The sequence below is a fragment of the Hemicordylus capensis genome, chromosome 6 (genome assembly GCF_027244095.1).
Source record: "Hemicordylus capensis ecotype Gifberg chromosome 6, rHemCap1.1.pri, whole genome shotgun sequence".
Classification (NCBI taxonomy): Eukaryota; Metazoa; Chordata; class Lepidosauria; order Squamata; family Cordylidae; genus Hemicordylus; species Hemicordylus capensis.
In genome coordinates, this window is record NC_069662.1 from 21,341,655 (window position 1) to 21,402,602 (window position 60,948).

General features: G+C 46.8%; 3 protein-coding genes across 8 annotated transcripts in view; 2 read left to right on the forward strand and 1 right to left on the reverse strand.

Annotated features, from left to right (window-relative positions):
* The window catches only part of LOC128331892 (platelet glycoprotein VI-like), an 8,026-nt gene extending 4,998 nt beyond the window's left edge, over positions 1 to 3,028 (forward strand). The window contains exons 3-4 of the mRNA XM_053265888.1: positions 443 to 556; positions 2,310 to 3,028. Of these exons, the coding sequence (XP_053121863.1) occupies positions 443 to 556; positions 2,310 to 2,323 (128 nt within the window). The 3' untranslated portion in view covers positions 2,324 to 3,028. The remainder of the gene's footprint in view (positions 1 to 442; positions 557 to 2,309) is intronic.
* Positions 3,029 to 10,654: 7,626 nt separating this feature from the next.
* On the forward strand, positions 10,655 to 31,089 carry LOC128331890 (immunoglobulin superfamily member 1-like). The gene is made up of 7 exons (XM_053265883.1): positions 10,655 to 10,788; positions 11,179 to 11,214; positions 20,181 to 20,480; positions 23,341 to 23,631; positions 26,518 to 26,631; positions 29,063 to 29,115; positions 30,045 to 31,089. The coding sequence occupies exons 1-7, from the start codon at positions 10,740 to 10,742 to the stop codon at positions 30,195 to 30,197; spliced, it is 996 nt and encodes a 331-aa protein (XP_053121858.1). The 5' UTR covers positions 10,655 to 10,739; the 3' UTR covers positions 30,198 to 31,089.
* Positions 31,090 to 33,158: 2,069 nt separating this feature from the next.
* KMT5C (lysine methyltransferase 5C) lies at positions 33,159 to 60,594 on the reverse strand. 6 transcript variants are annotated; one of them, XM_053263209.1, is made up of 9 exons: positions 60,573 to 60,594; positions 52,559 to 52,705; positions 52,243 to 52,408; positions 50,588 to 50,697; positions 49,891 to 50,054; positions 42,300 to 42,319; positions 40,776 to 40,912; positions 40,045 to 40,229; positions 33,159 to 39,112 (listed from the first exon to the last, which is right to left on the reverse strand). In XM_053263209.1, exons 2-9 carry the CDS (start codon positions 52,666 to 52,668, stop codon positions 38,259 to 38,261), a joined length of 1,746 nt encoding a protein of 581 aa, XP_053119184.1. In that variant the 5' UTR covers positions 52,669 to 52,705; positions 60,573 to 60,594; the 3' UTR covers positions 33,159 to 38,258. The 6 variants fall into 6 exon arrangements, with proteins under 6 accessions (XP_053119184.1, XP_053119182.1, XP_053119180.1 ...); XM_053263207.1 differs by lacking the exon at positions 60,573 to 60,594 and adding an exon at positions 59,657 to 60,045; XM_053263205.1 differs by lacking the exon at positions 60,573 to 60,594 and adding an exon at positions 59,627 to 60,045.
* Positions 60,595 to 60,948: the final 354 nt, after the last annotated feature.

Consider the following 60,948-nt stretch of genomic DNA (forward strand, 5'->3'; position numbering starts at 1 on the left):
TATGTGTGGTCCATGCCATCTCCCTAATGCACATTGATCCCACATGTACAGTCTGTGTACAGCACATACAGACCTGTAAACACATACAGTTATGGACATATGATATAGGACAGACAGCAGTACACTTCCTGTCTGTATCCTCCATTTCAGGAGGACTATACCAATATTTCCGTTTAAAATAAGTGCACATAAGTTGTTCATGCAAAAACATTGCAGGGGTGCTCTTCCCTGTCCTCCCAATTTACCTAGCTCTGGCTGCTACCACAGAAAAAGCGGTGTGTGTGTGTGTGTGTGTGTGTGAGAGAGAGAGAGAGAGAGAGAGAGAGAGAGAGAGAGAGAAGGCCAATTTCTTTGGCTTTAGCCTTTAAGCACTGTCTGTCTAAAGCTGGCACGACAACGCATAGCAGTGTGCCTCCAACTCATGACATCTCTAATTTTACAGATGTGGATTCTGATCATTTGCACAGAATAATCATATGGACAATCCGTGCCTCGGGCCTTCTCATCCTGGTTCTCCTGCTGCTGTTCCTGCCCTTCATATTGAATCGTTGTTCTAGTAAGAACTAATTTGCCTACTTTCCTTTCACTATCCCTACAACTGGACTAAATTTGGTCCAAACCGGTTAGGTGGTGAACAAGTCAGCCTAATTGCACCTCAAATGTTCACATGTATGCCATCTTGAACTGGGGTGGGTGACAGCATTGCAAACTATGAGTTTGAAGTGTCCCTATGTTTCCCTACAGCTGTAGCAAATTTTGGCTCAAATCGTTTAGGTGGTTCAGACATTAGCCAACTTGCACCTCAAACATTACACGTCCACCATCTTGTACTGGGATGGATGACATTGTTACAAACTATGCCACTGAGGTGTCCCTATGTGTCCCTACAACTGTACCTGATTTTGGCTCATATTAGTCCCGGCATTGCGAAGATGGGGGGACACACATGGACAGACAAACACAGAATGCCAGGTGTTCTCATAAGCCAACTGCAAAGTAGGCTAAAAAGGAGAAAGAGTAAGTGGACCTCTGGATAGGTTGTTATAAGGACTGGTATTCAGAGTCCTCTTCCTTTTGGGTAAATAAAAGTCTGTATGTGCATTGGCTTAATTTATAGGATACAGAAATGCATTTGGGTGATCCTGATGCAGAACATTTCTAATGGAGAGCAATATACATCCCAGCAGATATGAAGCAAGAGGCTTACTACAGCAAGACAATATTCTAAGGGTTAGAAAACACGTGGCGGCGGGGGGAAAAGCAACTCTGATCTGAAAATAAAACTGGCTGAAGAACTCCATGAGGTCTTTCTGATCTGCGGGTTCCACTGCCCATGAAAGAAAACAACATGATAAGAGACTTCCTATGAACAAACATCCTTATCACAACTAATTCCCCTGCCAACAGCCCTGTCTGACATACTGCATAATGTTACCTGTGCATTGTAACATTATGCTCATGCAGTTGCACAAGTACACTCCTGCTCATGTGCAACAAGTGCAAAAATGCAATTGTGTCACAGTTCAACCATTATTTTCAATAGCCACACAGTTGTGCAACTCTTTGCCTGATCTTTGTGCTTGCGCAAGGGCACAGTTGCACAACTTGCAAAACGTTAAGTTGTATCATGCATGTAACGTTGCAAAGTATGTCAGCCTCTGTCTACAAATCTTCACCTTGGAACAAAGCACACACGCGCACACACACAAATATATCAGGCGGCTATAGAAATGGAAAGACATAGCCTGCAATGTCTTCTAAAGCCCTGTTAGCCGCAGTTCTCTATGGATGAATGTAGAGCAGTCTCTCTATCAGTGCATCTCTATGTTGAAAGTCCTGCAGGCACAACAGTGGCTGTTAGAGTGGAAAGCAATTAAATTCAATACCAGAAATGACAATAAGGACTGCACTGGGACTATACCTGGATGAAATGATAGCTTTGACATAACACTGTGATCCTGCCTGACTATTTTATTTTTAGGCAGTAGGCTACATTGAGTGGAGCTGGGGATAGAGGACCAAGGGCCATTCTTCAGGTGGTCCATTGGTAGCTCCATTGGTCATTCCGCTCTGCTCTGAAACTGTCATTCAGAAGTTATTTATTGTTTCTGGGCAGGGCTGCTTTGGGACTACAACTCTCATCATCCCCAGCTACAGTGGGCAAGTCAGGGCAGATGGGAGCTGTAGTCCAACATCTACAGAAGAAGCTGTGCAAACCTGTTTCAGAGCAACTTCGGATTCCCATTGCAATTGCTCTAGAAAAAGTGGCAGCAGGATTGCACCTCAGTTCTCTTTTTTGTTTCCTGTAGAACCAAGAAGCTGAAGAAGATACTGAAGGAATAGCCCCTTGTGAAGGAATGAAGCCTGAACCTCCTCTTTTTGTATAGAGGACTTCTATATTGCAATTGCTTTGCTTACTCCCTATGTTAAAAAGCTGCGCAGGGGTCAAAAGCTCACAGCTCCTGTTCTAGTTATATTTGGAGGGAGAAGACGTGTAATGGTTTGATTTTGGAGGGAAGAGGGGATTTGATTTGACTGGGTATGTTTTAAAAGAATGGGTAGGAACTTGAATTGTTTTGATTGGTTTGCTTGAAAATATTTGGAGGTAAAAAGAGACTATAAGGAGGCTGCCTTCAGCAGAGCTTTAGTGCAGGACAAGTTGGAGAGCAGAAAAGTACAAGTGAAGGAGTTGGTTAGAGGAACTGGAAAGAGAGCTGAGAAATCACTGGGAAAGTTGTGACTCTTTGGAGGACTGAATTGAAGCAGCTGAAGGAACAGTCTGGGATTGAACCCCTAGAACTGGAAAGGAAGAGCAGGACCTGAGGCTGAGCAAGAGACAAGCCAGGCCTGCTGAAGAAACTGACTAGGGGTAATTGCAAGAGGACTCTTGTACAGGATAAATTGGATACATTTTCTCATATTTTATTTATTCCTTTACTCATATGGTTGCTGATTTGTACTAAATTTTCCAAAATAATTATTGTTTTGACTTGAACTACTTTAAAGTAAAGTTTTCTGGTTTTGAAGACTCCCCGGGTCCTGTGTCTATGCAGCAGTGGCTAACAGCAGTACCAGGAAGGGTCAATAGGCAGCGCTATTCAGGGATGGGGGCATTCCTGGGACCTTGGAGTACCCCTGAGTTCTACAGACACACATCTTAAGGCTGGTTTAAAAAGCACCAGTACACCAGCACTTCTAAAAAGTTCCACTAGGTCAGTAATGCTGCTGGCTCGGGGGGGGGGGCAAATTTTGATGGCCTCCCCTTCCCCAGGAAGTGATCTGTGCCACCTAAAAATATGTCCTTGAGGGTTGCACCACCCTCAGGGGCATTTTATTGGGTGACACAAAGGGCTTCCTGAGGAAAGGGAGATCATCAAAATTCTCTCTCTCTCTCACACACACACACACCCCGCTGCGTTAGTCTGGAACTCTTCAAAAGCACTTGTGCTTCTCTTATTGTACCAGTACTTGGTTAGTCAGGATGTTGGCCACTAAAATTAATGGGACTTGAGTTAGTCATGACTAACTTGTTTCCTGGACTAAGCACTGTCACTTAGTCAGGATAACCTCCCTTGGATACAACCCATAGCAGATTTAACCCAGGCTTTGTCTCAAAGCAAGCTCACATGAGGGGAACCTTTATTCAAAACACTACAGCATGGTGTAGTGGTTAGAGTGCTGGACTAGGACGGGGGAGACCCGAGTTCAAATCCCCATTCAGCCATGAGACTTGCTGGGTGACTCTGGGCCAGTCACTTCTCTCTCAGCCTAGCCTACTTCACAGGGTTGCTGTGAGGAGAAACGTAAGTATGTAGTACACCGCTCTGGGCTCCTTGGAGGAAGAGCAGGATATATATGTAAAAATAATAATAATACATAATAATACAGACTGCTTCCATTTGAGGCTCTCTCAGCTTTTCTAACTCGATTCCTGGACTAAGCACTGGCACTTAGGATAACCTCCCTTGGATACAACCTGTAGCAGATTTAACCCAGGCTTTGTCTCAAAGCAAACTCACATGAGGGGAAGAAACATGCTGAATCATCCCCTCTCTTGCTTTCATCCACAAGGGCTGCTCCTTTAAATGTAAATTGTTCCTTTAGTAGCTCAATCGCTGCCACCACGCCCACTTTTTAACATATTTTAATCCGCCCCACCCCCCCTCCGGTGTGGGTGAAATTCCAGGGAATTTTCCTTCTATTCACCAATGGGGAAGTACCAAAAAAACCTTCCATGTGCAGCCCACATGTGATGAGAAAACCTGGTAGAGTTGCTGAGCAAACAAACGTGAGACATGTGTTGCAGCAGAGCAAGCCCTTTCCTGAGTTAAAAATCCACTCAAGAGGCTGGTTAAGATTTGCAAAGAACAAAAAAAGAAAAAACTTTTATTCAAAATACTACAGCCTGCTTCCATCTGAGATTTTCTCAGCTTTTAGTTACAGGTAAAAGAAACATTCAGTAGTTGCAAGAATACATCAAAAAGCACCCCAGTTGCAAGGGACAGGGATATAGGAACCTTTACAGCACACAGAGATTTTTTGCAGTGCCCTGGATGGATAGCTGGGTGCAGGCTAGTGTTTCTTAGTTTGTTACATTACAGATAAAACACAATAAAACAGTTGCAAGGTCATGCAAGGCACACAAAAGGAAAATAAGAAATCTAATGCGAGCTTACTAACAAACTGTTCCCTAGGCTAAACCTTTCCTCAAAGCCAAAGCCCTGGCTTCCTTCCTGAATTCACCAAATCCATGGTAGAGACTTCAGGCCCCTGCATTCCTAATGTCCCAGGATTGCAGTCCTCCTTGTTGCAGACATTTGCCTGGCCAACAACCTGTTGCAAAGCCCCGCCTGGCTCCAACTAAGAACAAAGAAACCCTTCTCTTCCTACTGCAAGGCCCTCTAGGTCCCACCCACCGTGTGCTGAGTGGCTGATCCCTAGAGGTCACTGCCTGTCAGTCAGGACAGAGTTCACTTCCAGTTAACTCTTTAGGGTAGAGGAGGCTGTTCACTACACAACCCTTTGTCACTGTTAACATGACCACCCTTGGGGCAGTTATCTTATGCCATTCCAATATCTTTATGTATGACAGTGCATTTCAGCAAAGGAAATAGGGATTTGAATAATCTCTGTAGTGTTTTCATAAAATCAACAATTTTGCACTAATATAACCTGCATTCACCTCATATAAATGTGGATCCTCCTTAAATTATGCAAACCTTTATCTAAGTCATTACAAATGCCTTAAGACTTGTTTAGTGTAAGAAAGATAAAGTTTGCCCTTTCTTCTAGAATTATTTCAAACCTTTGGAGATTTAAACATGCAACAAATAAAATGGTATGTTTTGGAATGAGGAGGTTTGCAGGAGATAAGCTTTGATTTTGAGGTCTACATGAAGGAATTCACCAGGACTGACATATTACCTTTCAGCAAGCAAAAATTGGAAAATTCATTATATTTATTTCTGAACATACTATCTGTTTGCATCACAAAAGGCTTCAAGAATGATTGTTGGCTTCATCAAACTTCATTAAATTGTCTTGTAAACCACCCAGAGAACTTGCACTTGAGGCAGTATTAAAATGTGTTAAATAAATAAATAAATAAAATGCCTTTCTAGCTTGCTTAAGTTCTTTGTTCATTGTCAACAAGTATGTGACCTGAGCAAATTTCTGTGGGAAACAGATTTTTCTTGTCCAAGCCCCAAACCATCTCCACTGGGAGGAGGGGAGTCTCTCCTTCTGAAAAAGGGCTGTAGCCCTCAAAGGGTTGGTGACCCAGTTAAGAGATTGCAGCACATCCATCTCACAGTTCAAAGGGCAGAACCACCACTGTGCAGGGGTGGGGGTGTTTAGGACCAGCAATTTGGCTCTTACAAATCACTCTCTCACACACTCACTCTCTTTTTGCAGTTCAGGCAATGGGTCTTGCAGAAACTTGAGAAGATGAGCTGTTCGATTGTTCCCTCTTCTGTTAGTCAAAGTTCCACAAGATTACTGAGCCAATTTTTTAAAAAAATAAGTTATAAAAGTGAGAAAGCCTTTTCTTAAAGGCTGTTTATCAGTATGGCCGCTCCATACAGCTCGGAAGAAATGTCATGGTATATAGGATATTTTGAATTAGCTTTAAAAAATGACATTAAAAGTGGGATGTTTACCACTGACATAATGCGAGCTAAGCTCCAATGCATATGGGGGAAACCCAAATCGTGTATGGAGTGCTTCCTGATATCTCGCACAGACTTCAACGTCAATCTGGCCAATATGTAAATGCACACCCACCCTCCCTGTGGTGAAGCAAAGTAAAGTTTCCGTCTGGGAAAGACCCTGGTGGAACAATATGAATTCCACTCAAGGGATCCAATGGAAGGAGAACACATTTCAGAATTCCTTCCAAGTTTGAAGGAGCTGCCTGGCAGCTAGGTTTCATTTGGTGGGGTTCCTGAAGGAAGCACCAAGAGATGAGCTTTTGTGTAGAATCAAGAATCCCGAGTTGCAAAAGAAACTACTGGAGGCGATGCAGAAAAAAGAAGTGCCACCAGAAGGTACCCAGACTTTGAAACCACCAAAAAGAACTTGCGGTTTCAAAATAAAGTTCAATTCCAAGAATTGATGGTACCCCAGGCAAAGCCTAGCTTCAGCAGCGCCCTCCCCCTTCACCTGTGTGGGCAGGCACCTCCTAGCAGGTGGGTGGACAGTCTCTGTCACCTACCTGGCCACACACTTGCTTTCCTTGCCACCTCCCACCACTGCTCCTGCCGCTGCTGGCTGCTCCTTCTGGGCAAGTAGCCTGCAGCAGTGCGTTTTTTGGACCATTATTTTAAATTGTTTTAAATGACTTAAAGTTTTAATTGCTGTTTATGGTTTTAATCTATAAACCACCCAGAGATTTGTATATAAGGCAGTATACTGTCTAAATGCAAGAAACAAATAAAATAAACAAATATGCACTCAAAATCCCTTTGTTAAAAAAAATTCCCCAAATTTTATTTTATTTGATAACTGAAAGTCATTAAATTGTTCTTATACCAAAAATAACAGTTCAATTCAAAAAGAAAAACAAAACACAATCAAGAATCACAATATAACACTGATTGTACCAAATAAAACAGTGCTTTATCTTGTACGTTATTGTTCCAGAATGAATTTAACCAATTCTGTCTGTCATCTAGTTGTCCTCTCTCTCAAACCCTCACCCAATTAATTAGTTTTTCCGGGGCCTCACAGAGGCCATTTGCACATGCACGGTGGCCATTTTTTTTAAAAAAAATTCTTTTTAAAAAATGGCCACCATGCATGCACAAACGGGCCACAGCAATGATTACCGTGGCCGATAGGGGGAGGGGGAACCTTCATGGACCCCCCACAGCCTTTAGGAAGCCCCCCAAAGAGTCTAGAGGGGGGTTCGGTCCCAGTCTGGACGGAACTGGGGGGTTTGGTTCGACCCCGAACCATCGAACCCCCAAACTGAACCATCGAACCCCCGAACCATTGAACTGGTTCGCACATCCCTAATCCAGTACTCTGCATTTTCTATTTCTCCCTGCTTCAGGTTGACAATCTGCCTTTTAAAATGTTACTTTACTGTTTAAAGTACACCTTGTATAGTGTAAAAAAAAAAAAAAAGAGGGGGGCAGTTGAAGTTCCATGAGGAAGCACCCAAGTTACATAATCAGTGCTCTCTCTCTAAGACCTGTAGAAACAAGAAGTTCTGGTTCCCTTGAAGTTGATCCTGATGGGAAATCCATATGTATGTAGCAAGCGGGTTTTTTCCCCCAGCAGACTCACTGCTCATGTTTTGTGCTTCAGTACACAGCCAAAGTAACTGATGAGAAAGCAAAAACTAGAAAAGGAAACAGACATTTAAAATGTCAGAAAGAAGCAGAAACATAGATAGACGGCAGCAGCAGCAACAGGACTAATAAACCCAGAGGTAGTTTATTGTGTTGTTATTTAACTCATGTCTGGTCATTAACACCAGTGTCACATATGGAGCCCTGAGGCACACCATACAAAAGTTCAGATTTTGAAGAAGAGCAGTCTCCAAGGGATACCATCTAGAACCTGCCCAAGGAGGTAGGAGCGGAACCACCGCAAAGCAGTGCCTCAGACGCATGTCTTTAACTCATGTCTGCTCATTACCACCAGCGTCACATATTCAACAGTAGTTTGGGGTTGTCGTCATCTCTGTCTCCATGTTTTCATTGTTCCTGTTGCTTCATTAATTAACCGTATAAAAATGTTGCTGAAGCATCAAACTAAAGACTGACTTCTAAACTTTATTTTCTCCATATGCATTGCCATCATTAACAGAACCGAGGAGTCCAAAGCAGAAAATAGTTGTACTGTATTCAAGAGGGAAGGACTCATCTGATGATAAAGCAGGAGATAAATCAGCAAATTTTGAGGCCTAAAAATTATGGGTACAAACTCCACTGGCCAAAAAAACCCAAACCAACAGAGAAGTCAACCTGCAAACATGCTAAAGCAATTCATCACATTACACACTTCTCCGCCCTCTAACTTGGAGGAGGTGGCATTCCTTTCAGTATGGTCACCTTTCTCTACCCTCTCCCAGAATGCCCCTGGAGTGACACTATGCTGTGACATTGCATCCTTCTGAGGGGGCTTCTGGGGGGCGGGGATGGTGGTCACCAGTGGCTAAGCCTAGCACAGGAAAAGTCATGCAGGGGAGGAGAAAATAGGGGGGAACCAATCAGGACAGAGAGTTCTGGTTTTAGTAACTCTTAAACATGCCATCTAACCAGCTGGATCCAAGCTATGTCATTTAGAAGAAGTCACAGTTTTTTCATTTTATGATTCATCTCTTCAAACAGGAAGAGAAGCAAACACAACTGCTAGTCCTGTGAGGAGTTCCTCTTTACACATACATAGAAAACAGAGTCTGCATTTATCATTCATGGCAAAGAAAGGAAGACATATACCCTGCCACGTCTGGATTATTCTCCTCACTAAGTAACCCCTCTTCAGTGAAGGGCTGAGCCTAATATTAGGCAGGGCAAGACCACTCACCTCAGACATACCCTTTTTGGTGCCACAAAAGGCCAGCAGATTGTCAAAGAATATTTAGTTCTAGTTTTACACTTTTCTGGGGTTTAGGTTCCCTGTTTTGCAGGCATCTGTTTGTGGTTGGCTTTGGTAACTGAGCTAACATTAATGCCGGAAACGGGTAAGTGAACTGTTCCTCCCCAGCCCCCATCCTAGAGAAATCTATTCCAGTGCCTACAGATGAGGAAGGATCCAAAATACCCTCTCGCTCTGAGGTTCCTGCCCTTTCAATGAAAGCGGATTGCCTCAGCTCCAGTACTGATGATGATAAGGCCTCCCTTTTGTCTGCGGAAATTCCAAAGACACAGGCTGGAGCTAATCTGTGCTGAACCTTCACCACATCACAGATGCGGATTTCAGGACCTTTCCATTAGAATACACGAGGGATTTACCACTGCCATCTCTGGGGCAGTATGAGATTATGCCTTTCAGCATTTTCCCATATCTATTCTAATAGTTGGAGTGAAATGTTGGGCAATATACAATTCTGGACAGAGCATGAATTCACCAGCATTAGAAGCATAAGATGGAGCCATGAACTTGTTTCCAAATCCATCGGTCAAGTCATGTGGCACAATCAAGTTCCATGGTTCCAACTTTTACAAATTTGGCATGAGTATTTAAATCAATTAGGAATCAGGGATAATTTAGGGAATTAACAGATTCTCTAAGAATATTCTCCTGCATTATTTCACCTACGAGAGAATATTTTGGAGAATTATTCTACCCATTCTGTTAAATGTATCAGAGAATATTCTTCTAAAAGTCTGTATCGCACAGAACGTGACCTTGAAGGAAAGTTTTTATAAGCTGATGTTACACTGCTTTTTGATTGAGTCACACATCTGTAATATACCACTGTAGTTACATCTCATGTAATTATCACAATATGTTACTTATGTATAATTCAATCTCAGAGCAAATTTACATTTGCTATAAATGTAGGAGCAAATTCGCTCCCTATTTTTGGAACTGTCCAGATATTTTACATAAATAGAAATCAGGTGAACTGACTTCAATTTACTTTTGGATCCACTGTCCTTTCCTTTTTATAACTTAAGATCAATGGGTCCTGTGGAAGACCGGAAGAACATCCATTAACCACCGTTAGGTTAATGATTAGCAAGTATTGGGGAAATGTCAGTTTGTCAGAATGGCCAAGCAAGATCTTGGCAAGTTCAGGAAAACTGACTAACTTTGTGAGAATCAAAGAGGGAAGACAGTCAGATGACAAATTCATTTTAAAAAATTGTTTTTTAAAAAAACATCACCACTACCACATGAGACTAAGCATTACCTTTGCATTATTCTTGTATTATTGTTGATATTTGCTCTTCTCATATTTTGTTTTTTACTTTTCCAAATGTAGTATTTGGAATAAAAACAATGTATGCAATTTTTTTTAGCTAATTAAAAATAGTTTTTAAAAAGTGGGATTTTGAAAGCTGTTTCCCTCCTCTGGTTTTGGCATGCTTTGGCTGCATCGTAAAAAGGATGTGGTTTGTCAGACGGTCAACTGCACTGTCAGATCACAAACAAATTCTACCCGATGGGGAAGAACTATGCCACAAAGCTGTATCGTATCTCAGAAGCTGCAGCCCTCGGATGAGATCTTCGTTCAGAGGATAGAAGAGCTAGCTAGGAAGACACAGAAGACTTGTTCTACAGGCATGAGTACACAAGCCGCCATGGGGCTTTCTTTCAACATCCTCTTTCTCGGTTGGTATCATGTATTGAAGAGTAGTAGTGCAACGGGGAAATGACTTGACGAGCAAGCCAGAGGTTGCCGGTTTGAATCCCCGCTGGTATGTTTCCCAGACTATGGGAAACACCTATATTGGGCAGCAGTGATATAGGAAAATGCTGAAAGGCATCATCTCATGTTGCGCGGGAGGAGGCAATGGTAAACCCCTCCTGTATCCTACCCAAGGAAACCACATGGCTCTGTGGCTACCAGGAATCGACACTGACTTGACGGCACACTTTACCTTTGGAAGGACCAGAGGTTGTGCAATGGGAGGAAAGAACAGGGACCCAGGAAGGAGTGGAAGGATCAGGTACCCAGGATCGATTCATATCTTGACACTAATGGAATCATTTCCTTTCCAGGGTGGTGGCTGACTGGACAGTGGTGGACATGTAGAGGTGAGTGTCAGTCCCTATCCAACCCCAGCACAGTATCCCTCCATTGGCTGTTGCTGGTATCTGCCTTATGTTTCTTTTTAGATTGTGAGTCCATTGGGGACAGGGGACAATCTTATTTATGTATTATTTAACTTTCTGTGTAAATCACTTTGAAAACTTTGGTTGAAGTGCGGTATATAAATATCAGTAGTAGTAGTAGTAGTAGTAGATGACAAAAGCGTATTTATACTGAGACTAATGGGTGGAACCAAAATAAGAAGTCACTTCCATGGGCTACCTCACGCATTTTTTTTATCCCTGCATGACAATTGGCAGCTGCCAAAGTTGCCCTGTGTTCTATCTTTATTCAAAGTGTAGGATCCCCATTCTCCTTTGCCTCAAACCAACCTATAGGACTGTCAGAGTTCTTCTACACAAGCCATTATCCAGAATTCCCACCTTTGTTCACTCACTTTCTACCGAACATGTTCATGATATCCTTGCTAGCCCATTGCACTTCATAATTTCTCTGTGTTCCATTCGTGTCTTTTGCCAGACCTGATCTGTGGTTATTTTTCTAACATTTAATCCAGTTATTAAAGCTAGGCGAAGCTTTTGCTGCCAATTTGTTCCAAAAGAAATTCAGCCCAGTTCAAACACTGATGCTTGATTCTGTCCAAAATGAAGCAACTATGACCAATTCAGGCTGAAGGGTTGCAGAAACACTTCCAGGGCAGAGCAACAATTGTGCCCACTTATTTAAAGAATATGTTAGAGAGCTCAGGAGGGGAGATTTCTTTTTCTGCCCCAGCTACAGCGGAACTGCACAGGTAAGGGAGCGCTGCTAATTAATGTTGTCTGGAGAAATGGAGTTAAAGTTCCAAATAAAGTAGTTTATTTAGGAAATCCATTAGGGAGATAGATTGAGACCTACATCCCTCATTGCTAGCTACATACAGGAAGAAGGGAAGAGGAGAAGATGAAAGTTTCTCTCTCAGATGAGAGAACAAAACCTGAGACTATACATCTAACAAAGGACAATCAGAGTAGAGAAAGCATGCTCAGATGGGAATGCCCTTACCAGCTTTCTCTACCCCTAATGCCCATTGTGGTCAATAGGGTTGCTGGTGCCAACAGTTGATGCCATCAGGAGCTGCATCTCCAGCAGAATACACACCCTGAGGATTGGAGACAGGATTGGGCCCTCCGAGTAGTGGGGTCAAGCCGTGACCCACAGTTTAATGGGGCCATGGAGCATGGCCAGGCTGGGCACTTACCGCTCAAAGGCTGGGGGTGTAGTGAGTGAATGAGGAGGTTGTCCTCTTTGTGGAGCTCTGAGCTCCCTAGGGTAAGGGTGATTAAGAACTCAGCCTTCCTTCTGCTTCAGTTTCAGAACAATCTGATGCATTACTCAGAAGTAAGTCCCACTGTGTTCAATGGGATTTACTCTTGAATAAGTGTGCACAGAATCACAGCTCCACCTTCTCCAAGTTTACTAAGAAATAGGTTACTGGAGTTTAATAGGGGCTTTTTCTCACATAAGTGCAAGTTCAAATTTTATTTATGGTCTTAGACCAAAACAGAAAACATATACCATCTGTGGATACAATTACATCTATACAATAATACATTAACATCCTAAAAAGTTTAATAGGGGCTTTTTCTCACTTAAGTATGAACAATGTCCCAGCCTTGGTAAGAGAACAGCCTGGTCCTCTGCACCCATTTTTTACCCAGAAGTAGTCCCACTGCAGTAAGTGTGGACGGAACTGGCTGCAAGAGGGGCACCAGAAGGGGATGGGGAATACGTCGGTTTGCTGCCTGCTTTAAAAATCATCTGGCAGATCTGCTTCTTTGCTCTTAATGCCAGAACTTAAAGGGTGTAGCACTTCCCCAGCAGCACAAAAATGCAGTGATGGGGAAAGTTGCACTTGCTGGATTTCTACCTTCCATGGACCAGCATCATATAATATCAAATAGGACATATCAGGAGAAAAGATAGCCAAGGAAAGGTTGTCTTTACAGGAACGTGGTTCTGGTGCTTTTCTGGAACTACAGAAAAGCACCTCATCACCTGCAGTTTCGCATATCTGCGGACAGGTTCTAGAGACCAGTTTTCTTGATCTGCGGTGACAAAATTGGCCAAAATTCACGGTTGCAGAACGGCCAGAAATGACCTCCAGTGTCAATTCCAGCTGCCATTTAAGAGACCAGAGCCATTATGAGTCTCTTTCATTAAAAAAAAAACAAAACTTTTTTTTTTTGGCTGAATATTCAGCTGATTTGGGGGCTTGGGGAGCATTTCTGGAGCCCTGGAGAGCAAGATGCTGTGCAGTTCTACTCTTATTTCTCCCCGCCCCCTTCCCACTTTTAAGCATTTTTATTTACTTTATTTTTATTTATTTTTTATTTAACATATTTGTATCCAGCCCAAAATGTGTCTTTTAAATAAAAACAACAAATAAAAAGGTTGAAACATTACAATTTAAAATGTTAAAACTATTAAAAATCATCAAATTATTATTTAATTATATTTATCAAATTATTAAAACATTATTAAAACAAATAATTAATAATCATCAAATTTTTAAAAATTATTAAAACTAATTAAAAGCCTGGGGGTGAACAAATGTGTCTTGATTGCCTTTTAAAAAGTTGTAAGAGATAGGGAGGCTCTTATTTCAGCAGGGAGTGTGTTCCAAAGCCTTGGGGCAGCGACCGAGAAGGCTCGTCCCCAAGTAGCCACCAGACGAGTTGGTGGCACCTGCAGATGAAACTCTCCTGATGATCTCAATGGGCGGTGTGGTTTATAGCGAAGAAGGCATTCTCTTAAAAACCCAAGGCCCAAGCTGTTTAGGGCTTTATAGGTTATAACCAAAACCTTGTATTTTGCATGGATGGAAACTTATTAGCAACCAGTGTAGATCTTTTAAGATAGGAGTTATATGCTCTCTCCGAGATGACACAGAGATCAACCTGGCTGCCGCATTCTAGACTAACTGCAGTTTCTGGATTACATAGAGCACATTGCAGTAGTCAAGTCTGGAAGTGACCAGCAGATGTACTACTGTTCTGAGGTCATCTATCTCAATAAATGGACACAGCTGGCGTATCAGTGAAAGCTCACAAAAGGCACCTCTGGCCACTACCTCAACCTGGGACACCATGGAGAGGTTTGTGTCCAGAAGCAGCCCCAGACTGCGTACCTGTTCCTTCTGGGGAAGTGTGACCCCATCCAGAACAGGCAGATCAAAATCATCTCCTGAGTTCCGACCCCACACAATTAGTACCTATGTATTATCTGGATTCAGTCTCAGCGTGCTATCTCTCATCCAGCCCATCACCGCCTCCAGGCAGACATTTAGGGAGGTTATGCCTTCTCTTGATGACGTTGACATGGAGAAAAATATTTGGGTGTTATCAGCATACTGACAACACCCTGCACCAAATCTCCACATGATCTCTCTCAGCAGTTTCATATAGATGTTAAACAACATTGGAGATAATACAGAGCCCTGAGGGACAACATACCGAAGTTCAGATTTTGAAGAACAGTCCTCAAGGGACACCATCTGGAATCTGCCAAAGAGATAGGAGTGCAGCCACTGCAAAGCAGTGCCTCCCACCCCCCAACCCCCTCAGATGCTTCAGAAGGATACTATGGTTGATAGTATCGAAAGCTACCGAGAGGTCCAAAAGGACCAACAGAGTCACACTTCCTCCATCAATTCCCAATTGGAGATCATCCATCAGGCCAACCAAGGCAGTCTCCACCCCATAGCCAGCCCGGAAGCCAATCTGAAATGGGTCTAGATAATCATTTTCATCCAGGACTGCCTGGAATTGTGAGGCCACCATCCTCTCAGTTACCGTGTCCAACCACAGAAGGTTGGAGACAGGTCTATATTTGCTTGACTCTGAGGGATCCAACGCAGGCTTCTTCAAAAGCAGTCTAATAATTGCCTCCTTAAGGCAAGGAGATATCCTGCCCTCCCTCAGAGAAGCATTTATGATCTCTACTAGGCCTTCTACAACAACCTCCCTGCCAGATAGTATAAGCCATATCGGGCAAGGGTCAAGAGAACAGGTAGTAGGCCCCACCGCTCCAAGCAGCTTGTACACATGCTCATGAGTGTAGGGGCATATCTAGGGGTAGGGCAGGCAGGGCACGTGCCCTGGGCACCACTTGAAGGGGGCGCCATTTTGTAAAATTAATTTTTTAAAAAAAGTGGCTGCCAAAAACAAAATGGCCACCGTGCATGCTCAAATGGCCTCTGTGAGGCCCTAGGTCATGCCAGGCCTTGCAGAGGCCATTTGAGCATACGCGGTGGGCATTTTGTTTTCAGTGGCCATTTAAAAAAAAGATTTTTAAAAATGGCCACTGCACATGCTCAAATGGTCCCTGCGAGGCCCTAGAGGCCAGTGGGGGGGAGGAGGAACCTTTGCAGACCCCCCAGCCTTTAGGTAAAAAAATAATAATATATAATATAAGTCACTGTACACATATTCAGATTGGCACTATGTACAGAGAGTCAGGGCTTGTGAATATTGAGCTGATGCTTATGAGCTAGGATTGTATTCATTTGCTCTTACTTTGCTTCTTGTGATAAGTGAGTTAAATGTGATGTCTTGCTAATATGGCTATTAATGGTGAATTTGTCTTTGAATCAGTGTGAAATCCTTAATATTAAGGCCCACTGGGAGTTTCTTGCTCTCTTTCTCTCATTTTAACTGCCTTTCTGAAAGACTAGAATATATTCCAAGCAGTGACACAGTTTACTCTGCATATCTTTTAATTATTTACAGAGTATCTGGGAAAAGTCAAATTCTCCATTGATTTTTTAAAACTTATGTAATGGTGATGCTACAATACATAGTAGAGAATTAGACAGGCACTTCTGTTTAGTTTTCCAAGTACACCTCCACATAGTATTTGGGTATTTCATGAACCCCAGCATACTGAAATTTGTAGTTTTCCAGCATTTTTTGATCTGGCTAAGTCCACTGCTAAAATAGTTTTTGAAATATTAAATGATTAACGAGCCTGACTTGTATTTTTCAGCTGATATTATGGTAAAGTTATCTGAAAGATGGGTGTCAGATGCTTGGACAGGGGGCGCAATTTCAGTGTTTGCCCTAGATGCTATTTTCCCTAGATACGCCTCTGCATGAGTCACAAAATGGAACTGATCCAGGGGTGTTGTGGGGGATCTCCAGCAATTTCCCCTCTCCCCCACCAGCCTCCCCTCGGTCTCCAGTTGGCCTGTTTCGGGCCGTTTCAGTCCATGAGTTCTCCGTTCTTGGCCTCTTCATGCTGGCGTGGCCATTTGGAAAGCTGCCACGCATGTGCACTGGCCATCTGTGTGGCCTGGGCTGGCTACTCAGATGGCTATTGTGCATGTGCAGCGGCCTCCAAAATGGTCACTGCCAGCACAAAGAGGACCAGAACGGGCCACACACAGACTAAAACAGCCTGAACTGGGCCAATTGGAGACTTGGGGGAGGCCAGTGGGGGGAGGGAAAATCACCGGATACACACCCACCCCGTGGCCTCAGCAGCACCCCCTGAGGCAGTGAGTCTTGTGTGTGTGTGTGCGTGCATGCGTGCGCGCGCACACACACACACACACACACAATGTTAGAATCCCAGACCAGCTAAAATTCAAGCCGAACCAGGTGGTATGTTCGGTGGTGGGCAGAACCAAACATTCCCAGTTCCATTTGAGTCTGGTTCAGACTCGAACTGAACCGGGTATACCGGTTTCATACACACCCCTAAGTCAGACCTCATGTGGAACCACAGGGCCACTCCCGATATTGGCCATGTTCTCTGCATCTGCCTTTGACACAGATGGGTGTGGCTAGAGTATGTATGCTGATGCGTGCACACCAATACTGAAGTGGGGGGTGCCAGAAGGGACTTTTGATGCAGTGATCCAGTTGACATAGTCTACCTGGACTTCCAAAAAGCTTTTGACAAAGTTCCTCATCAAAGACTCCTGAGGAAACTTAGCTGTCATGGAATAAAGGGACAAGTACATGTGTGGATTGCTAACGGGTTGAAAGAAAGGAAACAGAGGGTAGGTATAAATGGAGAGTTTTCACAATGGAGGTAAGTAAGAAGTAAATCTGTACTGGGGCCGGTGCTTTTTAATTTATTCATAAATGATCTAGAAGTAGGGGTAAGCAACGAGGTGCCTAAATTTGCAGATGATGCCCAACTCTTTTGGATAGTGAAATCCAAAAAGAATGGTGAGGAGCTCCAAAAGGATCTCTCCAAACTGGGTGAGTGGGTGACAAAGTGGCAAATGCGGTTCAATGTTGGAAAGTGTAAGTGATGCACATTGTGGTGACAGCCAACAACCTGGATGGCTTTAAGAGGAGTTTGATAACTTAATGGAGGAGAGGTCTATTATTGGTTACTAGTCGGAGGGCTATAGGCCACCTCCAGCCTCAAAGGCAGGATGCCTCTGAGTCCCAGTTGCAGGGGAGCAACAGCAGGAGAGAGGGCAGGCCCTCAACTCCTGCCTGTAGGCTTCCAGCAGCATCTAGTGAGCCACTGTGTGAAACAGGATGCTGGACTAGATGGGCCTTGAGCCTGATCCAGCAGGGCTGTTCTTATGTAGCCACCAATAGAGGTGTGCACGGAACCGCAGACACACACACACACACACACGCATGCACGTCGGGGAGACGTGAAACCCGCACGTGACGTGCGCGTGCGCAAAAGGCTCCGTGCAGCCTTTTGCACTGAAGTGGGAGAGGGGGCGGCAGGGAGGTATCCTGCCGCCCCAATTACTACATAGAATATGTGCACTGGAGGGGGGAAAGCGGTGGGAGGGGTAAGTAAACCCTCCCCCGCCCTTAAAGGAACCCCACCCCACCCAAACCAAACTGGCCAGGTCCGGACCAGTCCAGAGGCCTTTAGAATGGCCTCCGGACCGGTCCAGGCCCATCCCTAGCCACCAGCCAGCTTCCTACTGTTGCAGAATGTGAGCTGTCCATGTGGTTTTCAGAACAAATACCAGTGCAAAGTTTAAGACAGTTTTACAGTTGCGAGACAAATGCTTAGAGATCAGTACAGAACTTGCTGACTCACACACAGGGACAGGGACAGAAAGGAGAATAGAAACTCCTAGCTAGACCAACCAGTACTGAGTACTAGCTCCTAGCTAGCCCAACCAGTACTACAGCGCCCCCCTCTGGCTTCATAGCAGATTACATGCAAACTATACACAGTAAGTTAGGCTTGGGGACATCAGGCTTTCTGTTAAAAGAAAGGAAGGACCTCTGTTGAATGAAACTAGGCTTGTTCACACAATCATAATTAAGGTAGGATAGGTCTCCTCCCCTAACTTGAGAACTCTGCATGCTCCTGATATTGGATCATTTGTCAATTAAAACAAAGAATGGAGGAGCTGTCTGTGACCAGCACATGTCACTCTGCTTCCGGAGCCACCTCACTTGCCAGTTGCCCCCCAGTTGCCCCCCCAGACACTCCTGCTGCTTCCCGCCACTGTGCTCCTCCCCACGATGCATCATGCTGTCCATTCCCAGTGGCATGTGGTGCTCCGGCAGCCTGCTGCTACTTCCCAGCTGATCGGTGTTCTGACCCTGAGATGGCTGGGAATCACGGCCGACATCTGCTCTTCATTCCCAGCTGCCTCAGGGTCAGAGCTAGCCGGAGTGCGGGCAGTAGGAGCATGCCGCTGCTGTCACAGGCAACGAGGAGGCTCTGGCAGCAACCGCACCTCCACCATCACCACTGCCAGGGGAGGCCACCACTGGGGTAGGGAGCGCCCCACAATGGGAAGGCTGCCAGTGAGCCCACAGGCCACCTAAGCCCTCCCTACGCCACTGTTCCATTGTCACAGCAAAGGATATTGCTGGATGATAAAAGACTATATTAAGTATTTGTGGTGAACCAATGTTATAATTCTTCTAGATAATTGCAGCAAAACAATGACTCAGGACTGCGAAGGTATCTAGTCAGGGAGCACCCCTGGAGTAAGCTAACAAATATGTGCTCCATTGCTGAATGCAGAGACATAGGAACATAGGAAGAACATAGGAAGCTGCCATATACTGAGTATATGGTGGGGGGGTGGGGGGGATTGGCAGTGTATATGATAACCATGTGATCACCATAATGATACCCATTATGAAAACCTGACATTTTGTTTCTTACTTGATTTTGTTGCAAACATACTTTGCAATAACCTATGGTTTGAACAAATAAGTGGCATTCTATTCCAGTGTAGCCAAAATAAAGTGCTGGTGTGATGCAGTGGTTTAGAGTGCCAGACTAGGACCTGGGAAAACCAGGGTTCAAATCCATACAGCTCATTATATAATCTTAGGCCAGACTACCTCTCACCCTAACCTACCTCACAGGGCTGTTGTGAAGAAAACAGGGAGGGGCAAGAACTGCATATATATCACTCTGATTTCACTGGAGGAAGCATGGGATTAAAATGTAATAATAAAATGTTCCATGCAATAATGTAAGAAATGTAATATTACATTCATGTCCGCTAAAGCAGGGACATGAATTGGCCTAAAGCATTGGCCTATCTAGCTCAGTATTGTCTATACAGACCTGGCAGCGGCTTCTCCAAGGTTGCAGACAGGAATCTCTCTCAGCCCTATCTTGGAGATGCTGCCACTGCCAGGGAGGGAACTTGGAACCTTCTGCTCTTCCCAGAGTGGCTCCATCCCCTGAGGGGAAGATCTTGCAGTGCTCACATGTGGTCTCCCATTCAAATGCAACCAGGGTGGACCCTGCTTAGCTATGGGGACAAGTCATGCTTGCTACCACAAGACCAGCTAATAATAGTAATAGACAAATTACTATTCTGTGGAAATTTATCCTTGCATGCAGATTTGGTCTTCCTCAGCATACAAATGTTTCCCAATTTACTGTGTAAGAATGTCACAGGTGCTCCAGCTTCCAACAGTTAATCTTGTTCTCTCTCTCTCATATCCAGGACAATTTCATGCCGAGCCTTTCATCTCAGTGACTCCCAGTGTGGTGGTCGCTGTGGGGGGAAATGTCAGCATCCACTGTAGGAGTGAATTCCACAATGTGACATTTGCTCTAGTAAAAGAAGAAGGAGCTTCTATCAAAGAATTGGGTAGAAAGGATGCAGAAAAAAATGGAGTTATATTTCATATTATCAATGCCAGACCAAAAGATGGCGGGACCTACCAGTGTACATATTGCTTAAAATTATACCATTGTCAACAATGGTCACCTTACAGTAACCATGTACACATCAACATAACAGGTGAGGCTCACTAACCTGGGTTTTGTGTTTTCCACATCTGTAAACCAAATGGAGGAAACACACATTGACAAGTGTGGACTTTGGATATAAAAGAGGCTTTCTTCCCCAGTATAGTCCTTTCCAGGCGTTTGTTCTCTGTATAGGACGCACAGGCTTGGGACCAGACTCAGACTGGAAACAGAGAACAAGAGAGATGGACTCCCAAAGGTACTGATGAATTGCAACAGATTTATTCAGTATGTCCTTTTGTTAGTACATTTTCAACGGGTTTATTGGCTTACAATATTGAACCAAAAAGGCTCTTCTTCTGAGACAATTCTAAACAACAATATACAAAATATTAGAAGAAATTTGGATATATGTAATAAGATAAATGTAAAAGGCTCAGACTTCCAACATACGCACATTTATGGGGATGCCTGAACAGCGCTCCCCTGCATCCAGCACAAAGGGCTCTGTCCAAGCAGTCACGATCCCTGCTTTAGCAGACATGAATGTAATATTACATTTCTTTCATTATTGCATGAAACATTCTATTATTACATTTTAATCCCATGCTTCCTCCAGTGAAATCAGAGTGATATATATGCAGTTCTTGCCCCTCCCTGTTTTCTTCACAACAGCCCTGTGAGGTAGGTTAGGGTGAGAGGTAGTGTCTGAGATCATATAATGAGCTGTATGGATTTGAACCCTGGTTTCCCCAGGTCCTAGCCTGGCACTCTAAACCACTGCATCACACCAGCACTTTATTTTGGCTACACTAGAATAGAATGCCACTTATTTGTTCAAACCATAGGTTATTGCAAAGTATGTTTGCCACAAAATCAAGTAAGAAATAAAATGTCAGGTTTTCATAATGGGTATCATTATGGTGATCACATGGTTATATACACTGCCAATCCCCCCCACCCCCAGATCTACAGCCACAAATTACATTTATTTTATTACTGGTGGACATGTAATTATTATAATTTTTGCAGATTATACCAATGGTACTATTCAACAAGCAAACTTTGCAAGTGTTTGTGTAGAACAGAATGTCTTTGACAATATTTCTGCCACAGATGCAGGGTCTTAAGTTTAAAAAATGATTTTCTTACACCTACCATCCTGAAATTACAAGTGAATCTAAGCTACCCTGATTTGGTGATCTGGTAAGGATGGATACATAGCATTCTTGGTCATATAATGTCATTGGGGAATCTTTAGCATGTTTTATATTGATAGATAGTGTAAATGTACCTTTTAATCTGTTCTTTAACTGAATTTTTGCTACTAAGAGAAGTATCACAAAAGTATTTTTGAATAAAAATGCATATGATTGCACTGAAGTTAAGATTTCTACCAAGAAATACTTTTCAGAATGGAGTGTAAACTTTGATCCCATGGCTTCTGTTTCTTTGTTCGATTGGTTGGTTGCTTGTTTTCTTGCTTGATTGTTTTGTAATCCAGAAATTAAATATGTGAATATGCATGCTCATTTCAACAGGTAACTCTCAGACTTGGAAATAAGGATTCAGAATGAAGGAATCCTATCTGAAGCTCAGCATTTAAATTGTATCCTAAATAGTTTCCAGAATGTGTGACCCATGACACTATATTCCAGCCCCATATAAAATATTAGCAGCTAAAATTTTGAGGGCAGGGAATATTTATCTATCCTCATTTTGTCTCAGAAACCATCAAATACTATCACTTGACTGCTCAGCTCTCAATCTCACAGTGTAAGGATAAATATAATTACAGAAAATAAGATTACGAGGAATCAATAAGATGCTCCTTTTCAACTGATTGAGGTTGTGCACACGACCTCACTGGGGAGGGTGAGTAGACTGCTGGGAAGACAGGAGCTCACCTGCCTGCCCTGGCAAATGAGCAACCACCATCCTCCCCTCTGCCGCACAACACATCCACATGAACAGTGCTGCAGCAGAGGGAAATGCTGGGAGCAAGCATGGAGGGAGGTCAGCGGTGGCCCGGGTTTTGCCACCGCGGCTCCCCTAGCCCTGCACCCTGCATCTGACATCAGATGCAGGGGTCATTTAGCCACGTCCCCTGCATCTGATGTCAGACGCGGGGCGTGATTTAGCTCCCAGATGGGGCTGTGCTTTGGGAGCTAAATCGGCCAGTGCTGTGTTTTCAGTGTGGCCAGGAGTGGCTCTCCCTGCCTTTAAAAGGCAGGGAGAGCCACTCCAGCTGATTAGGCTCCCAAAAGGGGCCACGCGGTCCCACTTGGCAGCAAAATCACACACCCCTGCATCTGACATCAGACGGAGGTGGTGTCTGAGAAGCGAGGCGTGGACCCTGAGGGGCGGCAGCCTGGGTTCTTTGAACCTGTTCACTCACTGGTGGCTCGACCCCTGGCTGGGAGCAGGAGGAATTCCCCCACCCTGTTTTCCTGCCAAAATAGGTTGGAGAGAAATTACTTATCTATACTGTAAGTTATTGAACAGGAAGCCAACTTTAACTGAGAAACAAGAGTTTGATATTTATTACAAATTAAAAGCATAGGCTAAGAAAACAATAAACAAGCTAACAGCCTCTTGTGCAGAAAGAGGGAGAACCTCTCAGTCTGAAATTCAAGACAGCAAGTGAGGAGGAGACAAACACAGTGACTCCACCCCCAAGCCAGTATACAGGCACATTCAAATATATGCAAGCATGCCCCACACCAAGAACTGAGACAATGTCCATGGCAATGTCCCAACAAAAAGCATCCCTCCGAAGCAGCAATTTGCCCCCAACGTTGACATTTGGCAGGGAAGACAATGTGCCTAATAAGCCACCCAGCCTGTGGCTGAGGAGAGGACAGCATCTTGTGACGGTCACTATCTCATTTCTTGATTCCTTTTGTGCACAGATCCCAAATTGACCAGACCTACCATTTCAAAGAGCCCCACTGGGTCTGTTGCCCTTGGAGGACAAGTCAAGATCCATTGTGAAATTCAAGGTGGACCTGCCAAGTTCTATCTCCATAAGGATGGAGACCCAGCAGCAAAATGGCCCATGGAGAATGACAGGAACGTGGGTGAATTTTTCATCAGCAACGTCAACTGGGAGCACCAAGGGAACTATACCTGCAGCTATGCATTGACGACAAGACCTTCTGGGTTCTTAGTCCACAGTGACCCCCTGGAGCTTTTGGTATCAGGTGTGCTATTGGGTATTTATTATGTCCTGGTCATAACTCTCTAATTAGTCATACTGGCTGACATGATTCACTGCAGCATCACTGCTGTGGACATGGAAGCTGTAGCAGCCTCCCCAGTGGCACCACTGCTTCTGTGCCAGCAAACCATTCCATAGGACCCTTTGCCAGGCAGAGGTGGGCTGGGACAGGATTGTTATGTACAAAGAGGTAAAAAGGCATTCATTCACATCTCAAAGGGTATCCCACTCCAAGGGAGTGACATTTAAAAATATTTATCTTACTTGATTTCCTGCACATTCTAATAAGGAAGTCTTTTTGATCCATCGAGGGGGGTGGGGGGTCCTAGCCATCTCCTTTATGCTCACTGATCCCACATGTACGGTCTGTGCACAGTTCAGACAGACCTGTACGCACATACAGTTATGCACATGTGATACAGAAAAGACAGGTTACATACACTTCCTGTCTGTATCCTGCATTGCAGCGGGGCCTGTACCAACATTCTCTTTTAAAATAAGTGCCTGTAAGTTGTTCATTCAAAAACTTGTATGTGTGTACAGACACCAATAAGTACATACAAGATAATGGGGCCATTTGCACGACCGGGCATGCAGGAGAGCAGGCGGGTGGGGGAAAGGCTGCACAAAGCTTACCTTGCCCCCTCCACAATGATCCATGTGTCATTGCTGGGAGCATGAACCTCACTCCCAGATGATCCTCTGCTGCACTAGGCAGTGCAGAGCTCCAGAGGTTCGGACAACACTTCCCAACTTCTAGGGATCCCACAATGCACCCCAGGAGATGGGCACTCTAGGCGCCTATCTCTGTCTCTCCTTGGGCTAAATGAAGCCCCAGGAGACACATGATCCTGGACTAAAGGCACGTTGGTACCATTAACCCAGGCTAAAAGCTGGGCTAATAAGCCGGGCTAGACAGTAGCGGAGCCAGACCAGTGGCGGCCCGTGTCCAGCAGCCTCTGCGGCCCACTGGCCCTGCCCCTTACGTCTGATGTCAGATGCGTGGGGCGTGGCCTGGTTCCTGAACGGGGCCACACAGCCCCATTTGGGAGTTAGATTCAGGCCAGCACTGCGTTCTCCGCATGGCCAGGAGCGGCACTTCCCTGCCTTAGGCAGGGAGAGCCCCTCCTGGCCGCGCTGCGAGTGCAGCGATGGACATTTAACTCCTGAACAGGGCCACGCAGCCCCGGTCAGGAGCTAAACCAGCCCCCCCCCCCCCGCATCCGACGTCAGATGTGGGGGACATGTCGAGGCCGCGAGGCACGGCCCCTGAGGGGCAGCAGCCTGGGTTCTTTGAACCTGGTTGCCCAATGGTGGCTACGCCCCTGGGGCTAGATGTCACTGCCCCACTGGGATTGGGCCTGTTCCTGGCGGTTCTGTGCAGCCTGTCCAGCCTGTTCCTGGCGGTTCTGGGCTTCCCTAGCCTGGGTTAGGCTGCATGTGAGAACAGTCCCATTGTCTGAATAGGGCTCATGCCTCTGGCCTTCACTAACAGGACTTGGACATAACATGTCTCTTGACCTCCCCTGGAAGCCCATATTTTCTCCCCCTGCTGCTGTCGAGGAAAATCACACACACACACACACACACACACACACACACACACACACCTCTACCTCAAAGCTCCTAATTGGCACTTTTCTTCCTTTAGCAACAGGCCTAGCCCAAGCCAAACTTTGCCCCCAACCTTGCCTCAACCCCATGTCACATGGAGTGGAATCCCCCCCCCGTTCCCTTCTCCCCAGCATGTACATCACTCCAGGGAGCAGCTCTCCTTCATCCTCCCACCCCCAAGCCTTGCCAATACCTCCGGGGGAGGGGGGCAGCAGCCTCCATTGTCCAGCTGCTCTCATTCTCCCCACTGCTGCTGCCTTTTGACAAGGGGAGAGGCTGTCGTTCAGTGGCAGCTCCGCTGTGCTGCATGTGGAAGGTCCCAGGTTCAATCCCCAGCACCCCAGGTAGGGTTGTGCAAAACACCCACCTGGAAACCCTGGAAAGCCGCTGCTGGTCAGGGTAGAAGAGCGAGACGGACCAAGGGTCTCACTCGGTAATAGGCAGCCTCCTGTGTCATATTCTGGTGCATATTTGGAGGATGGGGCTGGAGCTCAGCGGCAGAGCATCTGCTTTGCATGCAGAAAGTGCCTAGTTCGGTCCCCGGCAGCTTCTCCAGGTAGGGCTGGAGAAAACTCTTCTCGGAAACCTTATGGAGAGCTGCTGCCAGTCAGTGCAGACCATAGTGAGCTAGATGGACCAAAGGTCTGACTCAGTAGAATATAGTTTAAAATGTGTATGCAAGCGATAGAGAGATAGAGTGTGAATGAGAGAGACTTCATTTGGCTTTAGCCTTGGGGCACTGAGGCTGTGGGCTAGGGCAGCTAAGCCTGGGCTTGGCTGCCCACAAGAACCGCCAGGAGCTGCATGGCTCCCGGCAGCAGCTCAGCGGCAAACCCACCTAGGAAGCCAGCTGGTTAGCCGGGGGCAAGCGCACCCTTAACCCAGGCTAACTGCTCGTGTGCCAGCGCTGCTTGCTCCCAGCTGGCGTTGACACAGGAGCGGGCTCCTGGCTTTCACTGGAGGAATCCCCACAATGCTCCATGCACTTCCATGGTGCATCGTGAGAACTCCAGTGTCCAGCCCCACACACCACTGCACTGCTTGGGGCAGCAGCAAAATGTCTGGGTGCACGATCTGCACGCCCAGGCCTGGCACCATGATCATCTGTGGGGAAGGCAAGCTTCTGCAGCCTTCCCCATCACCCACCGCCAAGCCCATTCACACGATCGTGAGAAAGGGCTCAAAGTCTGTCTGGGCGTAGCAAGACAAAGCATCAGCAGTGCGCCTCCAACTCAAGAGATCTCTGATTTTCCAGATACGGATCGTTCTCGTGACATAATCACATGGGTTGGCTGTGCCGTGGGCCTTCTTGTCCTGGTTCTCCTCCTGCTGTTCCTGCTCTTCATATTGAACAGAAAAAGGAGAAAGAGTAAGTGGACCTCTGGATAGGTTGTGATAAGCAGGCACAATTGAGATGGTACAAATCCTGCTGCAGAAGCTACATTTCACGGGCGAGGTCTTGCTCGCACATGCAAGTTGGGTCCCTGGCAGAGTGCAAAGAGCTTTCTGGGAAACAAGAAGCAGCTTCAAGTGCAGAGTCTACATTTAAAAAAATATAGACTTGAAAGTGTTTGGAAAATGTCGAAATACTGAAGGGGTGGGAGGAGCAGAAATTCTCACCGTCAGGGAGCAGGGTTGGGTGCCCTGCGTAGTGCTTCCTTCCTCAGATTCCCGCACTTGCCCTTGGTCTTTCCACCTCAATCTTCCTCTTTTGTTGAAAGAACAAGCACAGGTCAATGCTATATCCATGTTTCATACAATATGCTTTTAAATCCTAATATCCTGATTCTGACAAGCAACCTCTTGCAAATGCTTATCTTAAGACAGGAGAGCACAATCTTGCAGGGATTTAACCAAAACTAAACCCAGTAAAGAAAGGACTCAAGTATCATCAGAACATACACATATATCTATATGTTCTAAAGATGTGATCCATTCGTTCGAAACACAGCCAGCCTGTTGCAAAGACCAGTTCCACGCATGTTTACTCATAAACAAAGGGCTTCGTTCCACCTTTCTCTTGCTGATTTGCCCATGACCTCATAATGATGCAGAAACTGGCTGACATGCGGTGCCACATTACATGCAAATCACAACATAATGTTCATGCAGTTGTGCAAGAGCCCTTTTGAACTAACTGCGAGAGTTGCACAACGGACAGCCATTAATTTCAGTGGATGCCTATTGCACTTTTGCGATTGCACTGCTCTTGCTTTAGCGCACTAGCACTCTCATGCCGCTGTGCCAGTGTTGTCAGCCACTAGGCCCATTGGCCACCTCATCCTCTGTCTACCACTTTTGCCCTTCCCCATTATACAGCCTGTCACTACTAAAATAAGTCATACCTGTAATCCAAATGAATGCCTAGCAGAAAGCATTTGGGCAGTCTATTGGTGGAGAGTCACTCTCCCTGTAGTACCCTGAGCTTCGGTATTCCCCCTATCTGCAGAGGGAAAGGATTGGGAGTAAAAAATCAGGAGAAGATGCAGGCTAAATGGTAAGCAAGGGGAACGTATGACACCATAGAATGTTTCCTGCTTCCATAACATGGAAGTTAAGGTGGATGCCTTAATTTACAATTCCAATCTTTTTTGGTGTGTGAGTGAACTTCTATGGATCTTTTCTATTAAACCAAAGTTGTTGTTTTTTATTCTGCAGTAAATATTGTATTTGTATGAACCCAAGACTAGGCTTTTTCAAAGTTTTGTTTTGTTTTTGGAATTGGAGGAATCGTCTTAAATTCAGAGTCCTCTTCCTTTTGGGTAAATGAAGATCTACTAGCTGGGCCAGGCACAGAACATCTGCACCTCCACTGGCCCACCAGGCCCACTTCTTCCCTCCCCGCCCGGCCCGCTTCTCCCCCACCCGTGGTTTCTGGCTGGTGGGCCGGCTGGAATGTCGGCCTGCCACCTCCTCTGGGCCAGCCGGCCGCTGGCAGGAGCGGCCTGCTTCTCCCGCCGGCCCGCCAATTCCCGGTGGCCATCCCACCTCTGCCTGCTGCACCCACTGCCACCTGCTTCTGCCAGCCACCCACTGGCTGGAGCAGCCCGCTTCTCTCCTCCCCACCCCACCCCCCCACCCCAGCCTGCCTGCCCGCTCACAGTTTCTGGCTGCAGACCAGCCAAAAAGCCAGCCCGCCACCTCCTCCCACCTGCCAATTCCCTGTGGCCGGGCCCACCACCGCCTGCTGCTGCCAGCCCTATTTTCTCCCCATCCCCATCGCTAATCGGCAGTTGCTTGCGAACTCTCGCGAGAGCTGCCACACATGGGATTAGCGACGGGTACGCCTAGGAGAAGTAAATATATAGATAGATATGTTAAGGTGAAGTGTGCCATCAGTGGAGTCGGTGTTGACTCCTGGTGACCACAGAGCCCTGTGGTTGTCTTTGGTAGAATAAAGGAAGGGTTTACCATTGCCATCCCCTGCGCAGTATGAGATGATGCCTTTCAGCATCTTCCTATATCGCTCCTGCCCGATATAGATGTTTCCCATAGTCTGGGAAACATACTAGCAGGGATTCAAACTAGCAACCTCTGGCTTGCTAATCAAGTCATTTCCCCACTGCGCCATTAGGTGGCTGTTTGGCTTACTTTTTAGGATACATAAATGCAGTTGGGTGATCTGGTGCAGAACATTTCTAATGTTGACTAATATACAGCCGAACAGATATGAAGCAAGAGGTTTCCCTCTGCAAGACAATATTCTCAGGATTAGAACACACGGGGTGGGGGAGGGGAGTAGCATCTCTGATTTGAAACAAACTGGGTGAAGAATCTCATGGAGTCTTTCTGGTCTGCAGGCTCCACTGCCAGTGAAAGAACCCAACATCTGCCAATGAAAGAAACCGACATGGTAAGTGACTTCCCAGGAACAAACATCCTTGACACCACTAGTCCCCCCTGCCTATAGCTCTGGCTGACATACTGAGTAATGCTACCTGTGCATTGCAACATGATGCTCATGCAGTTGCGCAAGTGCACTCCTGCACATGTGCTACAACTGCAAAACTGCAGTTGTCTGACAATGCAGCCATTATTTTCAATGGCCGCACAGTTGTGCAACTGTTTGTGTGATTTTGGGGCTTGCGCAAGGGTGCACTTGCATGACTCGCAAGTGTTAAGTTGCATCGTGCATGGAACATTGCACTGTATGACAGCCAACACACACACGTTAATATACCAAGTGGCTATAGAAATGGAAAGACATAGCCTGCAATGTCTGCTAAAGCCCTGTTGGCCACAGTTCTCTATGGTGGGATGTAGAGTAGCCTCTCTATCCATGCATCTCTATGGTTAAAGTCCTGCAGGCACAGCACTGGCTATTCGAGTGGGAAGCAATTAAATTCAATACCAGAAATGTTAATGAGGACTGCACTGGGATGGGATGCAGTGATAGCTTGAATGACATGATAGCTTTGGCACAACACCGTGTGGTCCTGCTTGACCATTTTATTCTTAAGCAGCAGGCTACATTGAATGATAGAGGGGATGGGGGGCCAAGGGCCATTCTTCAGGTGACCCCTTGGCAGCTCCATTAGTCCCTCCGCCCTGTTCTAAATCTGTCATTCATTGTTTCCAAGCAGGGCAGTTTTCGGACTACAGCTCCCATCATCCCCAGCCACAGTGGCCAAATCAGGGCCGATGGGAGATGTAGTCCAACATCTGCAGAAGGACTAAAGTTGTGCAGCCCTGATTCAGAGCAACCTTGGGTTTCCATTGCAATTCCTCTGGGGGAAGTGTCAGCCGGATTGCACCCCAGCTCTCTTTTTTTGTTTCCTGTAGACCCAAGAAGTTGAAGATGATACTGAAGGAATAGCCTATGCTACACTGAACCACTACTCATCGAAAACCAAACAGACAGCAAACCCTGACACACTCCCCGAGTCCTGTGTCTATGCAGCAGTGGCCAACAACAGTACCAGGAAAGATCAATAGGCAGAACTTCTCAGGGATGCGGGCACTCCTGGGACCTTGGAGTACCCCTGAGTTCTACAGACACACATCTTAAGGCTGGTTCAATACATGCAAAGTCCACATTTCCTCTGCCTAATTATGTGCCAACCACATGGGAAATGGAAGGGTAAACCAGGTGACGTATGGAGCCACCTGGCAGCCACAAAGGCTGACAAATGTTCCAGGGAACAGTGATTGTGGCAGCCACTGTGGCTAGCGCCACCCAAATTAGGACTGCAGGATGTACAGTAGTTATTGCATCCACAGACTCAAGAACTTTATTTCTCTCATACACGTCATGCTTTAGACTCCCCCCGCCCCACTTCCCACCTAGCCAGCATCCAGGAAACTACAGACCAGTTAGCTTAACTTGTGTGCCAGGTAAATTGATGGAAAGCATACACAAGGACAAAAACATATCGAAGAACAGGCCTGGCTGAAGGAGAACCAGCATGGCTTCTGGAAGGGCAAGTCTTGCCTCACTCACCTTTGGGAGTTCTTTGAGAGGGCCAACAGGCATGTGGATAAAGGTGATCCGGTTGACATAGTATACTTGGACCCATGGGCTACCTCCAGCCTCAGAGGCAAGACGCCTCTAAATACCAGCTGCAGGGGAGCAATAGCAAGAAAGAGGGCATACCCTCAGCTAAGGATATCTAAGTGGGCTTCTAAGAGGCATCTGGTGGGCCACTGTGTGTAACAGGATACTGGATTATAGGTGGTATTTCATCCTTGGTGATTATTGTATAACACACTGGATGGATTGTGTTTCCCGTCTCCATCAGAATCAGAAGTGTAGATGCAGGTGAAAAACGTCTTCATCAACTGATGAAAGATCTTTAGTGGCATTTTATTAAAGTCACACCACCCTCTGCTGGACTCTGACGGAATACATTTTGAGCTGTTGGAGGGGAAAACAGTATCAAGGAAAACCCAATACTCAAGGAGTGTGCACACCTAGATTTCCCCCAATTAGCAGCCGCTAATAATTTGAATATTTCACAGCTGCCCTATGAGCAGTGTCAAAGTCTTTGAATAGACAACTCATCCAGTAAAAAAGCCCCCCCCCCAAACCATCACTTATTCTACAAGTGCATGAAGAAGCTATTATCTCCATGGGGTGGGAGTAAGGTATAGAAAAATAAAGGGGATGCTGAAAGTTTGGTCATGTTTAGAAAGCTGACAGGGTGATCACAATGACTAAAGTGGAGAGGTAGAATTCATTACTGATATTTTTAAGTAATGGTATTAATAAGTAATGGGATTCTTTCATCTTTCCCCCTTCCATTTCATTAAGATCGTGTGGTTTTCTTCTCTTGCCAATTACTTATTAATACACACAAGATAGAAGGTAAACAGCTCTGCTAGGGAATGCACATCCTTGGAGACATCCTAGTTTAGAATAAAACTATTTTAATGAAAACTATTCCAATTTTTTTAAAAAAATGTTTTGGTAATGGGGGAACACAGTCCCTGCTAACTGAACAAAAGAGGCACCTTTTTAAAAAGTGTTCTTTATTTAGCAAGGGGAGAGCAACTCGCCTTATCCATCCCCAGCACAGCATCCCTCCAGCAGCTGTTGCTGGTGGCTGTTTTATTTTTTTTTATTTTTTTAAAGATTGTGAGTTCTTTGGGCACAGGGAGCTATTTTATTTATTCATTCATATCTATGTAAACCACTTTCAGAACTTTTGTGGGAAAGTGGTATATATTATATATAGATATCTATATTATATATAGATATATATAGAGAGAGAGAGCCAGCGTGGTGTGGTGGTTAGAGTGCTGGACTAGGACCGAGGAGACCCGAGTTCAAATTCCCATTCAGCCATAAAACTAGCTGGGTGACTCTGGGCCAGTCACTTCTCTCTCAGCCTAACCTACTTCACAGGGTTGTTGTGAAAGAGAAACTCAAGTACGTAGTACACCGCTCTGGGCTCCTTGGAGAAAGAGCAGGATATAAATGTAAAAGTAATAATAATAATAATTTTTGTCTTATTCATATTCCTGTCTCTTCCCAGAGGCAGTATGCAGGCTGTTATGTCAAGCAACCTGAGTCTGCACAACTCTTCCTGTACTCCATCTTAAAACAGTTACAATCTGCAGACTTTTAGGGTTATTGCACCATGCACCCATTCCCTGAAAACCTTTTTGCTTGGCTCATCTTCCAACCCAGTGAAGAATGCTGGTGAAAACAAAGCTTACTTATGATTGTTTCTTTTTGGTTGGTCCCAAACAATTTTTAAAAAAAAGAATTATTGCAACTGTCATTAATTTAGAATGGCAATTGTATCTTCTATAGCAAATCCCTTGTGTTTTCTGTAGCATTGCAAGTTCTGCTTTTTAGTGTGCTAAGAATTCTGGAGTTATGAGAACCAAGTGCAAGCAGGGAGGCATGAAAAGACGGCAGAGGAACAAACTGTACCTGCAGCCTTCACCGCAGATCCTATGTACAGCTTCCCTGAGCCAGGATACTGCCTTTCTGTCACTGAACTGTGGACAGATTTGCACCTCTCGTGTTGATTCTGCCTTTTTACATGTGGACAAACTCTGAGAACACTGGGTTTAACTAAAGTGTGCTTCCTTATGGTACTCTACAAAAAGCCAGTGTGGTGTACTGAATGAATTTATTTATTAAGGCCAGAGGCCGGCAAGAGTGTGGTGTAGTGGTTAGATGGTTAAGACTAGGACCAAGGAGTCCTGAGTTCAAATCCATGAAGTTTCATTATGCCATGAAACTCACTGAACGACTCTAGGCCAGTCACAATCTCAGCCTAACCTACCTCACACGAATTGTTGTGAGGATAAACATAACCATGTACACTGCTCTGGGCTCCTCACATGAAAAGTGAGATATAAATGTAGTAAACAAACATCTCCCTTGGCAGCACATGCACCTAGAACCCCATCAACCTGCCCGATTGAAGCAACACGACACAGTAATAGCTTTAAAAGACTTTATTCCAATCAAGTATTTTAAAAAGTATTACGCTTCTCTAACACACGCACACACCATTAAAAATACCAACACATGTTTCTGCCTTCACCCCCTACAGGATACCGGCCTGATCATGGGGGCAAGCACTACCCTGAGGCCTCGAACTCCCACTCTTGGAGCCAAGAGAACCCTTCAACCACCCTCACTTCAGTTTAGCACCATTAAGAAATCCACCCTTCCCTCCCCCCACCCTCCCCTGATCCTTTTTCCTAGCTAAATATACATCCAGAGCTGTGTGCATTTCACCATCACACTGCACAAGTGCAGGATTTGAAATTGAGCACAGGACAAGTTGAGCTCTTTTTGAAAAGGTAAAACAAAACCCACACATAAAACACAAGTTTCTAGTCATGAGAGATTGGAAAATATTCTGGCCTGATTAAATTTCTGAAGCTGGAAAGATTGGAGGAGGCGGCTAAGGTTAGGGGTGTGCACAGACTACATGCGGCAGTTCAGTCCAAATTCAGACCAAACCACCGTTCTGTGAACCGGTTCGTCGGACCAACCAGCTGGGCTGGACGAACGAACGAACCAACTCAAACCGGTTCAGGATCAAACTGCTTGGACCGGTTTGACTGCTAACTGGTCTGTGCACACCACTAGCCAAGACAGTCAGAATTTCCAGTGGTCACTTTCAGTACCTTACAGAGTTCATTGCCCATCCCAATAAGGGGAAGCAAAATGGCATTAAAATTCCAATTTTCATAGTTTATACAGGTCATTGTTTGGTTCATCTTGTCCTAGAATTTTTTTTTTTAAACTAAAGTGAAGAATACACACAACCCTCTGAATCTACATCTCATCAGTAAATCCACCACCACCACCCTCTTGTGCGGAAAAAATCCAGACTTGCCCAGTTTTAAAAAAATGGTTCCTAAGGTGGACAGACAAGTACCGGAAGAGCCCTATATTTAAATAAAGCATTGGGAAAGTTACAAGGAGGGAAGATAGTGTCATATACCCCCACCCTAGATCCTGCATATTGCCTTATAAAGTAGGCCTGAGCCGTTAGCCATGAACCTGCCCCAAGAGGCAAAGATGATGCACTGTGGTTAAAACCCCAAAACGTTGGAGCAGAAGGCAACACTCTGAAGCCCTCCACGCCACCATTCCCTGAGGAGCCCAGCTATCCAGAGATCTTCTCCTGTGTCCAGTTTGTTTATTTTTTCCCTTAAGGGTCAAGGTGTTGCAACACCTTCCTGAGCACAAGCTTTATGGAGGTGGGATGGTGGGGTGAAGGAAGGGGGATGTTCTGTGGATCGTTCTTTGTTTTTGTTTTTTAAAGAAAATTATTTGCAGTGAAGACAAATTGGCTCCAGGCCAAAAGGCATGCTTTAAAATGCTCTTACAGCAGATGGAACAGACAGTGGTGTAGCTGGGATGGCAACCAAGATTGGATTATGGAGTGGCAGAAAGATGCAAAGATCAGAGCAGGGCTAGGATGATGCCTGAATAAAAGGGGACTGATCCAGACAAGTTTTTGAACTGGGCAAAAAAGAAGAGTAATTTAGATGGGATGCAATGACAGGAGATACCTGGATTCATCGCCACTCGTAGGTTTTCAGACCAGCAACCTTCCACCCATGAGAACATGCATGGTTTGTTCAAATGAGAAAGCCATGAGGGTGGAGGAGGAAAGGCAGGACAAAAAATTGACATGGGACTGAAAGCAGATGACAGAGAATGCCTGGAGGGGCTCCTTGATGCCCCCCCTTCCCAAACGAGGTAGCTTAAGTATAAAGCCCATCTTGAAAAGATGGGGAAACAGAGGCACGGAAAGGTGAAAACTGAGCCCCCAACTCCTGCCCTTCCAACAGGGAGAGTAAGTATCCTGGCTGTCAACATCCAACCGCCCCCCCACCAACCTCCCAAAGCCTCCCCAACACAAAAGCCCTTGGATCACCTCCCCCCACCCAAACCCCACAGCAACAGTACTAACTAAAGGGTGTATACTAATATGCTAGCATCAAACATTGAACAGTCAAAGACTGACAAGAGTCACAGGCAGGAAAGCAGGTATGGGCAGCAGGCTACAAGCCACAGGGCTTGGCGCAGGTGAGGGAAAACATGCCACATGTTGGCACAGCCTTTTGTACTGTGCACAAACACCAATGAACTCAGGTGAGAGCTCACACCTTGTGATGTTCTTCAATTCCTTCACTATAGATACTCAGGCTCTTGTCTGAGAAAGCAAAGAGAAACACACACACCCATCACATTAGTGAAACACCACCTCATAGAAATAGGAAGATGTAGGCACAGGGAGTGGTCAGGGCTCTGTTGGCATAGATTCACAGAATAAGTACCGTGCATTAAGTCACCTGCACTGAAAGTAAGCAAACACATACAGTCAGCAAAGAGAAATGGGATCATTTACCCAAGGAAACAAAACTGGTGTTAAAGAGCTGGAGAGATCTGAAAAACACAAAACCAACCAAGGCTGCGTCAGCATATATAGTGAATTTGGTAACAGCAAAAGATCTGCAATGTCTGCTGTACATCACCTTTGCGTGAGCAAAACACTCAAGTCAGTGCATTAACAGATGGCATGTTTTCAACTCTTCCTTTTGTGCAAGCCTGTCAGGGGAAGTGAGCATTGAACCAAGTGTGCACCAACTGAAGCGATTGTGCACACTGATGTAAACACCTGGGAAATGCATACAGATAGCCTAAAGCAGGATAGCTTTGCATCTTGTCTCAATTGTTGGGGACTGTATATATTTGACCTCATCAGTACAAACTACCTTGTTCATACTGCAATGAACTGCAAGTGTCTGCATAATCTGCAGCATCTATTAATATTCCCCACAACACAGATTGTGGGCTACTGTGGAGCTCACTGCAGCAAAAGCCCAGCTGAACTCATGAACTGGGCTACTCAGACATTTGAGGAGAATATTCTCAACTGCAGATTTTCTGAAACACAAGCCTGACTTTCCCAAAGTGACAGCCTTAGCATAAGGAAGTCCTGCTGGGACCACCTACAAGGCCAAGTCCCCATACTGCTACAAGTGAGTTTGAAGATTCTTCCTGCATTATGAAATGCTACTTCGTTCTTGGGAGAGAGACAGAAAAGTTATAGCTCCTCCCTAGCTGCATGTTCCACCTTGCACCTCTCACAAACTACGTCTAAAACTTCTTTCAAAAAACACAAGTAATTTCCCAGGAATTAACACCTCTATCAGCAGAATCATGAAAACAGAATGCCTTAACTATCATACACGTCTACCTCAGAACTAAAATGCATGCCAAGCCAAACTCTACAGGAAGCTCTAAGAAAGGTTCTCCAAGCCAGATTTCTCAGCTTCAGAGATCAAAGATCTTTTCAGCCCAATCCCATCCACGGTTACTCAGAAGGAGGTCTCATGGAGTTCAACAGGATATACTCCCAAGTAAGCACACATAAGATCACTCAACATACTAGTGTGACTCCCAGGTAAGTACCTGCCTCTTTTCATTGTTATACAAAAAGCCTCTCTACAACTGAAGTGTACCAAGTTGGGGACCACATAGAAAGGGGGAAGAAAAGCAGATTAGGTCTTGCTATGACTCTTGGTTATGTGCTTCCCAAACTCAGCACCTCAATGCTTTACAAAAGCACATTTTCAACCTGAAAAATTAAGCATGCACACACGGGAGGGTGGGGGTTGGTTGCAGCACTCTCCTCACTTCAAGAGTCCTTGGCTTCTAACCTCCACCTAACTTGCAGCTGGACTTCTGAGCGTCCCATTAAACCCCAATGAAGTGGCTTCACGTGCCACCTAGTGGAAATTCCAAGAACTGTCTAGACTCAAACGGTGGACAAATATGCCGATGACCAATTTTCTGCAAGGGGTTTGAGAACTGAACCTAGCCACTACTAGACAGGCAGAACCATTTATCCTACACACAAGCCAATACCTCACAAGAGAAAGGCCCCCTTAACACAATGCCCTGAGCCAAGGAGTCCCCATTAAGTGCTGGGAAAAGAACCTTTTCTTTCTCTACTGCTTGACTACAGTATGGAATTTTTGCATAAAACTCATTCACTGGCATTCTGAAAACCCCATCAACTGTAGTTGGAGGGGGGCGGGGAGTACTGAATATGAAACCTGAATACCTTATGTTCATTTCAAGTCGTTAAAAACACCAACACACATTAGTTTAAAAGTCCCAGCAGAGAAAAGAGACAAGACAGACAAACCTGGCCAATACAAACCTGGCTTTAAAAATGAGAAGATATCTTGTAACAGTAGGCACCCAAATGGGAAGAGAAAAAGATAAACCTGTTCAGCAAATGGTGGCCAATAAGCTAAAATGGGTTCAACAGCTTGGGTTGCAAGCTAAATGTGCACTTCTGGTTGCTGGTTTTTTTGTGTTTTTTTAAACTACACTGGATTAAAGAAGCTTCCCTGATTGGATACAGGTTTCCTTTACCCACAAGTCACTTCACCCACAACAGCCTCACAGCCCTGTAGCAGTAACAAACAGCAAAAGCACCATGTGCATCTGTAGAAAGATGGGATCCTCAGAATGGTATATGGCTGAACTGCTACAAAACCGGAGATTGGCGATCCCTAGAGCCCCACAGCGGAAGGACTCTGCGGGAGAGAGAGCCCAGTTCTAGAAGACGACAGGAGGTGGGAGTCCCCCTCATCTGCACAGTCTGCTCTATGGCTTAAGTTTCAATGGGTGTTAAGTACAGTTTGGCTAGATGGTGGAGTGTGGGGCTTTTGTTTTAAAGCAAAGAAGGGACAAATGCGGGTAGGACAGAGGCAGAAGCTTGGAAGGAGACAACTGAAAGAGAACTGCAACAGAAAAAGAGATGGGAGTACAGGCTAGCACTCCAAGCACTGATCCTGTCCCTTGCAGGCATTACACCAGTGCAGTGGTAGCTTCTCGCCGGATGCGACATCTGGAGAAACACACAACCAAGAACAGATGTTTTCAGGCCAATTCTGGTAGGTTGTTGGGGGGAGGGGGGACGGCTGCCCTGGCTAATCAAGGATCTAAAGTTCATCAAGAAGCTGGGGTCTCTCCTCAGCAACCCTCTGAGGCCGGTCAGGTCAAGACAGTTCCTCACACGAGCCTGAAGCCACCTCGAGATTGATGGAGCCATGGCTGACCACCAGGCGCAGCCTCTTGGGGGGCAAGAAAGGGGGGAAAGAAACCATCTGCTTGGGAGGATGCTGCTCTTCCGTCAGCTGCTTCTCCATCTCGTCGGGAGGCGGCTGCTGCCAGAGCTGCCTGCCCACAAAGAGGGGACCTTCCAGGCGGACATGGGCGTATTGGGAAAGCTTGGGGTCTGTGGCTGGTGGCGGTGGCAGCGGCAGCTCTGGTGTGGTGGGCAAGACCTGAGCTTGGCGTCGCGTCATGCTCCGTGTCCTGCAGAGTGGCTGGCTGGAAGGGCAGGGGGCTGAAGACGGGGTGGGCCCTTGGTCCCCCGAGCATGGCGCCCCAGATCCTGAACCCTGGGGCCCAATGACCTCCGCTGGGCTCTCCACATCTCCTGCTGGAAGCTCCTCAGCCCCCTGGCTCAGCTCCCCATGGCTGTTATGGGGCCCTCTCTCCCCAGGCCCACCCTCCACTTCTCTGTGCGGCCGTGCCCAGTCCAGGGGCACTCTGCTGCCCAGATCCACGTACAGGCTCCGCCCTTCCGCCCTGTCCAGGCTCAAGGGCCAGTTGTGCGTTCTCCAGGAGGAGCAGTCCTGCTGGGCCCTGGAGCGGCCACCCTTGTTGCGCAACGAGCGCCTGGGGAACAGCGCAGGGAACATCGAAGGAGGGCAGCGGGGCAGACGCACCAGCAGCTGCTTGCGGAGCTTGCATCGGCGTGCCCTGCAGGCTAGGCAGTTGTGCACTGGGATGTACAGCGGCCTCAGCATCCTATGGTACCAGTAGAGGGTGGATCGGCGTAGGGCACCTAAAGGAGGAAAAGGGGGGTCAGTGCCCGGAATGCGCTCCCCTTCTCTCCACCTTCAGTCAGGGCTGGCCCAAGGATTGGGGGCGCCCCAGGCAAAACCTGGCTTTGATGACACCGCCTCCCACTGGGGAAGCAGGAGACATGGAGATGCCTGTCCCATCCCAAACCCCCAATTGCTTGCCTGCCCACGGCTCCTGTTGCCAGCATCGCCTCAGGCCTGCCGGCCTGCCTGCATGGCTGCTATGTCCACCGCTGATGCCACCAGCCTGAGCCGCTGCTGTGCCTCAAAGCACCACGATGCATCGCAATGTCATCACCATGGCACATCAGTACACCGTGTTGCAGCACTTCAAGGCCTAGCAAGGGCCAAGCCGGCAAACAAATGCAGGGGACACAGCAGGTTGGCAGGAAGCAGAAGGAGCTGTAGGCAGCCAAGGAGGTGGGCAGCGGGGCCAGAGGCAAAGGCAGCCACACAGTAGGTGCCTGGTGGGCCCAGCACCTCCCACAGCTTGGCAGCCACCAAGGTGTGCCCAACAGACAGGCCAAGCCTGCCTTCAGTCCTATTTAGGCAGCTGTGCCATGTGCCTTCCGTGCCCAAGTGGCAATGTCTGCTCCTCGTGGCCACTCTGGTGCTCTTTTCCAGAGCCTCAAATGGCGATGGGGGTCTGCCACAGCTGGTCCTCTCAGGCCTTGAAAACCAAGTGAGGCAGCCCTATGGTGCTTCCCACCCACCCCCGGACTCAATGGGGGAACAAGCACTGTGGGGCGATCCAAGCTGCCACCCCTGGCTCTCAGAAGTCAAAAGTGGCAACCAGGATAGCTAAGAGAGGAGGGCACACTTCCAGCAAGCTTGCACTGAGGAAAAGCCCAAGCCCCACAACCACAACCCCACAAAAAACAAGACTTGAGTAAGCCGTCCTGGCCAATCTCACCACGTAATTGCGCCCTTCTGCGCCGGGCCTTGCGTCCCACTTTCACGTTCTGTTGGGCCAACTTGCACGACTGGCCTTTCCACCGCTGCAGACGGCCATCCGTCTCTCTCAGCAGGTATTTGTCGTGGACCGAGGTAGATTGCGAGGGTGTCCGGTTCAGAAGGCGGAAGGCTCCTTCCCCCTTCCTGGAAGAAGAGGCAAGTAGAACCCAGCCCTCTGAGTTACGTATTTATTTTTATTATTATTATTTATTACATTCATAAACTGCCCCATCCAGAGGCTCTGGGCGGGGAACAACAACAACAACAACAACAAGTAAGCCTATGCTGTCTTTCTAGCAGGCCTCCAAGGGGGGCTGGCAATAAAGGAGACATTGCAGTGGGGAGAGGAGGCAATGTAATTTTTTATTAAGAAGATCGCCCTCTTCACAATCCTTAGATGCTATAGCTGCTCCTGCTCGAAACACTTCTCTGTTAAAGGCTCCACAGCAGTTATGGGTGGTGAGGGGAGAATGAGCAGGCAGCCGGAGCCAAGCAGCACCAGATGCTTCTGCCCCAGAAGACACTGGAGCAGTTGGACAAGCAACAGCTCTTCCTGGCAGCAGTGGCTAAGCGATGTTGGCACTGCAGGGTGGTGGTGGGTTTAGACTGCATTCCCCCCAACCCAGCAGAAAATGAAGGAGTGCCTCCCCGCACCCCCCCCCCCCACCGACCCCTTGCCCTGGACCCTACCTTTCACAAGTGCAGCACTCGCACAGCTCATTGTTCTCTCCAAAGAAGCCGTCTCCATAGAAGCAGGTGATCTCATCCTCGGGCTCAATGTCCCGCAGCACCTTGACGCAGGCAGTGTTCCCATCCATGGGGACAAACTGCAGCACAGAGACAAACAACGTAGTAGTGGGAGGGGGAAAGGCACAGCAGGAAACAGAAGAAAACCAGGAATAGCAAGGGTCAGGATGCCCCCCCCTTTTTTTTTATGGAGTGGGGGCGAATGGCAAGAGACTCCCTCCCCACTTCAAAACCCCAGGAGACACACACACACACACCCCTGCCCCACTTCCAACTGCCACTCCTGTAACCCACTAAACCCCAACTGCTGCCCCCTCTGACCTGGATCTCCCAGAAGCAGCACTCTAAAGCAGTGGTCCCCAACCAGGGTTCCTCCAGATGTTGCTGAACTACAACTCCCAAACCCCCAGCCACAACAAACTGCAGTGGGAATGATGGGAGTTGTAGTTCAGCAATATCTGGAGGAACCCTGGTTGGGAACCCCCGCTCTAGATGCTCAGAGGGCCTGTGAATCTGTTTTTTCCTTGGACTCTTCACCCCCTCTTGGTAAACGAGATCAAGTTCCGAGCTTTTGTGGTGGCTAAAACATCAGTTAGTGACCAGTGAAAGGACAGGAGAGAGGTTGGCCAGGGTTTCCAGGAATCCAAAGAGGAGCTTCTGTAGCTCATACAGCTCCCTGCCGCCTTCCAAAGGTTTCCCTGGCATTGCTTACTCCCTTTTAACATCTCAACTTGTGTCAAAATATCCTGAATTCTGCACCCAGGTCACATGCTGCAGTCAGGTGACCTGCTGCAAACAGCACATGCTCCCAATGGGAGCTGCAAGCTTGGCTCGCTTTATGGAGTGTGCACCCACAAGTGTCGAGTTCCAGAGCAACACTTCCCTCCGCTGCCACCAGAATTCTGCAACCAAGGTTTTCAGTCGAGTGCAGCAGAGGGAATTGCTGCCTGGGAACCCAACATTTCACACATCACAAAATGAGCCAAGCTTGTAGATCGCGCTAGGAGCATGCCAGGCACACTTGCAACAGGTTGTCTGCACCTGCCTTGAGTGTATGGAATGGGTTTCCAGGACTTATCCTAGATGCAGAGCCTGGGTATTTAAAAAAAAAAAAATGGGGAGCACCAACAGGAACATAGGAAGCTGCCATATACTGAGTCAGACCGTAGGTCCATCTAGTTCAGTATTGTCTACCCAGACTGACAGCGGCTTCTCCAAGGTTGCAGGCAGGAATCTCTCTCAGCCCTTTCTTGCAGAAGCCAGGGAGGGAGCTTGAAACCTTCTGCTCTTCCCAGAGCGGCAGCTCCATCTCCTGGGGGGAATATCTTACAGTGCTCACACATTGTCTCCCATTCATATGCAACCAGGGCAGACCTTGCTTAGCTAAGGAGACAAGTCATGCTTGCTACAGCAAGACCAGCTCTCCTCTCATCAGACCAGCTTGACTAGCAATCCCAAGTGACTTACCTTGCAGTTTGGCCTGCAGTCTGATTGGTTCCACAGTGACGGCCAAATTGCAGAGGGGGTGCAAGTGGGGAGAGAAAGAGGGAGACATGAGTTACACATGGTCCACTTGTCCAGTTCTTCCATACATAAAAACAAGTTGCATACCTGTAACTGATGATCTGGAAGAGATCCGTTGTATTCATAACTGTGGGTTCTGCGCCTGCGCAGTGACCTCGCGGACCGACTAGCTAGCTCCTCGCTCCGCCCCCAACTGCCATGCACGAGGCCGTGCTTCCCTTATTTCCGGCAGTTGGGGCGTGTCTCTTTCAGTTTCTGGTGGACCGTCAGTTGAGTCTTTGACGATCCTGCCCGATCTTGTCCTGCCCACACCACGCGGGGAGGTCTGGGCGGGTCTTATGAATACAACGGATCTCTTCCAGATCGTCAGTTGCAGGTATGCAACCTGTTTATCTGGATAGTGATCCGTTGCATTCATAACTGTGGGTGATTAGCCAGCTACAATCCTGGTGGTGGGTAGCATTCATGGCAGAACTCTTTTCAGCACTCCACGCCCAAACTCTCCTTCCTTCAGTTGTCTAAGGTCCAGGGCATAGTGCCGTATGAAGGGCTGGCTCGACATCCAAGTCGCCGTCCTACAGATGTCCTTCATCGAAACCCCAGCCAAATCCGCTGCTGAGGACACGTAAGCCTTTGTTGCATGTGCCGTAATCGTACCTGGAGGGACCTTCCCTTGAGCAGTATAAGCAACCCTAATCGCTTGCACAATCCACTGAGCCAACCTTTGGCGTGTTACGGACTTCCCCTTAGAACCCCCCTTGTGTAGGACAAATAGCTTCTTAGTGTGGGGCAAACGCTTTGTGGCATCCAGGTAGTACAATAGTGCTCTACGCACATCTAGAGTATGCAAATCATTTTCGATACTGGACACAGGGTTCTGAAAAAACGTTGGCAGAATTATATCCGCATTAATGTGGAAATCTGTCGTCACCTTGGGTCGACCTTATGCGGATAAATCTGCATGAATGGCCGGTCCATTCGCAACGCAGCCAATTCGCTCACCCTCCGTGCCGTGGTGATCGCCATCAAGAAGGTGGTTTTAAGGGTTTTCAAACGCAATGACGCTGCGGCTAAAGGTTCAAACGGTTTCTGAGTCATAGCCTTCAGCACCAAAGTCAAGTCCCACTGCTGCTGTGGGCGGCGGATTGGTGGAAACAAATTATTCAAACCCTTGAGGAACTTTTTACATTCCGGATGGGAGAATACTGTATTCTTGTCCCATCCCTTATGTTCTGACGAGATCATTGATAAGTGAACTTTCAAAGAAGTGTTTGCCAAGCCCGCCATCTTAAGAGTCGTCATATACAGCAATATTTGAGTCACAGTTGCCCATCTTGGGGAAAAACCATGCTCCTTAGCATATTGCTGAAAACGCCACCACTTTCTAATGTAATTGAGGCGCGTTGACCTTTTCCTATTATTCAGCAGTATTCTCTTCAATAGCCTATGCGCCACGCTGTTAACCGCAGGGACTCTACTTGAGGGTGTCGCAGCGCCCCGGCATCCTGAGTCAACAAATCTGGCACAACGGGAAACCTGTGGTAGACCCCCCTCGACATACGAAGTACTGCTGAGAACCACTGCTGTCTGGGCCACCATGGCGTTATTAAGATGCCCGTCGTGGGGTCTCTGAGCATCTGTGCAACTACTTTTGAGATCAATGGCTGTGGCGGAAACAGGTAAAACAGACTCCTGTGCCACCTGTATTGAAAAGCGTCTCCTAGAGAATTCTTGCCCACACCCGCACGAGAGCAATACATTGGACACTTTGCGTTTACAGTAGTCGCAAAGAGGTCTACAGTCGGCCATCCCCATTTGTCGAAGAAGGCCTTTAGATAGATCATATTCATTTCCCATTCCTGCTTTTGACTGAACAGCATCGACCTGCTGAGTCCATCCGCTTGTATATTGTCCACTCCTTTGATGTGTATTGCTATCAAAATTATGTCTCGAGTTATGCACCAGTCCCAGATGTTTTGACTCAGCGTGCAGAGAGACCGAGAGACCATGCCTCCCTGTTTGTTCAGGTATGCCATTGCTGTGGTATTGTCCAGATGGACCTGCACAACTTTCCCCTGCAGCAGTGGCTGAAACGCCTTCAGCGCTAAAAATACAGCCAGGAGCTCTAGGTAATTTATATGTCGCCTCCCCTGCTGTTTTGACCATTGTCCTTGTATCTGATGGTGCAGACAATGCACTCCCCAACCCTGCAGAGAGGCATCTGTTGTCACACTGCATGTTGGAGTGAGTGGCTGAAAAGGCACCCCTGACAGCAAGTTGTCCGGGATTGTCCACCAATGCAAGGTCTCCAGAACCATACTGGGAAGTGTCAGCCACTTGTGTTGACTGTCGCGGTTTGGGCGGAAAACGCTCAGATACCAGTTCTGTAGAGCACGCATACGTAGTCATGTATTTGGCACTGTCGTATTGCACGAGGCCATGAGTCCCAAGAGTCTTTGCACTGACACTGCCCTTTGTTCCGGTTGCGCTAGAAAGAGGAGGAGAAGCTCCTTTAATTGTTGGTATCTGGACTCTGGCAGGTAAGCCCTTTTCTCCCGCATGTCCAAAACCGCACCTATATAATCCACCCGCCTTCGGGGGTCTAACCGAGATTTGTTTAAGTTCACTGTAATTCCCAAGTCCCTTAAAAGATTCAGTACAAATTGGACTTGCAAAAGTAACTCTTCTCTGTCGAGGCTGGCCAACAACCAATCGTCCAGATATGGGTATGTCACTATCCCATTGGTTCTGAAATAAGCCACCACAGCAGCCATTACCTTGGTGAATACCCGTGGCGCTGTGGACAGGCCGAATGGTAATACCACATACTGGTGCGCTGTACTTCCTATGGTGAACCGCAGGTACTGACGATGTCCTTCGCGAATGCCTATATGAAAATAGGCGTCCTTCAGATCCAGGGTGACAGCCCACTCTTCCGGGACCAAAAGGTGCAAGATGCTCTGTAGGGTTATCATCCAGAACTTCCTTGTGTCTACAAATAAATTCAGTTCTCTCAAGTCCATAATGGCTCTGATCCCCCCATCCTTCTTGGGGATTTGAAAGTAACGGGAGTAAAAACCCCTCATCCTGTCCATCCACCTCACTGGTACAATTGCCTGCTTCTCCAACAACACCTGTACTTCCTCTCTCAGTACCTGGGTCAGTCTGGTATACATTATCCCTTGAAAAGGTGGCAAAGCTTTGAACTCTATTGCGTAACCAGACCTTACGATCTTCAACACCCACTGGTCTGATGTTATACGGTGCCACGCTTGCGCGTGGCTGGCCAGCTTGATGGAAACGCTGTCCTTCACAAGGCCGATGTTGTGGGCCTTGGGTTCTGTTTCTTGTGATGTTGGTGGTTTGTTTGATGTTATTCGTACCAGAGGTGGATGGACCGTGCCATCAAAGAGACTGCTTTTGCTGGTCCTTGCCCTGCTTTTGCCCTCTCTGGCGTTGTGTGTAGGGTTTGTTACGCTGGTAAGGCTTATATTGCCTTCTGTAGTCTCTCTTCTCTTGTCTGTAGGTAGTCCGGCCCTGCTGTCGACCATACGTGCGGTTTCTAGACGACTGTTCGCTTACAGCCGCCATGAAGGTTTTCGCAGTAAATTTCGACTGCTTCCAGGATTGCATTGTGGAATCGGTTGTTTCAGCAAAGAGCCCTTTGCCGTCGAAAGGCAGAAATTCTATCTTCTCTCGCATATCCTGTTGCAAATTTGTTGAGCGCAGCCACGTGTGGCATCGAAGACTTATGGCAGTTGTCATTGCACGGGATTCCGTCTCTGCAGCATGTTTGAATGTACTGAGCAGATGTCTTGTCACTACTGTGGATTTTTCATATGTCCTTTTAAAGTTCTCTTGGAACCCCTCCGCAGACATTGTCGCTGAGTCCTGGAATAGTGTGTCCCAAATATGGTGCCCATAACGCGCCAAACACACCGAATAATTTGCAATTTTTAACGCCAAACTAGACGTGGCATAGATCTTCCGGCCAAGGACATCAAGCTTCCTGCCGTCTTTATCATTAGGTGTTGAATAGCGCTGGCTGCCTTTTGATGAAGCACATTCAATTACTAGCGAGTTTGGCACTGGGTGCTTCATGAGATAGTCACTGTCATTGTCCTGGACCCTATACAGTCCCTCTAGTTTGCGGGACGTAGCCGTGGATGTTTGCAGTACCTCCCAAGCCGTCTTCGCTGCCTTGGTTATAGCCGGCAGCATAGGCAGAGCTACTGGGTGTGTCACTTTAGCACGGGACATCATGTTTTAAACGGGGTCTTTTAAGTCTAACTCCGGTTGCTGTAATTCAAGTCCCAAAGCTTCTGCCATCTCTCGTATTTGAATATGGTATGCCTTCAACTCCTCCGAGGGCGATACCGAAGTATGCGGGGGCACATCAGATGGGAGCTCAGGTTCAAATGGCTCTTCCAGAATCGAAGGGTCATCCTCTGACTCTGTCTCACCAGAGGAATCGGCATCTCCTGAGTCTGGTACTGTAATTGGTGTCGCTGGTACTTTAGGTTGCTGCCTTACCAAGGGGGTAGCCACTGGCGCACTCCTGAGTGGTTGTTCAGTAGTAGTTGCAGCAGCAGGGGTCACCAAATTCCCCGCTTGCTGCTGTGCCTTCCAGATTTTGTATTCGGCATAGTCTGCTGGGTAGACCACAGGTGGAGAATGAGTGAAGCCACACGCATGTCCCGCCTGTGAAGTGGTCAAATGGGTGAAACATGTCACGGGAGGAGGGCGCACAAACAACGCAGATGGTCCAGTCAGTGTAGCCCTGTCCATCATCATTGGCCCTTGAGTCTGCATCGGGCTCGTAGATGCTGACACCCGCTGTACTGGTTTCAAAAGAGCCGGTAAATGTAGAGGTTGTCACTGCGGCGACATCGACGGGGTCCTAGGAACCGATAGGACCATCGGTGTGTTCGGTACCGACAGCACCCTGGTACCCTGGTCAGTAGACACACCCGAGAAACCATGAAACGTCTACGCAGTCGGTGTGGTCTCAGCCGAGTCCAAAAGAGTAAGCAAGTCTGCTCTCGTCTTTGCACCCTCTGCAATTCCCCTCTCCGCAGCGTCTTCTCCAAAATCGAGATAGTCCTCCGTCCTGTACTCCAGCCCTGGAGTCATGGCGGGTGAGACTAGTGGTGTATGCGCTGGGGTGAGCTCCATCGCCCCAGATGTTGTGCGTAGGGCCTCGGGCCAGGTTCCAGTGTTCTTTGCACTGGCGCATCCGTCAATACCAAGTATGCCGCCAACTCCGGCCTCGGTACCGAGCATGGGGTCGACACCGACATACTTTGGTCCTTCGACACCGCTCTCGACGTCGTGTTCGGCATCGTCTCCGAGCCCGTGTTCGACATCGAGCCCGACATCAACGCTAGCCGCACCTGCATCCCTGATACCGAGCCATGTGTCGGCATCGCAAACTGCGGCGGGGCCGCATCTGTCGATCTCGACTGACTTGGGCTTTGTCTAGACTCCGAAGCCCACGGTGTCGAAGCGGCAGACTCTGTAGAATCCCAACCCTCACAATCAGATTGTAGTGGTATCGGTGAGGGAGTACGGCTGTGGATTCGAGTCTTTTTCGTCCGCTTCTGAGGGGGTGATGGCTCCTGCTCATCCTCCGTCGACGATGTACGTTTACGTCGCTTATGCCGGTGATGCTTTTTCCCCACATCACCGGGCTGTTTGGACTCCTTCGTCTCAGTGGCTTTCGACTGCCTGACAGCAGAGTCCACAGCAGGAGCTCCCGCACTCGACATCGCAGCCGGTATCAGGGGCGGCTTCGACGTGACGCCCAACATCGAGGTCGAGGGTCTCGGCGTCGGAGGGCGGAGTGCGTCATCGTAAAGTGCCGCCCGTAACCTCAGCGCACGGTTCTTTAAAGTTTGCTTTGAAAAAGACAAACATATCTTACAGCTCGCTGGGTTATGCTGCTCCCCAAGGCACAGTAAGCAGAAGTCATGCGTGTCCGTTGAGGGCAACTTCGCCTTGCACTCCGAACAGCGCTTAAAAGTTGTTTTGGGCTTGTCTCTGGCCGCCATGGCCTCAGGCATTCCCGTAACGGGAATAATCTTGTAATAATTATGCTTTCTATCTTAGTTTAGTCCAGTACGCAGTCCAATAATCAAAACCAATATCCGTTCAGTTCAAGTTCGCTTTCCAAATACCAAATAACCGAGGAGCTAACAGTCCGAGGTGTTGACAAAACGGCGGTCAAACAGAAACTGAAAGAGACACGCCCCAACTGCCGGAAATAAGGGAAGCACGGCCTAGTGCATGGCAGTTGAGGCGGAGCGAGGAGCTAGCTAGTCGGTCCGCGAGGTCACTGCACAGGCGCAGAACCCACAGTTATGAATGCAAGGGATCACTATCCAGATCCAACAGGTTGGAAGAGGAAATCCCTATTGTTTTTTCCAGCAATGAGTCCTGCTTGCAAACACTTGCTCTGCAACTAGAAGTCTGAGCAGAAAGGGTGGCCTTAGCAGTGGCTTAATTCTTGTCAGCTGCTGTTAGAATGAGGAAGCAAGTTGTAAACTGATGTCTCACAGCTGGAGGGTTTTGTGGCCAGGGTTACCTTGAGTTTTTTGATGTCTGGAAATATGAATTGTAGTGTTTGCTATTTTACTGCCATTTCTGGTGCTATAACTATGGCTTTTTTTCCTTCTGGTCTATGGACAATAAGTCAATTGAGTGATGGGGAAAGATTAGTGTGACGACGAAAGTTTGGGGCCAGATTAGCTTCGGCAAATATAACATCATGAACATCTCCCTCCTTTTTCTAAAGGCAAATTTCCACCCCCTCGTGATTGTGAAGAGGAGCTTGACAACCTTGTTGAAATCTCAAAGAACCCAAGGAGGAGAGCCAAGTGAGATTTTCAGTGGGTTTCAAAGCCATAGGGAGAGAAAGGAAGAGGCAAGGCTTTCAAGAGTTGTGTGGGGCATTATTTCTTGCCTTCTGCAGCTGAATTCAGCACACTGCATTAGGACATGGTAATTAACAGTCACATGACAGCTTGGCCATTTGAAGCCCTTTCCAAAGTGTCAAATTTGCTAACCGGCAATTTGAAAAGCTGATCCTTAATGCTTTTTGATGCAGTCTGAACTGAACCAAGTCATTGTTTGCTAGACTTTTCTATGCTATAATTCTCCTCAATTCTCACAAGACAACAAGATTAAACTACCATGCGGTAGTTGCTATCGCATCAAAAATCCATGCAAGAACCAGCCCTGAGTTAACTCTATTTCTGCAGCCCAACTAACTTGATCCTCAGTGCCCGCAATTCTTGCAACTCATCCAGTACTTGCCAAAGAACTCAAAGATCTTGAAACGCTCATTATCTTGGCAGGCAAATTCTACAAGACAGTTAAAGAGAAATCTGCACAATATATTCCAAATTAATAGGGATTTTCTTGGTGCAGAAACTGGGCCAGGGCTGAACTGTGGGACAAAGGAGGAAGTCAACACAATGTCTGTGGTACAGGGGCTGAGGAGCAGAGCCACAGCCAACTGGAGGCCTTCACGTACCATGATTGATGAAGGCTGCAGGCCCCAGCCAGAGCTGGGCACATTGTTTCCGTGTGGAGTACATGACGCTGAAGTCGTTTTCGCCCGTCCGCAGGAGGCTTTCGTCCGGCTCTGTCAACTCTGCAATATAACCCTCCAGGAGTTCCAACTTGTCATTCTTCCTCCTTGGGGGTGGGGGAGAAACAACCACCTCATGAATGGGCAGAGCTCCTGCTGCCCCAGTCCTCAGATGAGTACAGCAGGAGAGGGTGACTAATACATTTGCTTACACATAACATCCGTTACCTGCTCAAGCCCTATTGACACGTTATGATCAGCACTTGCATAACGAGTGCACAGTGTGCACAGGTTGACATCTGTACACAAAATGTTATTTACACATTATGCTGAAACACAGGTACGGCAGCACACTTCCTAACTGTACTGTGAATTTGTGGGGGCCTGTACCCAGATTCACTTTTAACATGAATGCAGGCACGCTTATTCACACAAACGCATGTATGCATGTACAGTATATGCTTGAACTGTGGGACAAAGAGGGAAGTCAACAGAAGGTCCGACATTATGTTGTATGAGTGTAGACATCTGTACACTTGTACAACAAAACCTGAATAGGATTATACAAGTCAGAAATTTATAAAGCAAGAAGTGAACACCACCACAATGGGGAGGAGACACACACATCACCACAACCTACCATGATTTGGTAGAGACCACACGGGCTCCATTGATTTCCAAGGAATAGCGACTACAGGGCTTGATGGTAAAACCGCTTTCAGGAAGGAAAATGCGAAGGTAGCGAAATATCTGGAGAGTAAAGAACAGAATCTGTCGGTCCAGGTCCCCAGCTAGTCCTCCCAGTTAGCCCCAATTCTGGGCCACATCATCAAACAATAGTCACGACTGAAAGTCCGCAAGACAGAAAGGGAGACATGCCAGGAGCACACTATCCCAATGTATTTTATGAACATCCTGACTAACTCCCTGTGCCTTCCTTTATTGTGCGGAGGACCAGTTCACCTGAATCATTACTCCACATACAAACCAAATAGCAGGAGGGGCCCCCATGACAAAGGAACACGTTGGAAAACATCAGGACATCCATGAAAGATGTCAGGATGGGCATGCTCTCAGCATGTCCATGTGGCGCAGAAAAGTATCATCCATACCAACTCCCAGTCATTTTGGTTCCTTGGCTGCTCCATCTCTTATTCACCGACTAGGTTAATCAAAGCCGCTCCCTTTCAGAAGCCAAAGAGTTCTTCCGTCAAAATCCCCCTTCTCACTGGCTGAAGCTCAGCACAAGGCCCTTTAGATTGTTCACCTCATTCAAGACTGCATGGTTTAAATTCAGATACTTAATTCGCCATCCAGAACCAATCCCATCAAGAAAGGAGTAGGGGGGCAAAGAGCCACTGTGACTGACAGTCTCAGAAGATGTAGCACACACCAAAATTTCCTCACAGAAACAGAGGAGTCAAGAAGCACAAACCTATGTACCTTTATTTGGAAGAAAGACCCACTGCATTCAATGGATTTTACTCGCAAGCAAACATGCACAGAACTGTAGTCCTTGAGAGAGAGAAAGCCAATTTGAAGATGGCCATCCTAGCACCACACCTTCATCCACTGGGACTAGCTTCTGCTGCTCTAAATCATTGTGGTTCGTTCTAACTCTAGCTTTTTTTCTAGTTTTGTGAAGTAACTAGTGTTAAAACAAACCAGAACAACAAGCAACAGTTTTCCAAATAGTAATATAAGCTGTGGTTTGTTTTAAAGTGAAAGCAAAACCTTTCACTCTCAAACTCTCACATGAGAGAGAGAGAAGAGGAGAGCAAGGAGCACACGGATGTCTTAGGGTTGATTGCCTTGGCTTAGCATTACATATGAACTGGGCCGATGGCTAGATATGTGCACAGAACCGGTTCAAAGTTGGGGGGGAGGGTGCACCCCCCCAGTCGCATTTCCACCAGCGCTAGCTTAAAAACCAGTCCAGCGGGGCAGCAGCATACCTCCCTGCTGCCCCATCCACCCCGCAGACCAGAAGTAGCTTGCGCACATGTAGGCGCATGCGCGGGCCTGACGCACACACGGGCTACTGCCAGTCACTTCCAGTCCAAGGGGCAGACAGGACAGCCGCCCCGCCAGACCATTTTTTAAATGAGTGCAAGAGTGGGGGGGAGAGTGCATCCTCCCCCACCTTTTAAGTTATTCCCGCCCCCCACCTTTGAACCTTTTGAATTGCCCGGTGTTCAAACCCGTCACTACATCTTCTCTGTGTCCGAGGTAACTCTTCCTGAACCTTTCTCACCCACCCTCCCTCTCCTGAAACAACCTAGAAATGAGTTGTACATGAGTCTTGAAGGCAGCTTCCTGCTGACGGCTCCGATTCGCAAAGTACTGGCAGGCCCATCCGCCCTGCATCAAGGCCTGGTAGGCCACATCCAGGTCCTTACGCTTCCGAAAAGCCTCCACTGCCTCCCGCAAATGATGCTTCCTTCTGATGGGTGGGAGTGGGCTGCAGGAATGAGAGAGAGCAGTGAGATCTCCTCTAAAACACATTGCCTTCATCTTGATCCCAAGCCCCACAATTTCCTTCCCTTCAAGTTTTACTTTGCCCTGTGCTACAACCCAGATCTTCCAAGCCTAAGGGACCCCTATCCCTTACCTTACGTTCATCTTATGGGTCTTAAAGCCAAGGTAAGAGTCAAGCACTAGCGTAGTAGCCAGGTCATCATTTTCACAGAGCTCCTTTGCAGTCACCCGAGTGGATCCCATCTTCCTTCCAGAACCATGCTGCACTCAGCCCCACTACCTGGGAAAGGAGAGGAGAGAGAAAGGACAACTAAAGCTACATGCACCAAGTTGAAAACTCAGCTGCATATCTGGATAACTAGGGACAGACTAGAGAATGTTTGCAAAATATGCAGCAACACTGATTTTTCCATGAACCAAAATTGCCATCTCCAAAATTAAGACTAGGTCCACAGTCAGGGGTCTGACTAATTCCCTAAACACATCCATATGTACATAGAGACACCTTAGATTTTGTTTCCCTCCAGTATATTTAAAAAAAAATGAAGACAATAAAGATATAACCTGAGTGACCCCCTATGGATAACAAATACATTTGAAATGACTTAAATGGTGATGGGTTAATCAGTCTAACAGATAAAACCTATTGATCCTAAAAAAAAATGTTCTCTTTTAATGAATTCTGTTTGAATTGTACACACTTTTTTCCTAATTTAACTGTGTCAGACTTTTATTATGAAGAATATTTATATATTCCCGTCTTGCTTCCCTGCTCCCCCAGCCTTGCTATAACAATCCCAAAAGAAATAGACACCAGCAACAAATACAGAAGGGATGCTGTGCTGGGGCTGGATAGGGACAGTTGCTCTCACTCTGTTAAATATAAGAGAACCACTGCTTGAAAAGGTGCCCTTTTGTCTACTTAGGAAGGGGAGTTTGTTAAGCCACTCTGTTAATATTGGCGCTCACACTTCTTCTGATCCACTATGCCATGAAATCCGGCTCCAGTCCATTAGATCTTACCCCATCTCTCTGCCCTCCCCTTCCCCAAAATATTGGCTCTCAGTCCTCCAGTATTCTTGTCTCATTTCTAAGGGGTATATTTCTAAACAGCCTCTCATGTAAATAGCTTTGAATTTATTTTTTACACTTAAAAAAATGCATTAACTATACCACAATTAACTTTTTAAAAAAAACAGCTACCACACACCACAACCACATCCTCAGGAGTCACACAAGGGGCTGTTTTAAGAGAAAAGGTTTTAACAACCTCAAGGAGTTTCAACAACATAGGGCTTCCCAGAGGAGGCAGTTCCACAGAGCTGAGGCCACTGCTTGCTTCCAGCCAACCTCAATCCCACCTTCTAAAGAGAAGGCCACTCTAGTTGGCCTCAGTGGACATGGCAAAAGGTATATCTCAACCAAGTTACACAAATATTGGCCTGGCTTTCTAGCAAGTCTCTGTGTACAACTGCCACCAATCCACTCTCCTAAGCCTCCTGGAGCATCCAGAGGGAATGAGGGAGACAGGTATCTCTCATTTGTGCTGGAGATTAGAAAGACGTATATGATCTGAAGAGAAACCAGAGTGTGTACCTGAGGATGAAGAAAACAGTGGGCAAATCCTGCTCTTACCTTCTACAACTGCAGTGCAAGAGCTCCAGGGGAAAGATATGTACAGTAGGGCATCTTCCTCCCCTAGTGGCCAGGGCCACTGATTTGGAGACACCTGCTCCCTGAGAGATTCCAGCCAGGCTGCTTAAGGTTTGACTAAAAGAAAGAGGGCTGAGAAAAACTGCCAATTCAAAGGCTTCAACTTCAGTATGCACAGGACAAGTTACTTAAAATCCCTATGTGCATATCAAGCATTTACACTCCCAGGTAGCTTAGATTCTTCCAGCTCTACAGGAGGCACACACACACCCCCAACGGTTATGAGGGAAGAAAGTTAAGGTGTGAGCTTCTTAGTCATCCTCTTGCTTCCGGGTTGCACATCAAAGCCTCCAAGACACAGCTCAGCAAGGGACCTGAGGTCATCTCATCCATGACCCACTGCAATTTGCTCCAGACAGCAGTCATGACCTACATTTAGAAATAGACTGTAATAACCTCATTGCTTTGCTCAAGAATACAAATCTCTGCCTTGGGAAGAAGTAATTTCCAGACAGGCCAATACTGAGCAAGCCTTAGTCAGCCCTGGAACAGACTCAAAGCAAGGAACTGGCACTCTTCGATCCTAATTCTAGGTTTACCCATTTGTTTCCCTGCCTCTTTTTTAGTTCGCACACAAAGACTAATACAGTACATCCAATCAACAGGATTGAGGAGTAGCTGAAACATTTCATACCTCATCACAAGTGGTATTCCTATTAGGTTTCCACTTCCTCCAGGTTTTGACACTAGGAAGCAATTGCCTCATTAAAGAGAGACTGATTTCACCTGCAACATTCAAAGCAATGTCTGGACAAATACTGCACTACTTGCACTCAAGCTTGCTTGAAATAGCAGACTAGGATGCTTACTTGCAAGTAGATCCTCTCAAGATCTGGCAGTTTCTGGTCCAGTCAACTCAACTTCACTCATATGGTGGGGGAGGAGCAGGTTTGCCTTTCCCTCCACAATGAAACTGATTAGAACAAAAGATTGCAGGTTGCCAAGATCTGCTTGAAGGGTTTCAGCACATCATGTTGCAAGCAGCGAGCTGCCAGCAGATCTTTCTGGAAGTACCACAGCCTGCTGCTTGGCATGGGAGGCTGAGGCATTTACTCACAAGTAATACCTGTAAGCACAGCACAGGAACTTACTGGGACAGAGAGTGAGGGAAAACAAATTTTGAACAAATTGCTGGTGCAACCACAGTCTCTCTTTGTGTATGCAGGAAGCATCATTCCACTCCTCCATAATGCTCATTGCTTAATCTTGCCTATATCTCTTCCTGTATAATACCATCCTTTTCAGACTAACTGGTATGCAACAGACGTAGATTAGCATACAAATTCCTGCCTTGCTACACCTGGACTATTTTACAGAAAGGAGTAACAGACTAGCATTAATTCTCCATTTGTTTCCCCACATTCATCACGTCCCACTTCACAGTCACCAATACAGCAAGATGCTTCAGATTGACAGTTTCAAAGATAGTATGCTATCAAATTGAATCCATCACCTTGAAAAGGGAAAGAGAATGGAACTGTCAAATAATGCCTCTTATTTCGAAGACGTCGCCCTTATTCCAGGCATGCTCCCACCCCAGAGCCCCACAATGTCTCTTGTTTGTGGAAGTTTGATCCAGCAGTCCTAGGACAGGAAATCCAGAAGAACAACATGCAGCCTAGATTGCAAAGAGAAATTACTAAAGAGCAGAGGCAATGCTGAAAGATGGACCTGAAAAAACACCTCAGTGGCCTGAATACAAAAAAAAAAGTGCAGGACACTGAAGGGAGTGAGCTGCAGGAATGCCTGATTTGCTTACATTGCTTACAGCAAAGGTTCTTAGTCTCTGAAATTGTTTTCTTCAAACACTCAGGACTTCAGATTGAGGATCAAGGAGAAGCCACATCCTGTCGCATTAGAGAGAACTATAATCTTTTTAACCACGAGGACGACCCAGGTCATAACTAGAAAGGGACTTCAGATACAGCTCTAAATTCCAATCCTGACAGACATCTCTGCCCTCATGAAGTTTGACTAGCTAGTAAGTCCAATAAATTCTGATAAAGCCCAACTTCTCAGCCAGTTGCAAACCACTTCTGGGTCAGCTACTTACAGGCAACTCTCCTATAGGAAAGAAGTCTCTTATTTCAGCAAGGATTCTCGAAATTTCAATTTTCAATATACCACACTTTCCTCTCTTCATAATCTACAACCTCGTCCCATCACAAAGCCCCAATCCAAGAGCATCTCCTGCAGTAGCATCACCCAACAAACATAAAGCCACAGAACCCATGTGGAAGAGAGCAAGAATGATAGCCTCCTGTCTAAGGCATTGTTACACGCAGCTTGCCAACTCATGATGGCAGTAGTGTGTCTCAATTACATTCAACTGACATATAGTTGCCGGGAGGCTCTATGTAAGCATGAGGTTCACAACATTCTTTTATATGAGTACACAAGAAGCAAAAAGAATAGACATCTCAGTGCTAACTTCCTCCCATTGGAGAACTGTAATGGTCTTATTATTCAAAATTCTGTCCACACAAAGAGAGAGGAAAGCTGGTCTTGTGGTGCCAAGCATGACTTGTCCCCTTAGCTAAGCAGGGTCAACCCTAGTTGCATTTGAAGAGGAGACTAGAAGTGTGAGCACTGTAAGATATTCCCCCCAGGAGATGGAGCTGCTGCTCTGGGAAAAGCAGAAGGTTTCAAGTTCCCTCCCTGGCATCTTCAAGAAAGGGCTGAGAAAGATTCCTGCCTGCAACCTTGGAGAACCCATTGCCAGTCTGTGAAGACAATACTGAGCTAGATAGACCAATGGTATGACTCAGTATATGGCAGATTCCTATGTTCCTAGATTTATTGATTAACTAACATTTTTATACTGCCCAAAACTTATGTCTCCGGGCGGTATTGATGATGATGCAGAAAGGTCTGTCCTATAAGAATATATTTTATTTCTGAAATAAGCAATGTATACTGTTCTTGATTGCAAAGCCCTGGATCAAGCCAAGTGCTATGTAATGCCAGATTGGAAAGTCCGGGGTTCAAATTCCTGCTGTCATGGTTCCCTGGATAAAACAGGACAAGTCATAATCTCTCAGGCCTAACTTATTTGAGACAGTGATTGTAAGGGGGAAAAGACAATTTCATCTCAGAGGATGAGCAAGATGCAAACATAATGAACAAATAAGCACGTTTAACATGTTCTAGAAACAAGCAATTATGATCAATAATAGAGGAGTACTGAATAAGGGAGGCAGCAGTTGGCTTGTACAGGATTCTCTTCCCTTCCTTCATGCATCCCTTCTACCCTGGTCAGTCTTGCCCATGCAAAAGCCACTTCACCATACACAGTCGACACTCACTCCCTGTTTCCACATCCCATTTTTGCTCCCTCTTTCTACCTCAGTCTTTCAGGGATGATGCTGAGGGCAGATAAAGACATGAATGACTGCAGCCACTGTAAAGCACTTGCCCGGGTTAAGAATGCCACATGGGACTCACCACAAAGTTGGAAGGGGTGGCAGGGGACATGCCAAGGTGTCTCTTCACCTGGGGGAAGAGTGACTGGGATTGAGGAGAAAACGGGACACCTTGATGTGAGGGGGAATTTAGATGAAAAAAAGAGTATTGGAGATTTTTGCTGTACAAAACATGGTGAAGGACTGAGGACCAAAGCCAAGGGGGAGAATGCGTGCAGTCTCATTTGCTGGGGGGGTGGGGTACAGTTTTCTGCTGTTTGGGGCTGAGTGACTGAGATGAAAAGAGGGGACAGGGAATGCTGGGCCTCCTTGATGTTTGGGACAGAATGAAGAGAAGAGGTGTGTTTGGTATGTTGTGGGGCAGGGGAGGCCTCCTTGATGCTATGGGGCAGAATGGCTGGGCTGTGATTGTAATAAAGGAATTGAATCGACTGACTGGGATTTCAGATTATATTATTCTTTCTTGTTTACACAGTCAGACAGGTGTTATTGACTGGTTTGTTTTATCCAGATATTGAGTCCTTCCCAAGGACCTGAATTTTATTGAATTTTATTGTCAATGTTGCTGTTGTTATAGATATCATTGCAGAATATAGGCTGTTCCCAATAAAGATGCTTTTTGTAACTGGATGATGGTGATTTCTGTGGCCCCTATGGTGTTGAGGTGCTCTTCAAATTGATTTTGGAATTGCACCTAGGGTATTTTGTGATTTTTTTCTATTTCTTTTTCTTCTATTCTGCTATCCCCTGGTATTGCTATGTCAATTATTTTAACTTGCTTTTCTTCCTTCTCGGCTACAGTTATATCTGGTGTATTGCATGGCAGATGTTTGTCTGTTTGTAGTTGGAAGTCCCATAATATTTTTGCATCTTCATTTTCGACAACTTTTTCAATTTTATGGTCCCACCAATTTTTGGCTACAGGTAGCTTGTATTTTTTGCAGATGTTCCAGTGTATCATCCCTGCTACCATGTCATGCCTTTGTTTGTAGTCAGTCTGTGCAATCTTTTTACAACAATATTATTACTTTTATATCCTGCTCTTCCTCCAAGTACTAAGTTTCTCTTTCACAACAGCAATGTGAAGTAGGTTAGGCTGAGAGAGAAGTGACTGGCCCAGAGTCACCCAGCTAGTATCACGGCTGAATGGGGATTTGAACTCGGGTAACCACTACACCACGCTGGCTGGATGGAGGAGGACATGGGAGCTTCTGGTGGAAGAGCCAGAATGACTGGGACTGCTGGGGGGAGGAGAAAAGAAATGGTGTGTGTTGCGTGGCGGGGGGACTGTCTTCTTGATATTAGAGAGAACAGAATAAAAGGGGAGAGACGAGGGGTTTTGATTTTAGGAAGCAGACGGGCTGGAACCGAGGCGAAAAGTGGGGGCGGGGGGAGGAAAGGGTTCCTTGATAGTTGAGGAGAAATGAGGGGCTTTTGCTTCACATCAGGGGGGCAGACTGACTTGAATTGTAGGGGAGAGGGAGAAAATGGGGGGGTATCTACTTGATGTTTGGAGGAGGAGCCGCGTGGACCGGCGGCTAGCAGAGGAGCGAGGCTAAGGCAGCAGCCCCTGCCCCTGCCCCCCCACCTCCTCCTCATCATCCCCCCTCACAGAGAGAGGGACTCACCGCAACCGCCGCCGCCGCCTCCCCCCTCCTCCTCCCCTCACAGCGCCCCGCGCGCTTCGCTCCCCCACAGGGGGCAGCCTTTCCCGCCCGCCGCTCTCTTCTCTCTCTCACCTGCCCGCCACCGACCTCGAGCGCTCGCTCTGCTGCTCCTTACTCTCCGCTCTTGTTGAGCCCGCCTCAGCCCTGCGCCCGCCCCTCCTTCCCCCACTCCATTGGCCCTTTTGAAAGCCTATCATTTCCCGGCCCTTTTCCCACGACGCGCCGTTGAGCCGCGCCGCTATCAATCAAAGAAGATCCCGCCTTCTCCCGTTGCGCCTCCATTGTGCCCCTCAAGCGAAGATTGCCGCTACTCGGCCCCTCCGCCCCTCAATTCTGATTGGCTGAGCGGGAGACGTCGCTCAAGATTAGTCCCGGGCTGCTCCCGCCAATATTGAATACCAGTGGTTAATCCATGCTTCCCTCCCTCACGTGAGCCGGCAATGGCCTCATCCTATTCGGTAGAGTGGCTGTCCGTCAACGTTACTCCCGCCTTCAGGTGTCGATTGAGGACGCGGCTCTGCCTCTCCGTTGCCGATTGGAAGACGTCGATGACTATCCATTTTCCTATGTTCTACCTTCAGTCGCGCCCTTTTAGGAGTAGCTCTGATCCAACTATATGCCTATTGGGTTCACAGAAACGTCCTGACTCTCCTATTGGATAATCAGAGTCTGCCTCGCCTGTCATCATTGGTCAAAGGAGATGCTTATTTTTTTAAAAAATGCTAAAAGCACATCTCTTTTGCTAAAATGCTAAAAGTCCATGCTATTGGACTAGGGCAACGTCTCTCCGCTTCCTGAGTTCCTATTGGCTCGCTAAGAGACAACTCTTCCAGCTATTAGCAAAGCTTGGTGTCCATTAAAGTTTTATACTAGCTTGAGTGGGCAATCCATTCCCCCGCTACACCTATTACCGCTTCCTCACTTGTTATTGGGCCAATACGCTGCCTGTTATTATTCATCTCGCCATTTGAAATCTCCCGCTAGAATTCTGACACTTTCCATTGGTCGCCTACTACAGCGTGTGTCGGTTTTTACTATCATTAGGCAACATGATTGGCCAAGTTCGCTGTCACTCACTAAACTCCCACTCACCGTGATTTGCTTTAGCACTACAGCGTTCTCCACCCAAGAAGCGAAAAGCACCATAGAGGTAGAAAAAGATTAGCTGCACAGGCACCTTCTGCTCCCGCTAGTAAATTGAAAGCAACCCTTCCTTTGTCTAGAGACGTGACTTGCTGCTGGTTACTTTTACGCCATGACAAAAATGAAAATGACAGGAGACAGAACCACATGCCAACCGGGTGGTTTTTGAACGTGCTTGCTGACAGGGTTGCACAGCACTTACCAACAGTGAACAATAGGATAACTACGCTTGCCCACAGGGGAGTCCGCCCTACATGCCAAAAGAGGAAACCCACGCTTATCAATAGGAAGCAATTGGGAAACCAAGCACAGGAAATCCCAATAAGGCATTAAAAGAACACCATTCCAGCTCTATGGAACGATAGGATAGAAAAGAAGGATGGGAACGCCTGTTTTACCTGCAGTGATTGAATCATGATAGGAAACCCACATTTGCCAATAGGGAATTGTAGAAATAGCACATGGCAATATTTAGTAATTATGTATTTCTATACCTCCTCATATAGAAATCTCCAGGCGGTGTACAAATTATAATATAAAACAGTTAAAATTCATAAAACAGATAAAATCTCAAATAA

Bases quoted from the DNA above. Each gene is read 5' to 3' on its own strand.
- LOC128331890 (XM_053265883.1), top strand. From the start codon at position 10,740: ATGAGTACACAAGCCGCCATGGGGCTTTCTTTCAACATCCTCTTTCTC. The intron at 20,481-23,340 runs GTGAGGCTCACT...TTTTGTGCACAG, and splicing joins TGTACACATCAACATAACAG to ATCCCAAATTGACCAGACCT. The intron at 29,116-30,044 runs GTAAGTGACTTC...TGTTTCCTGTAG, and splicing joins CAATGAAAGAAACCGACATG to ACCCAAGAAGTTGAAGATGA.
- KMT5C (XM_053263209.1), bottom strand. From the start codon at position 52,668: ATGGGATCCACTCGGGTGACTGCAAAGGAGCTCTGTGAAAATGATGAC. The intron at 50,055-50,587 runs GTAGGTTGTGGT...CCCACCCCCAAG, and splicing joins GTGGTCTCTACCAAATCATG to GAGGAAGAATGACAAGTTGG. The intron at 40,913-42,299 runs GTAAGTCACTTG...TCTGTGCTGCAG, and splicing joins ACTGCAGGCCAAACTGCAAG to TTTGTCCCCATGGATGGGAA.